Raw genomic sequence first — 72,089 nt, forward strand, 5'->3', positions numbered from 1 at the left:
TAATAAGACATAAAAATAAGAACAATGATCAATAAAAACGTTACTTAAAGTGTTTAGTGTCAAGAAGTAAGCACAAACGCATCATAATTGCGCCCGCGCTGCTGTCAGTACGTGAATACTCAGAAAAGGCACACATTTTTGTGAGCTCATTAAAATTACATTACAGCTCTTATTTAAACAGCAAACAACTAAACGACGCTCGTTAATGCGTCTCATCGTTGAGAATTTTATGGACAGTCCCTTACAAACTATAACATGGAGGTTTTACTCCATTCATTGTTGTAAAAAAAGTTCATTTGAAACTTATTCATGACAGAAGTAATCACAGTTTAATGGTCTTTTAAAATTAAAGTAGTTAAAGAAATAACATCAAGCACTCTTCGTAATGTAGTGAACTTTGTGCTTCAATTACTTAGCGTAATTGAAGCTATTAAAGTAATCAGTTGAAGGCGCTATTTTTAGGTGTCCTAAAATTGACGTCCATAGTTGATTTAATTGGTTAAACCAGATTTTGACAGGAAACATCACAAGCTTTAGACATCACACATTAATCATACAGATTTATTTGAATTGAGTGACGGTTATAAAATTTAAATTTAATGTCCAACTCGCTGTTAATCTTTGAATTTTGATGGTTAAATTATACCGTAATTGCTGGAACCACACATAACACGAAAATTGATTGATTGTGCCGGTGGAATAAATACTTATAAACAGATGAAAAGTTGAACTACTTTGTAACAGACTCTTTTATGTAGAGCTCTCGTTTCTCAAGTCTGAACATCGAGGATGGTAAGTGCCATAATTCATTTAATGTGCGAAAACATTGTAGTTCAGAAAAAGTGTTAATATACATAACATGACTACGTAATGATCGGTTTAGTTGAAATTCCGACAAAGAGAATTAACATGGCGTGTCCATACGTTTCTACGGAAAGCGTTTACACTCACTTTTTGTTTGACAGCATAATGTATTTTTAAACGAATTTAAAAAGATGGTTGTTTCGTTGTAAATGCTTCTGGCCAATTAGCACAGTGTAGCATCCTTCGAATACCTGTGGAGTGCCTAAACACCTCCGCAGTGAGCATGAGAATTGTTTTAAGTGCTTTTCCGAGCTATATTTGATCGGCAATCAAGTTAAAAGCTTTTGTAATATAATAATGTACACTGACTTTTTAATGTACGTGTGTGGGTGTGTATGTTGTATGTGTATTGACTTAATGGATTTGGAAACTCCTTCAGTTGAGATGTTTTTGACGGTGCAACTGCACTTGAACCGCTCTTCATACTTACATAACAATTTTGTTTGTTTGCTTTTGATGTTTTTTTTTATAACTCATGACTATTAAACTTAAGTTTTAGTTTGAGGCTTTTATCTTGATTTCCGGGTGGACTCAAAAGTGTTTGGGTAGACTGACAGAAAATAAGTTATTTATATTGGCAGTCTGTAAGAGAGAAATCGACTTCAAAAAACCCGTGTTTTTACAACATAAAGATACCAATGCAAATAACAGATGAGGTCATTGAATAAAACAAATACATAATCATTAAATAAATATATTTATTTACACGTTAACGGCAAAATGAAATAATTATTCTGTCGATGTTTATGAAGTCGAAAACATTATTAAATCGGTTTATGGTAAGTATTAAAAATTTATGGAACATTTTACATTAGCCAATAGTAGGTACTAAGTAACGACAGTTCAATTTTTTACATAAATACATAATTTACCGTAGAAATCTTTATTTTACATTAAGTATTCTATATCTTAGAAAAATTTTAGCATTTATCTACATAGAGGTTCCAACTTCTTTTATCATTAAACAAAATAAAGATTTAGCATAATCATCTGTATTTTATTATCGTTACAATTTAATGCGCGAACAACATTCACTGAAGCTCTGTGGCGGAAAGAAAAACACAAACCACTTTATTGATAAACGTCATTTGTTAATAACTGCCAGGCGTCGAGTCCGCGACCAGGCTGTGCTACAAAAATAAGTGATTCTCATCGTAAATAATCACCTACGTAAGCACAAACAACGTTTATAAGTACCGTGGGTGTTCACGAAATGTTATTTAAACAGTTAAACGTTAATATTTATATTTATACAGAGGTACCTAACTAACCATTGCACCACTTCAGAGTACCAAATATATCACTATTAATCTACAATCTTAGCTCATTTGTGCTAAATAAGACTCTCTTATTTAGAAAACCCTACTACAGAAACTTATCTTTGGTAAAAACAACATTAACATACGTAACCAATCAAAAGTAAAAAATAAGTAAGAAATTACCTTCAATAAAACTTCATACCTTGTATGATAACAATATTTATGTTTAGTACATGTACATACATACAATCCATAACAATGAGATCGATTTTATCAATTAATATTTTAGTGTCTGGACCTGAATCGTTGTATCACGATAAAAAAGTACAATCGATAAACAATCCGCTCGTTCCTACCAAGGGTGGACCTATCCGGTATATCGAGCGGAATATATTACCGATAATACTCTATTCCCTAAGTAAAATTCAAAATAATGTATTCAAATAAAGACCTAAGGTTGTGGGTACGTAATGAACATTTTATCCATTGTCTTATTTATTGGTACGGGGCGTGTCTAAATTGGCTAAGCGCAAGATGTGGTACAGAATGTACAATAAAGTAGAAGCGAGAGCGCGCGCCCTACCCACGCGACGCTGCTATCTTAACATGTAAACAAGTGCTCAAATCGTATACATAATGGAAATATCGTGTTCTAACAACGTTATCGCGACTCATCCCGGACACTTTGTAAAGTGGCCACATATCCACGGCTCGTCCGTGCCGGTCGCCGCCGCCACCGTCACCGCCCGCGCGCTGCCAGCCTAATGTACTCTCGCGCAGCGTCAATAACGTATACCCAGCGACACGCGACTTAGTCTAGATCTGCACTTAGTCGACTCACAACACTAAATACCTGGCCACATCACACAGCACGTTATTATTACCTTATATCGAATACATTTTCAAGATTTCTTTACAGTCAAACTTCAGGTTCGCAAAAATGTATGAACGAAATATAAAAATAAAGCACTTCGAACTACTCTATTCTATGTAAGGTATTTTGTAGGGTGATGGCTAGTTTTGTGTGGTGAAGGAACGGAACATCACGCTAGTGTCTATAACTGTGTCGCTTGAAAGACGTTCTTCAAATGCCGAAGGTGCTCGCCCGACGCCAGGGGCTAGCAGCCAGTCTGCGCGCCTCGCCAATACTCAATGGGGCTTCACCTGCGTAACAAGTTCTTCATTATAGCAACCGATAAAGCAGAAAATATAAAGCTTCTAACTGTGTAAGCTAATGAATAAATAGAATATGATTTCTTGGTAAATATCAAGGAAATCAAGCCTTAAGTAAAGCCCACTCTAATTTAACCTAACGGCAAAGTCTGTTTCCATTGTAATAATTGGTTTTGACGACGACTCGCTATATTCTCAGTTACATCTAATAAAGCGACTAAAGATTCAAAAGCAAAGCCACTTATCTCCCTTATAAGGTTTCACCAATGGGGGAAACACCGTTTATTTCAAAAGCCCAACAGCCATTTAGAGTTCTGAATAATCAATTGTTAATTATGCGGCGAGTTTTATACGGACTATTAGGATTATTTGTCTTGTTCGAAATATTATAGATATCAACAAACAATAAGGCAATGAGATATAAATTTAATGCGATGTAAAGCTTTACTTTGGTTTCAATAAATGATACTGGAATCTTCAGCGGAGACAAGAGGATGCTTTTCGAGTAGAAAGAAACAACAACCATTGTCTACGGTTCGAATTTTGGGATACTCATATACTTAGGTGTTGCGCCTTACAAAAAATGAGATAAATTCATCAATTTTATGTTGCAAAGGATAGAGTAGTGTAGCCTTACCGGGGCGAGATGTCGGCGCTGCACCGTCGGTCATCGCGCGGCATCGCACACATCTGGGTCGGGCGGGCTGCCGTAACCGCTGGACGCGTCATCTGCGCCCACGCAGCCGGCCGCGTCCTTGTCGACCAGCGCTCCACCAGCGGCAGCGCCCCCGCCGCACCCCGCCACCCCCGCCACGTAACCACCACTAGTCGGTGACTATGAGACAAATCATTCATTAATTATACCAGATGCGTTGAATACCTACGATGATGATGGCTGCTTACAAGTAATGGCTAAGACCAACATTCTTTTGCTTTTGATTATTAATCAATTCAAAGCCACCGTCATTGATTTTCCAGTAAAAATTATTCAAAATTAAGAATCTAATTAAGACTCTTATGAATTAGTATTTTTGTTTACATGAATCAAAGAATAATCACTAGCACTCTAATTTACATTTCTCTTGTTTGGGAAACAATGATTAAATCAGGGGACTCGGGTTTAACATACTTACCGATTTGGACATGTATTAATCATTTACTCGCATTGTTAACCCGTTCTATTCAAATTGAATACAATTAAGTAGGTTATTGTATTGTTAAGGTAAGTCCTACTCTAAGCAACTATATCACGCCACGCGCGACAGTGTCCAATACTGAATTTAGTTATATTATTGTGTGTTAAAGACACGAATTTATGAAAGTTCTTAAAAATTAGAAATCCACCCGAGTAGGAATTTGTAGTCATAATAAAAACGATTCTAATGAGTAGACTGACGTCAAGGGTACTTATGTTCATCAAATTATATTTTATAATTCACTTACGCTCCGAACAGAAGACCGTGCACGCAATCAAAAAGTCGATTAGAAATGTCGCGCAGCTGAATGGGTTCCTCCACTCGCGCGACTCATAAAATGAAATAGATTCCCCCACATTCGCATTCCGACAAGCGTTCGTACGAGAAAGATTAATGATCACAAAAGAAACATAATAAAGTGGAGATAGAATCTCCCACTAACAGTGTCCTTGTGGGAGTTATTTACTCCGCCGAGTCGACTTTTTCACGTGCCCTTTATTCTGAATGGAGACGTTTGAAAAAATATATTCGTTTTCTCTTCAGTTAAATATAATCACAAACGCACTTAAGGTTCCAAAAAAAGAGATACTAATCCAAAGAATGCCATCATCATCATTTCGCCATCAAAGTTTTCATTTTTTAAATAACCGAATCTAATGTAGACGGATCAATAGCAGAGGCCGTAATAGGATGGTGTATAATGGTCTCAGTTTCCAGCTATTCCGTGAATAATAAATTAGGCAGACGAGAGCGCCACGCGACACAGCCTTGTGGTCGCTCTACTAGAATTGTACCACGTCAGCTTATGCAACGTAGCTCGCCCAGAACGAACCACGTATGGCACCAGCGTGGGAACCGACAATACGCGTTTTAGATAATTACACACCGCGCGACATTCGCTAGACGATTCCATTCAAAGAACGAAAACGGTAACGACTGCGCTTGTAAAGGACTATATTATTAGGCTGTTGACTTCAATGAATAGGGTCAATCAATAAGATGTAGCGGGATATATCGGAGCATAATGAAAGCAGTCTAGACCGCGGAGCTGAAATAGTCGTGCCATAAATATTCACCTGTAGTCCGCTCACTTGGCGGCGGATGTGCGCCAGCCCGCTGGGGTTGGCCGCCATACTGGCGAACACCAGCCTCTCCTCGTAGTCATATTCGCACAGGATCTTGTTGTCGCACAAGTAGAATCTGTCGCCGACGCAGAACCTGAAACAAAATTAGCTTTTAATATCGACAGTTGAAACAGCGGGTCCATGACCCAGTTGGCTATAATAAGAGCAGTAAAAATATACCCTTACATGATCTGAGTATCGATCTTAGTGAAAGTGTGAGTTACGTTTGTCCAATTGATAATCTTCTAATATATAAAATTCCCGTGTCACGATGTTAGTTACCGTACTCCTATGAAATGACTTAACCGATTTTTACCAAATTTTATATGCGACAATCGACTAACATCTATTTTTAATACCCCTAAGTGTTAAAGGTTGGTTACACTAAAAAAAATATTTTATTTTTTGGACGAATTTGTTTGTTTTTATTTTTTTTATAATTTTGCAACAAAAAAAATCAGCTAATCAACGTTTGCTGAGTCAGCTAGTGTGTTTATAAAAGACTATTATACTTTCTGCTAAAATAATTGTTTTTATCAACATAAGCTTTTTCACAGGTTTATGAACAGTTAACGATAAAATACGATGCTGAGTGAATCCGGGCTCAATGGTCCCTTACCTGTGATTGCACTGCTGACAGGCGAAGCATTCTAAATGGTAAACGAAACTCTTTGCTCGCATCACCATTTCGAAGGCGGGAATGACTTTGTTGCAGGCCACACAGTTGCCTGTGGCACCGAATAACCTGTTAAAAACAACAAGGCTATAAAAAAGAGATACTAACGAGTTATAAATACCGAAAGCACTTTACAAGGCTTTTAAGCGAAAAAAAGCTAATAAGTAGGTTCGATTACCTAAGGTAGTCTCTTTTGCAGAGCATGAGGTCTGCTTTGTAGTATAGTTTGGAGCCGACTTCTCCTAGACGACAGTCGCAGCATCCGCACTTCAGGCAGTCCTCGTGCCAAAACCGTTCCATCGCCTTCAGGAGGAATCTCTCGGTGATGACCTTCCCGCACTGGGCGCACAGCCGCGCGCCCCCCGTGCTCCCCGTCACAGTACTGTTGACACTAAGCCCGTACTTGTTGTCATCCTGTTGACCTGTTAACAAAGCATAAATCTCCATTAACCAACGAACATTATGGAAAGTTAATTATGTACGGCACTTATGCAGGCACGCCTTAAAGACAGAAAAGGAAAAAGTAATGGTTTGATTTAATAATTCGCTACGGTTCGTACACGCCAGTAATAATTGTCCGTAATACTCATCGTTATGGCATTAAGCTAGGCTCGATTGTTTTCTACTGTGTAATTGCGTCAATTAATTCTAGCAAAGGCGAGCCGCGTGACATGCAGTCGTTGCTCGCTGACGTCATTAAGATGCGCATACGCATTTTTCTCACACCATAAAAAAACTGCAACATTGAAACATGCGGACTCATTATGTGCATTAACAGCACCCAATAAAACTTTATGAAGCATTCGCACCATAAAAGGCTAAGCTACTATTCTTATTTCCTTTTTTAACAAGTAAATTGTTACGTGAGCATATTCTGAACGATTGTATCGCATTTAAAACGACAACGAGTACGTTGGTATAAATAAATAAAGCTTTGGCCATTTAGCAAACAATCAGTTCCAATTTATCGGCATACGGTCCACATAATAATAGTGCGTACGTCAAACCAATCAAGGATCCAATTGAAGGGGTAACTAGGTGGACATAACTCATCGCAATCGATCACTTGCGCATCGCCGCCCGCCGCCGCCGATACGTCTCGTTTATTGGAGCCAACGTCGCGACAATAAACTTAATTGGTGTTTATTAATGACGGCTCTTTAATAATAAAATAATAAAGATGGCTTACTGCCTGGACCGGGGCGTCGCTGTTTGCAATTAGCAGTACGGTATGACGCCGCCACAACACCGCAAGGGGTGCCGTCATTGAACAAATGAGCCTCCCGCAGACTCGGGAATCGGAATTAACTCGTCTAACTTCAATAGGAAGTGATTTAAGATATCATACATTGTATTGTCAACATTAGTATCGTTTAACATGCCAACTTGACGACAAAATTACCCGATGGTAAAACTAATATAATTTCCGCTAACTCTACTCAGACGCGCTCACGCGAAACGTTAAAAGCTAATCAATTCAATGTGGTTTCCCTCAATATTCTCAGAATGTGCATATGTACAAGCGTGGTAAGTTTCTTCGCGGTAAAAAGTCGTCTGTGTTTAACCCTGTTTTACCTAGAGTGATTCAAAAATCTTAGTATTTTTCCTTGGAATGCTGTGTGGAGTCGTCGACAGCGAGGCGTGCAGTTGCTGGCGTGTTTTGACCATTTCAGGTTATGCATGTTGTTAATGCCGTAATTACGGTGCAGTGCACATCGTTCTAATAGCCAGATCGATTTTATCCATTTACTAAGTAGAGCTCCTCGTTGCGGTTTTTGTTTATCTGGAGTTATGCATTTATAATCTTGTTCATCTAGTTGAGAATGTAAATGTTTTAATGACAGTCATTGAGAAGTCGTGTCTACAATTTATATAATTCCCATTCAATAAATGCGATACCAGAGCCGACTTGTACAGCTTTAACGATAGTTTCATTTGCCTCAATCAAGAAACAATAAAGTGGTATCAATAACCAGAGCTATCCGATAAATATCGGATGGTGTGAAGGCGTTTCGTATTATTTTCGTTTTATTACCTTCGGCTGGAGAGTTTGATAGGGACTTGGCTACCGTACTGCCGGCAGTATAATTTCGCCGACACAGCCGGTTGGCTGCCATCGAAGTATTAAGGCGCCGAAATGAAAAGAACCACGAAAATAGATGAAATGTAATTTATTTCATCGCTAGTGTGACAATAATGGCATACAAGTTGATACAAACTTGGGAATACTGTGCAATATACTGATAGAGTTCATTGGATACAAGTTACTGATAGACTCTTAGAGGTGTTTACTGACTTTAGATGTGATCTTAGCATAATATATGAGTCAACCCTCGAGATGGAGGGGGCAGTCAGACTTCATATAGCAAAAGATGACTTATTTAGCCATCTATAAGGGAGTGTTTGTTTTGGAGCTAACGCGACTCCCTTCGCCACATATTCCCCTCTAGCACAATATTAATTTTCCTATTTCACAACGAAATTACTTCTAAACATGAGGATCTAATTGAAATCCGTAATGGACTTACGTTCAAAAATGCTTTCTTAGCGACGAAACTCATTTCCGTTTGTTTTGGAACCCGGTAACAATGTGAGCTTGTGTTTATTACCTATTTGTACTCCACATGAGTTTGTTATTATAGGTGTGACTAACAAACGTGCCAACTACATTACAATACATTTATTTTTACAGGTTTCGGGAACAACCTGTGTTTCTTACCTTTTAAATTTCGTACAATGTTGCGCGTTCGGGTTTTACGATGTTTTGCTTGCCTGCGTTTCTCTTACTTCAAAACAAATAATTTCTAATTTAATGAGAGCCAGGTTGTAATTCTAATTAGTAAGAATCACGACCACGCCGCGTTCATTCCGTATAATTTACAATCGTTCATTACGCTCGCAATTAGCTCCATCCCCATATGCAAACGTAACATTACATTGACTATGCATCATTCTCAGAACATGATTTCTACAAGGTTTTGTTGGAAATTATCGGAACACATATTTACATAGAGATTACATCAGTAACCCTGTTATTGGTCCTGCATGATTTGACGGATAAACCCTCTTCCCTTAGAGATACGTTTTAATTGCTGTTATAGCTTAATACGAAATTTAATTTCTTTTGTTGATTATTACCAAACAACTTTACTTAATACAGCTTCAGATCTCTATTGGTCTTCTTTTTCTATTGGCTTAGATAATTACCTAATAAATCAGCTATGATAAAATCATTGATGCTAATGAAACAGACCCGTTAAGTGGACTAGTAACCAAATAACCATAATAACGTCAGCAAATAAATTAAACATACATATTTAATGAAATTTCCATCTAACGCAAACGCAATAGCTATAACAGAAACCGCTTATTCAATTTAATTATGAAAACAAATACATAATCATATGGTATAATTTAAAGCACGATACTAATGGATTTGTATAATGATTGTGGTTGCAGCTATTCTAAATGGTCATACAATTTATTTAGTTTTAGTTGCCGGTCACTCATTAAACAATGGAGTTGATTGCGTTGTTGCGATATCCATTATGCGGGACGTAATTAGATTTAACCAAATGCGGGTTTTGCATTAATAGCGATTAAAATGTAAAAAAAAAATATAACGAGCCGGATGTTCGCCCCGAATAACGTTGTTGCTAAATACGACGCTATCTATTTCACTGTGAATGTACATAATGATATTTGGGAAAGAAAGGCAACGAGAGTAGTTTTATTACATGTTGACTTAATAGACATTGCTAGAACCCTTGCCTTTGTTTATGTCATTCTTCCCTGTACTTTGTCCTTGCTATCTTTATTTGCCTCCTGCCTATCTTTCCTATGTGTACCTGTATTTCGTCGGCCAAATATTAGCCACTATTCGGTTACCTAATACTTGCTTTTTCTACCATCATGAGATCCTGTCTTGCCCAGCATGACTGGTCATGACGATTAAACCAATCTAGTCTTAGAGCCTAAATTGAGCTATCAAAATATTGAGCTAACAAGATAGGTACTCGCAGCTGTATTTTTGTACCATCATAAAGTCATTCAACGTAGATATTAAAAAGTTTTAGCTTAAACTTGTGAACTTGTTTTAGTTACACAATAGAAGTAGCTCCTAGAGTAAAAAGTATTTAAATTGGTATCTGCAAGCCTCCCAAACAAAATATATGCATGTAAGTGTGTTAATTTCATATGCAAAACTTATCTAATTAAATAAATACAACCATGCATGAGATAAAAACATTAATTAATCTAATTTGTAAGACAGCAATGCAATTAAATGTCATGGTTCTATTTATTATGGTAAAGTAATCGAACTCGTTATGGTAATTAGCGCAGAATAACGTTAAAAGGTAAATCTCGTAGTTGCCCGTGAGGCGTGAGTAACGAGGTGCAAAGGTGAAGGTGCAGACGCCTTATTAAAATTCCAACTGACCTATGGCAACGGAACGCGCCCTGCAACATGGCCCCCCCTCCCCTATTGCCGCCATCGTTAACATTTCCGTTATTAAAAAAGTACGAGACTTTGTCATCACAGAAGTTAGTTTTTTTTTAATTAAAATTATGAAATTGATATTGCTTTTACGTCGGTGCTCGCTTCCCAGCTCAACCTTGTGAAAGTTTAAATTAATTTTTGAATTAAGCCTAATGGCAGTGGTAAACGATTTCTAAGGAAAGAGTTTTTAGCAATTAAAATTTCAATTATTTGATGGCAGAAAACCGTATCTTAATTGCTTTTCATTACTGAAATAAAAAGAGACCGGCATAGCAATTTGCGAAGATTAATCAGCATCAAACGGGAAATTGTTGTCTAAACAAACAGATTTAATTATCGATGTAAATGGTTATAATTATACATAATTCCATTATTGATTAATGCATTCGATTACAAAGTATGCGTTCATGTTTTTCAAAGCAAAAACTATACTGCGTACTACTATGTATGTATGCTTGAGGAAAATTTATTTTTTACCTTTGTTTTGTTGTTTAGTTTTAACCGTGTTGCATATTCTTATTATAATATTCGTTTTTGCTTAGAGTGATAACCAGTGGCTAAATATAGACTGCATGGAGAAGTCTCAAAGAGGCATTAATTAAGGTGCAGTTTTGTTTAATTGCAAGGTCTGATTGACACCTGTGAAATTGGTGTAAAACCTTGGCAAGCCTTCTTCATCTTCATCTTAACACCAAGTGTTAACATGCGGCACATTTGCGCTAATCTACTTGAGTTTAATATTCTTTAGACACCAGACTCTCACTATTTGCACAAGCTTCCATCAAATGCCCCGAGGATCAGTAAAGCACAGCATTTAATTCTATACATAATATCATACGGCCATCATAATTCTTTTGCTGCCGCTTGTTAGTGTTGGGATCATGTAGATAAAACGGAAGTATCGATAAATTATAATGATAATTTAATTTGCTTTGGTTTGTCTTGCATTTAATCTAAATTATATCAAATATTAGGTGTCATGTTTAGTCCAAATTTTGAAATTAACTTTGATATCCATTTTTGGATTGAGTTGAATTAATTAATTGTATACGGTTAAAAATACTTCTAAACATCAGATGTCTAACTTATATCTTATGAAAAGTAAGAACTCACAAATATATGAGGCCCCTCATACAAAAATTTAAGGTTCACGCGCAAAATATGCAACGTCAACCGAATTTTACACGGTAGTCATGCCCGTCACTAAATGACACATCGTATCCTAAAACGACAATCAAACGTATACAAAGTCGAGACAATCTACGTCATAAATTATTTTCTCAGAGAAAGGCTCCGGGCGAAACTTAAGCCTGACATAAGTGGGCAATAAACTTCAGCCAATTTGGAGATTCGCATCTGGAGGCTCTTATTAAAGCCCGAAAGTTAGTCCTTTTCATCCATCACTCGTAATACGTGTGTGAGTTATTGTATGAAAAATTGAAGAATAAATTGAGTCGCTGCAGCAGCGGCGAGACATAAATCCCAACTGAGCCCTCAATATTGTTTTAAAGGGGAAGTGGCCATAAATTTTATCAGGGCCGCCCAGAGCAGCCGCGGGCGCCGCGCGAGCCGCTCCCGCCACGCTGCCGTGCCGCCGCTCCGCCGACCTCCCGCACTGTCTCCGCAATTTTCCGCCGTTGCCCGTACTGCATTTGATGCTCATGTGAATTTGTTTTGTTATTTCTGAAGAAATTGAAATCTTCCTCATGGATAACTACGTTATCGTGAAATATGAGGTAATAACCACGTGCACGAAATTGGCCAATGCGGCAATCTCTGCACTGGCGCTAGTAAATCGACAAACCGTGACGTGTTTACACTATATACTTAGTATTTAATGTTCTACTAGGAGCACATTACACTTCGCCAATAGCTTTCTTATATTTATTTCCAACTAGTTCTTTTTAAAAAGATAACTATTGGAACTAAGTACCGTAAGATCTTGAGTACAATCTTCATCAATACTTAAAAATTTGCTGTTATGTGATAAATGCTGCCAAATTTACAATGCATCCAGTCAATGTCTCAGATAAAACGATATTTGAAAACTATGCATAAAATAAAATATTGGATAACACCTAAGTACTTAATAAAACAAAAACTTTGTCTGCAGAAATCTCCACACCAACCGACCACCACTCATCTTACGTCACATAGTGGTCCTTCATCTCAACAACATTTCCAAAACTTCTAACTAGATTATTCAAATTGACTTCATCGAATATCTTGTATTTATTAATACACGAATAGGTATTTTATTTTATTAAGAAAAAGCATCAAATCTGAGGATACAAATTTATTTTTCATTTTACAGCAGCCGTTCAAAAAATAGACTACAATCAGCAATACTGGAGAAACATACCTACCCCGTCCAAGTTTGTGGGGCACAATAAAAAATCGCTTATTTTTATCAATACGATCTGGGTGTCGGACATTTCGCATAAATGTGATATTGCAATATCGTTCGTCCCCTTTTTAATATCGCGACGGACGGCACTGGGCGGTTTATGGCACAACCCTTCCCGCGTTTTATTCGCGACCTGTTTGTCCTAATATTATGAAAAAATTGACGTCAGCAAAACAGAAACGTCTTGGCTGCTTATATTTTTTCTTGTTCCTTGATTTACTTTTTGCGCCCTACTCTTTAACTAAAGTTGTTTTACAAGAGATAACAATTTTAATATTTCACACGTTCAAGAAGTTCGGTGACTATCAAATACCTCATTTAAGGTAAATAAATAAATGCGTCGTAAATAAAAAAAGTCGCTTTTTGAGAGTAATTGTGAATACTCCATGTATAAATAAATGGATCTGTCACATAAACACGACATCTTATCGCAATGCATTAAACATAATTTTAATTATCGAACACAGTTGAAGTACCTCGACCTTTTTAAGCCGTCTTTACCTTTAAAAGGAATAAAGAAAGCATATTGCTAACATTCCTTCGTCTTCGTACGGACCTCATACTTTTTGATGGTAAAATGTCTTTTAGACTTTATATTACTTGCGTATTATTCAAATATACTAATTTAGAGAGTTCTTAACTTAAAGTAGAAAGTGAATACTTACTGTTGGCGTTATCGGGCTTGTGCATGGCCGGAGGGTCTCGAATCATGGCGATATCGTCACTCGCACATTACACACCAAAAGTTGTTTCCTGAAACAATTAATAAAATCAGTTTATTCACAATATAACACTGGTCACTACGAACCGCTGGCAAAGCTTTTCATATTTGCAGAAGGATTAAAGATTTATAACTGTGTATGACATTTGTGAATATTAAGTACTGCAGATAACTTATTTTACACATTATTAAAAAGGTTTAAAATGCACTTGAATTCGCCGTAAGATGACTCTTGGATGAAATAAAACACGTCGTGAAAACCAGATAAAAATCAAGCTTTAAGAAATAAGTTATTTTTAATTATAAAATATTGGCGACAGGTGGTCTTGGTCAGATTGTCTCGTTTCGGCGCGATTTAAAAAGTCTACATTCGATAAGCAATGAAACTAAAAGCAATCCAAAACATAATGTGTAACAAAATCCACTTTATAAGCAAAGCGAAATGCTCCGAAAATGCTGGAAAATCTATTTCCCTAAAATGAAGTACTCGTAAGAGCTGATTTGACTACTTTAGAATATAGAAAGACATTCAAAGCCAATGGATATTCGATATGGTTCCAGATTATTTTCTGAGCTGAGTTCTTAACCCAAGCACCACTAAATAAATAATGAGACGCTACGAGAAAATCAAGACTCAAACTCGCTAAGCATAGTTTGGTGTCTCTTATGTCCAAGCTTCACCAACATCGGAGTTGTATAAGATGTCCTTATTTACAAAGAATTCACCCAGAGCTAGAAGGAAGGTAATACACTGAGAGCGGGCCCCTGCAGCACGCGTCTAGCTACGAAACCTCATTAGAATAAACGATATCCTCTCCTTACGTCCACTCCGCGAGACCTTATTACTCCGACAAACTGCCGTCAAACGGTACCAACCAAGTAACGAGCATTCTATCTAAAATGGGCTCTATACACTACAAACTTCAGCTCCTTTTGCAATAACCAAACACAACTGGAGCTTCACATAATAATTTTCTGTCTTAGAAATACGCTGTAGAGTCGAATTTCAAATGTAACATGAATAACAAACGCACTATCTGGCAGTATTATTCCGTGAAGGTTGAGACGTCCAAGCAGAGCTGTAAATTGAAACTTGGGGAGGCACTAATATCTCCCGCGGCTTGTCTTGTGTGCATATTGAATGTCATTAATTTTCAAACTTCGGAAAAGGAGAAAATCTCATAATTTTATGTAACGCGAACAGCAATTTCTTTGGGCTAAGACTTTTAACGAACTGCTTTGAATCAAATAACCTTAAATATGTAACAAATTGTAAGATCATATAAAACACATTTATTAAAATAAAACGGTTACAATAGCCGGTTAAATAAGTAGGGATAGCTCGTAAATAAACTAAATGAACTAGGAACGCGCTCACTAACGTCGGAAGACGCTTCTTTATCATCTGGGCCAGTGGTAACCATGAAACGATTCATCTTACGAATACTTTAAAACGATTTATCGACATCCGGCGCCGGCGCAGCCAACATCTTTAATATATTTAATAGACAATATCTACTAATGTATCGATGTTGTATGCTTCTGACGATGCAAACTGAAATAAAAATAATAAACAACTAACATCGATTTAATGGAAGTGTTTTATTTTGTATCAGCAGTATGCAAATAGCTTTTATTAGAGTCAAAGAAAATAAACTATGCTTCTTGTTAGCGACGATGACAACTACGTACACCTAAATTAAGTATGTTATAGTTTTTGTTTGATTAACGTTTCAAGTTTCTTAAAGTTAATGAGTTTGTTTACGTTTGCAATCAGTTATAGGTGTACGTAGGTATATATTGAAACATTGTTTATGTTATGTTAAGGTTTGTTTGCAAATGTTTAGGACTATATGATGTGTGCTAGGGACTTAGACTATGGTTAAGAACTAAGATTTAGTTACCTAAGTGTTGTCCATTTACTATTTAACCCTGAAAAACCTAGAAATAGGTTTTATTTAGAAACAATTATTGATAGGAGTTGTTTCATAAGTACCCGCAATTATTTAGAATTTGTTGTAACTAACTCTCGGTAGGTGGCGACGCACGTAGATTAGTTTTAAAAGTACCTACATAAAATTCACTTTTTAGTTACCGATTCTGTCACAGGGGGCAGCACCATGTTGTTGTCATGATTAAGGTGCGGGTTTTTGCAATTATCTTTATTTTAAGACATTATTTTATGTAAATAAAGGTATAAGGATAGGGTTAAATAGGGTAAAAAGGTCTAGAACATTTGTAAGGGACGCCTAACTGCCGGGATAAGCCTCTGGAAGGGTTTCTTGCCGGCCAGCGCGGGAACGCGGCACGCCATGATTGGCTGGCGCCAAATACGCGCCCCCGTGATTGGTCGGCAGTCACTATAAATAGAGGGCCCTCCCGGCGGTTAGGCATTCCACATCCAGTGAGCATCCGGAAAGGAACCTTGGAAGACTAGGAAGACTAGGAAGCCTAGAAATACTGGGGACAATAAAGAACTATGTAAGTACTGCACAATTATCTTTTACTGCGTTGAACCCCTGCTTCTTTGTATCCCGCCAGTGCCCGGTCCGAACCCATTGGTCCAACGGACCAACCACAAATACAGTCCACTCGCTGGCAACATTTTTTGGTCCTTCGAGCCGGATTGGGTTATAATACGAAGATGCCAAATACAAGATCGGGTTCGACGCAGTCTAAGACTGCAGGAAATAGTTCGTCGTCGGATTGGAGTATGAACACTCCGAGCGATACTGCAAGTATCGCAAGTAGGTCGACGCTCACGAAGAGAACGCCGACAACAAGCCTGAAGGGAAGTCAGGCTCCCGTACCCCAGTCCAAGGACGCCACCAGGAGGGAATCAAGGTCAGCAGAGGCGGTGCGCCCCGCCCCCCTGACACACGCCGCCGCGAAAGAAGTTGAAGATTCAAACCCCGCACGTCAAGAAGGCAGTCATACCACGCTACAGAATCCAAATCGAAGCGTTGGAATCAGGACGTCGTCGAGAGAAGGGACTCTGCAGCAGCCTGATCCTGGGAACCCGGCCCGGGACAGGGACACAATGTCTGCTCGCTCTTCGCATAGGAAGAGAGCAGAAGCGCAAGCAAGATTGACTGTGGCGTTACGGGAGCAAGAAATGGCGGAAGCACGACTAAGAGTGGCGCAAGCACAACTAGAGCTTGTCGCCGTTGAGTCGGAAGATGAAGATGAAGATGGAGCTGGTGAAGAAATATACGAGCGAACTCATGAAGTGGAACAGTGGTTCATCCAAACCAGCGCCGGGTCAAGCAAGGCACAGAGGCCGGTCGAGTCACAAGATAAGAAGAGCGACATTCAGAAGCTGGCAGAAGCAATAGGCAAGCTGTCCAGGAATTCGCGTGACGTCATCGCGCCGAAGTACATCGAACTTCCTTACTTCAATGGAGCCTGTGAAGAATGGTTGGCGTTCAGAAGGACGTATGAAGATACGGCTGCCTCCTTCAGCGCCGCACAGAACCTGGCTCGCCTCAGAAGAGCCATACAGGGGAAAGCGAAAGAAGCAGTTCAGAGTTTACTGTTTACCGCTGAGAAGCCACATGAAGTAATCAAGGGATTGGAATCAAGATTTGGAAGACCTGGTGCACTGGCTTTAGCTGAGTTGGAAAAACTGAAGAACTTGTCGAAAGTGAGCGAAAGTCTTGGCGAGATCTGCGTGTTTGCAAGTCGAGTCAAGAACGCCATCGAGACAATCAAGGCTTTGAAGAAACCTCAGTACCTCAGCTCGCCTGAAACATTGAAGGCTATTGTAGACAAGATGCCACCTACCATGAAGTTTCGTTGGTTCGCATATCATAGGGGTCGGAGAGATGAAGACATTCAGGAACTTTTACTCATTGAAGAATTCCTGGATATTGAAGCCGACATGTGTGGGGACTTTGCCCCGCCTGAAGTTCCATCTGAGAAGAAGTGTTCAAGAAGACCTGTACACACTGTACAAGAAGAGTCTCAAGATAAGAAGTTTAAGAAGTCGTGTCCCGTTTGCGAAGAGGAACATTTTGCAACAGAGTGCAAGAAGTTCGAAGAAGCGTCGATTGATAAGAAATGGGACATCATCAAGAAAGCGAAGATTTGTTTCAAGTGTCTTCGCTTCAAGCACTTAAGAAGCAACTGTAAAGCGCCTGTCTGCAGGAAGTGTCGAAGATGGCATCACACTATCTTACACTCGGACAAGCCAGAAGTACAGAAGTCAAGCAAGGAAGGCGCATCAGAAGAGAAAGTCGCCTCAGTCCACAACAATAACGATGAAGACAGAGCATATTTGAAGATTGTTCCGGTGCAACTCTACGGGCCCAAGGGACAAGTTCGTGTGCACGCGTTGTTGGACGAAGGGTCGACCGTCACTCTCTTAGACGCGTCGATAGCCGAGAAGATTGGAGCTGCAGGAAGTCGCGAAGCACTCACAATCGAAACCGTCGGCGGGAAGGTCATAAGGAAAGATAGCTCACAGAAGATCAACTTGAAGATTAAGGGGGTTCACAGAAGGGATAAGAAGACTATCACTGTTAGAACCATCGACGATCTGAAGCTATCTGAACAAAGGGTCAACAGCAGCACTGTAAAGAATTGCCTACACTTGAAGGCAATTGAAAGGCAGTTGCTCTACGACGCAGAGCGACCGAAGTTGTTGATTGGGCAAGATAATTGGGGACTCATAGTCACAAGAAGACTGAAGAAGGGCAAGCCAACTGAACCCGTAGCCTCACTCACACACTTAGGGTGGGTGCTACATGGGTGTGAAACCGGATCGAACGCCGTAGTCAACTTCACGCACTACGGCAGGGCAACGTCAGAAGCTGAAGACATTGAAGAAGTCGTCCGGGAACATTTCCAGTTAGAGTCTCTGGGGATTCAAAATCGACTGCCATCAAACGACAGCGATAGAAGAGCATTGGAAACCTTAGAGAAAACAACGAAGCGACTACCAAGCGGTCAATTCGAAGCAGGCCTCTTATGGAAGAAGGAAGGCGAGACCCTACCCAACAACTGCAATCAAGCGTTTCGTCGCCTGGTCAACATAGAGAAGAAGCTGGATCGTGGAGAAGATGTCAAGGAATATTATGAGATGCAGATCCAGACTTTAATAGAAAATGGTTACACCGAGAAGGCCCCTGTAACCACCACTAAGGGGAAAACATTCTACTTACCTCACTTCGCCGTCGTACACCCGGTCAAGAGGAAGCCAAGAATTGTTTTCGACACAGCAGCCAAGTATGAAGGAAGAAGCCTCAACAACGCATTGCTAGCAGGACCTGACTTGCTGCAGTCGCTATTTGGGGTGCTACTGCGCTTTAGAGAAGGCCCAGTGGCAGTCATGGCTGACATACAAGACATGTTTCTTCGTGTCAAAGTTAAGGAAGAAGACCGGGATTGCTTAAGGTTCCTCTGGAGGGGAAGCAGAAGAACAGGCAAACCGGAAGAGTACAGGATGTCGTCGATAATATTTGGAGCAGCGTCATCACCTGCGATAGCAATATACGTGATGAATAAGAACGCAGAAGACTTCAAGATCACGCACCCTGAAGCTGTGAAGGCAATTAGAAGAAATCACTACATGGATGATTATCTTCAAAGTTTCTCGTCAACCGCCGAAGCAGAGAAAATTTCAAGAGAAGTTAAAGAAATTCATACAAAGGCAAGAACTCCTCTTGAAAATGCAAGTAAATTGAAGAAAATAGACGTGTACATCGGTGACGAAGGAATCATAAAGCTACGAAGTAGAACTATGAAGTTTCGCGACGGAGGAGTAAGAAAAATGAACCCTGTCATCTTGGATGGAAGGCAGAGAATCGCGCAACTTATCATAAGAAGCTATCATGAGAAGTTTCTACACGGTAACACAGCGACCGTGATGAACGAGGTCCGACAGAAGTATTGGATTCTCGGTTTAAGGGCAACATTGCAGGCAGTACCACACGGCTGCCAATGGTGCAAACTAAGGAAGAGTACACCCGCCATACCGCCGGCGGGCGACCTGCCGAGCGAGCGGCTGCAACATCATCAGTTCCCGTTCGCTTGTACGGCAGTCGACTATTTCGGGCCGATGCAAGTAACGATCGGCAGGAAAGTCGAGAAGCGGTGGGTGGCATTGTTCACCTGCCTCACCACCAGGGCTGTTCACCTGGAGTTGGCGCCATCTCTCAGTGCCAGCTCCATGATTATGGCCCTGCGACGGATGGCGGCAAGAAGAGGGACTCCAAGAACGTTGTTCAGCGACAACGGCACGAACTTCGTCGGGGCGAACAAAGAATTGGAGGCGGCCGCACTTGAAAAGGGAATCAAGTGGAAGTTTATTCCCCCGGGCAGCCCAAACATGGGAGGCGCCTGGGAGAGGCTCGTGCGCACCGTGAAGACGGCGTTGGCGGTGGTGCTCAACGAAAGGAGCCCACCAGAAGAGGTGCTCCACACGCTGATGACTGAGGTCGAACACATCGTGAACTCAAGACCTCTCACCCCAGTCAGCATGGACCCCAACGATGCAGAAAGTTTGACCCCAAATCACTTCCTGCTGGGGAGATCGTGCGGAGCAATGGCGCCGGCAGAGTTCGAGGACACCGAGCCGGTCGGCAAAGCAACCTGGAGAACAGCGCAAAGGCTCGCCGACCACTTTTGGAGACGGTGGGTGAAAGAGTACCTGCCGCTCCTCATGCCGCGGAAAATCGACGGGCGAACAACCGTCGACCCCAAAGAAGGCGACGTCGTATTGATAGTCGACGCCGCGCTACCCCGCAACTCGTGGCCTCGAGGTGAAGTTATCAAAGTCTACCCCGGGCCAGATGGAAGAACGAGAGTACTGGACGTGCGGACATCAGGAGGAGTGCTGCGCCGGCCAACCAGAAGGGTCGTCGTGCTCGTGCCTGCAGCAGCATCGTCGCATCCAGAGGACGGCGTGCTACGCACCGCGGGGGAGAATGTTAGCGACGATGACAACTACGTACACCTAAATTAAGTATGTTATAGTTTTTGTTTGATTAACGTTTCAAGTTTCTTAAAGTTAATGAGTTTGTTTACGTTTGCAATCAGTTATAGGTGTACGTAGGTATATATTGAAACATTGTTTATGTTATGTTAAGGTTTGTTTGCAAATGTTTAGGACTATATGATGTGTGCTAGGGACTTAGACTATGGTTAAGAACTAAGATTTAGTTACCTAAGTGTTGTCCATTTACTATTTAACCCTGAAAAACCTAGAAATAGGTTTTATTTAGAAACAATTATTGATAGGAGTTGTTTCATAAGTACCCGCAATTATTTAGAATTTGTTGTAACTAACTCTCGGTAGGTGGCGACGCACGTAGATTAGTTTTAAAAGTACCTACATAAAATTCACTTTTTAGTTACCGATTCTGTCACAGGGGGCAGCACCATGTTGTTGTCATGATTAAGGTGCGGGTTTTTGCAATTATCTTTATTTTAAGACATTATTTTATGTAAATAAAGGTATAAGGATAGGGTTAAATAGGGTAAAAAGGTCTAGAACATTTGTAAGGGACGCCTAACTGCCGGGATAAGCCTCTGGAAGGGTTTCTTGCCGGCCAGCGCGGGAACGCGGCACGCCATGATTGGCTGGCGCCAAATACGCGCCCCCGTGATTGGTCGGCAGTCACTATAAATAGAGGGCCCTCCCGGCGGTTAGGCATTCCACATCCAGTGAGCATCCGGAAAGGAACCTTGGAAGACTAGGAAGACTAGGAAGCCTAGAAATACTGGGGACAATAAAGAACTATGTAAGTACTGCACAATTATCTTTTACTGCGTTGAACCCCTGCTTCTTTGTATCCCGCCAGTGCCCGGTCCGAACCCATTGGTCCAACGGACCAACCACAAATACAGTCCACTCGCTGTAACACTTCTAAAATGCGGGTATTGCATGTTACCCCTGCCATGAAGCTAATAAAATGGGTTAGCAATGTAGTCGTCATTGATAAGTTTTAATTTAAATATTTTACCCTTATGTCGAAATGGTAAGTTCCCATTAAATTAATGTTAAAGTTGCAACCTATTTTACTTTAATTGATTTACTCGTAAATCCATGAAGCAGCAGTGGCGTCCGTTAGATTTTTGTTGTGGATATGGGCATTACAGTTGAATACCGACACAAATATCTTTAAATTTATTTCTGCATTGATATTTTTGCACAAATCAAATACATAATAAAAAACACAATTTATCTATTTTGTACTGTCTGTGTATCTCTTCGTATATTTTATAAGGATGTCAGTAATAGTCAGTATCCATTAAATAGTGTATCACAAAATATTGAAAATAAAACGTCATATGTCAAAAATATCATCGACAACACGTATAAAATAAAACAGAATATGCTATCAAACTCGAGTGGAATGAAAAAATTTTATAACCGCATCGAAATTCCCATCAGCACCTGTTACAAAGGCGGCTATCAAATTACCCGCGACATATCCGCGGAGCGCGCCGGAGCGAGCACGCCTCCATCCATAAATACGGTATTCGTTATGCATTTCTCATATTCATGAATCCGTTTTATTGGCCCCAATAAAATATGAACATCTCAGAATGGATATGAGAGAGCGGGCAAATCTAATATGGATTGCTGTGCGCCGGATTCGGTCCGATCGACGGGTGGGGACGGACATCTGCGCCGCGGGCTCCGGCACGGGCCTCTTCGTACATCCAATGTGCCGTCTATCTTAGAGAACTAACTAAAATAATCCACGTTTTCACAAAGACTACTTTATGATGTCGCAAACAGTCGTATCTTGCCGACTTACGTGACAACAATCACACAATGAATGTTCTATCCCCGCGGTAATCTGTCGCTACATGTAGTGTGAGACTGACTAACGATCCTCAGGGTAGCGCCTTACATATAATACGAATTTAAAGGACTTTGCCCCACTAAACCACCTGAAGAAAGGGCAGTACTCCGTTGACGTGTCAAAAATTCAACAGAGTGCCGGGATAAGTGGAATGGATGACGGCGTCGCACCGGATAAAATATTCTACGTCAAATCGTACGTCACTGGCCCTCGACTTGTTCTCGCCGGGAGTACTTCGCGGAAGTCGATTATTTATTCGCTTTTACGTCAGCTATAACACGGCTCTTTTGTGCCCTTTTCGATTTATATGCGCCCATCGGAGTGTTTTATAATTCGAGAGAAAGCCACACCGTGTAGAAGCTAATTTTATACATTCTTTCGTCAGATGGGCATTAAAAGAATATCTGAATATGTATATACAACGACCTGTGTTGTCTCACAGTATATTTAATTACATAATCACGAACGTCGACAAACATTAATTGATGTACTCTAGCACCACAAAAGGTATCCATTATGTCGCTAACAGCCGTTAGGGATGTGCGGAAGGAACCCATTTGTGCACTTTGTTGGACGAGGGCGAGTAGAAGCTTACTATCAGCAGGTAGGTCCATTATGATTACGTTATCAAAGCGATCAATTAAGCAGCATTACGTTAAAATTCACCCCAGCCATCAATTACGTGGCAGCCGACCGTCGCGTCGTCAAACACTACGCGAGGCGAAACATGGACCTACCCGTTGATCCAACCACTCTAATATCCCTTTGGATCGAGATATTCTAACACAGATATTTCGTTAAATGGATATGGTAGCTATAATCCCTGCTCTTCTCGTCATGAATATATCCAGCAAATCAAAACCATTTTAATGCATGAACGTAATCTATTACACTCCCTTCTGACTCTGCGCTGATCGAATTCATTATTCACCGGAGAAGAGCAATTAAAGCTCCACTAATCAATCTCAAACTTCAGGCTGAGCTGAACTCTAATCAAGAAAACTCCTATTCTGTGAAAGCTTTTCGAACAAAATTTAACTTAATTAAAAATGTAAATTAAATTCCTAGTCGCTTCCACAAGCATGACGTCGCCGGGCCGCGTGCGCCCCGCGCCGAGCGCTCGGGGCTTTTGATTGCAGCTAAAAGGTTTGGGATTAGTGCGCGAAAGAGCTTTCAGTGCATTTGTAGAGCTTTTAAGTGGGAAGCTTTCGCTTAAGACACTTACATACAATGTAAATTTTATGTAGATACCTTGTGAGTGTATCTTAGCAACTTTTAAAACATTCGTGCTTTTTAATGCTCTAGCTAGAATAAAGGGAAATTTTGATAAATGTTATAAGTAGACTAGACAAAAGGGAATAATCGCTAATTTAGTTTGTTTTGAAAGTGTGTATCTGCAGACAAACAGCGCTAAGCGAAGGGGTTGTGGGGTGTCTGGGGGCGGCCAGAGGGAGCGCGGCTCTGACCAAGGAAGTTCGGTGTCCGGAAATAAACCGCCCGTAAAATTGTCAATTCCGAGGGAGCGCCGGCGCCTGGGCCCGACAATTTTGAAGCGTGCGGTTCAACCGGCCCGCTGAGCTTCGTCCCGATTCAATGTTTAAAAGGCATCTCATGTCAGCACTTTATTTTGATTTCACTATAACTTTACCATCAAGTAGGTTAAGTACCGAAGTACAGACATGAAAAACATTAGTCTTTGCTGGCGAATTCAGAATTAAGAAGATGTAAGTAAATACTCTTAAAATGTAGAGTACGTATTGCTGCGCTCGCTCTACACGTCAGCAAAATGCGCATTGCCATCTGGGTGTGCGCCAAAACAATCACTGTTATTCAGTACTTAGCTGTGCGATACAGTAAATTACACAACATTGTTTCACAGTCATTAATTCAGCGATTTCACGATTAAAATTTAATTACATCCAACTGTCGGTACACAGAGTCATCAGATAAAGTCTAGATTGAAAAATGGTTAAAAGCGTTAGGGAGACATGTAAAAGAAAATTGGGCGAGATATATCGCGAGTAGCACACGCAGATAACACACGCATAACCCATCCAATCACAAGGAGCAGCGAGCAGAAAGCTTATTATCGGGACGCGGCGTTGCGTCACTCGGGTAATGAGGAGAGCGGGACGCGATCCTCCGGACACGGGACGGACGCGGGACGACGCGCGCCGGACCCACTGCACACGTGCACCCATCCGACGATACAACCCTCGCGCTTTTTGAACTGAGATCATCGCGACGCTCATCCGTGAAATTGATTCTCGAGAAAAGGAAAGACTAAAAGATAAATAAAAAGGAAATAGGAAAACACAAGCTAAGATTTGGCGTGAAATTGTTTTTCAGCAGCCGGGCGCGCCGCGCGCCGCCGACGAGGCTGCGGCGGTGGCCCGGCTCGGGAATTTCCCAATTACTGGGTGTGAATGTATCTACTTGATTACGTAATGGATACTTTGAACACCCAACTTGGAGCGTTTCAGTATAATAGTCTTGTACCGACTCAATAATTGTACAAAGTTCAATTCTGTCATAAACCTAATTTGGCATTTGGGTTAGGTAAGTAATTATAAAAGCTATATCTATTTGATAACTTGGTTTTATGTGTGATTGTAAACTAGCGCACTTTTGAGAAAGTGAATTATTTACAAAAGAAACTGTATATTAGGTGTGTAGGTATAAGTAGACTATAACTATCTAACGGATCGGTCGAATTGGGATCTTAAAACACTGTGACATCTCATCCACTACGTGATCCATTTGCCGAAGTAAGAAGCAATCTCATTCAATACCCGGCCCCTCCCCCCGCCCCCCTCGCGCCTAGGGTTGCTAACAATGCGATACTTTGTGCGCGCCCGTATCACGGAACGCAATAAAACTTTACATTCCTCTTTAACTACTTTCCTGTAGTTATCAGCATGTGATACGAAATGGGGCATAAATACAGAATTGTTTGTTGTTTGAATTTGTTCTAGCTAACTTAATAGGTTTAGAACAAAATCCGATGTGTTATTTATTTTTATTATACAATTTGTAACAATTGTAATCTATTTATCCTTAGGTAAGTTAAGCATGTTTATGCATCTTTTAAACTCACAAGTCTATGTTGTTGAGTGCATAAATGAAGTTGATTTGTGTTGGGAATGTGTTCGTCGTCAACCCTAACGTAGTAGCTAGTATCGCTTTCCCCGATTGTATTAGATTCAGCTGCCCTTTTCATCTACATGTCGTTCTCTCTTTACCTCTCAAGAGGGTCTCGAGACTAGTGGATATGCCGCGGACGGAGCTACATGTATTATAAACTAGGTACTTTAATCAAGCAAACTTATTTTTATATTATACTTACAACCCATTTTTTAATATTTAAATATCTATTAAAATGTACTACTTTGTTTTTTTGTTTAATTGCATTATGTTAGCATCCACACACAATGACACGCAAAAACATCCATAGTTTAATTCTAAAACACGAGTTGTACGACTCTAATTTATACAAAACAAATTTAAAACAGTTTCCGTGTAAATGATTTCCGTATAAATTTGATCAGGATTCGCGTTTGTACCGCATTGCTGTCGCCATAGACCCGTGATGGAATTTAGATCACTATCGGGAGGTCACCATCGGCGCACAAAAACTATTTTCATCTAAAAACTCATCTATATTTTGTCGAAAAACTATGAATATGATTATCCACACCATTCCAAAGGCTATCATCCAATAAACCTGGTAGGTACCAAAGGTATCAAATCTTTTTCGTCCGTAGTGAAATTGAATATTTATCCGGGTAGTATCTCTATTCCGGAACAATTTTTATGTAGGGGGAATACAATCTCAAGATATTTGGGAGGGCCACTCCACGAGGATATTGGCAAATACCTTGCCTACATTACCTTTATTGCCTCGCGACGTTGCGTGCCCGATTTGATCGTATCTACGATTATTTGCGTATTATTCAATGTTTCTAAATGTTATTCGACTTGAACTCTAATTCGTTATTCATGAAGTCGATAACAAAGAGTAACATTTTAATGCAATATTCATCATTGTCTGTATTGCACTACAATTCACGTTCAATTTACATAGTCCGCGTCTAATTAAATCGTGTCTAATTAATACGCTCGATATTTTAATTGTTCGATGTATACGCATATCTGTGTTGCAACAGAATCGGTATAATGCAGAGAATTTATATTGGCCATAATTATAGCTGTTTATGTAATGTAAGGAAAGTTGTGTGCCCTACTATAATTAAAGCAACTCTTCAAAACGCTGGCATTTACCGTTCCCAATTATGAATGAACAATTTGGTAATATACATTGAGGTGTATCAAATCGAACCCCTGTTAATGTTCCCGCAACACGGGCGAGGCGCGAAACCGCCGGTTGAAATGTAATTTGCGCAAATTAACCCAGACAGTCTGCATAATTTAGCACATAAAACTCGCCGCCATAAGCCGGACACTTATAATTGAGAGGACCGGACGTAATGGTGTTTCACGCCATCAATTTATTCACGACACATAACTTGTGTAAATGTCGACATTGATTTGTTCAAATGTAACGTTTAAATAACATTTTAGGGTCTCGACTCTACTGGCGGACATGAATTTAATACGTCTGCAAAATATCATGATGAATTAAACAGCTTGTCGCGATTATTTGTAATATTTATCTTCCGTGTTGTAATGTTTATGTCGAGAATATGTTATTACCTGTGAAGATTCATTATTCAACGACTAAAAACACCAACTACTAAAGTGATGTTTCACTTTAAGTAGTTTTTTGTACATATTTACAACTTAATTAAATTGTCAATAATTTATCTTGAAACTTTTTGAAAAATAATAACCATGCTTCATGCTTCTTAATTAAAATAAATTGGACAAGTTCCTAGAAGTTATTTCTCAAATGTGTGGAAGTATTGTACCTACTTTAATCTCAAACTTGGTTATTCTCGGAGTAATTATTTTAACGAGTTAAGCATTAAGAAACCATTTAATGAAGTAATAAAATCATGTCTGTAATAACGATAATATTGCTTAAAGGGCACTTCCTAATTAGTATCGTTTAAATACATTTTGACTCGCATTGCACAATACCTTACATACTTAACTGGCTGGTTTTTACATTTATTTTTATTACCATAAACCTGTTCTGACTAGACTACAAATAAAAACTGCCTTTATTACAAGGCAATTCTTAAAATCAAGAAAACCTTAGAAAAAAAATCGTGCAAATGGCTCGTAGTATTAGCAGTCAGAACAAAAGCCGGGTAAGTATAACAAGTCAGTACATAATAAGTTAGCGTACAGATCGCTTGCGGTACAATTCCCCCACATAATTGTCATTGTTACACGTCGGTGTAGATTCAGCGATAATGTAGCTAATTAACGTTGAGACGAGCGAGGCTGATTGTGGCGCTGTTACGTTGACTTAAGCTGCAATAACTTAGGTCGAGTGCAGTAAATACGTGTTCGTGATCGTCGTCCACTAGGTATTTTAATGAGATTTAATAGCGGCGGTCTGTCAGCCTGCTCCACAACGCCGCACAAGCAACGCTGTCGGCTTTTAAGGCCTTAATTGGTTCCGTACATGTATAATCCGCTTAATGGTTGTTTTGTCGGACAACCCTCAATAACTAAATCCGGTTCCGAGCCTATAATTGTGATTGATGTGAAACTTTATGCACTTATCGCTACACATTGTTCTCATTAGGCAAATAGGCTGTTAAACAGAAATGGCTATGAAAGGCTGACGTTTCGCTACATAAGGAGTTGGGCGACGCAAAGCCGCATTAACTTAAACGTATAAGCATTACATTCTGACTTTACTGAAACGTCTGAAATATCTGAATAGTTTAATAGCTTCATTAGACGCGGCGCTGGGTGCTAATCGTTATTTATAGACTATAAATTGTTACATTCATAGTGGTCGGAGTGGAAGGCGCATAAATTCGACGAGCGAGTGTCGGGTTGACACCTGTGATTGCATTTACAATGCTAATTCACGGCACAATATCACGTCATCTGCCGCCGCGCTTCACGTTTTCACAATCGCGGCCGCCGACAGCCGCCACACGCCCAGCCCGGCCAGCAGCGCCGCACCCAAATATTAACTAACGTCACGCCGTTTTACCCACGCGATCGCTTTTTACATGTATTTAACTTAATTACATTATTGGCAGAGAACCAAGCGGGTGCAAATGGCCCGCAAACCTCAACAACATAATATCCTATATTGACACAAACCATGGAGATGATTGATGATTTAAATTCAATATTAAAAAGATAAAACGGGGAATGGGTCGTTACACGTCGAGATAAGCCGGCGGATAAGCGGCCGCAATCCATTATCGAGCAGTTAATTGATAATTACTTTCTTCCATTACGCCGAACGAAAAACGTGGTGATTAACTCAGAATCGCTTTAACGAGCACAATGGGTCGACGTTCAATTAAAAACCCTTGTCGAATGTCGACGGCTTCGCAGAAAAGAGGAATCGACGCTGACTCAATCTCGTATACATGGAATAAGGAATTACTCGCGTGCGGAAAGTTTTTAATTAAATATTCACCCGTTTTGTAATTAAGACGCGATTCAATTGAGCACAATGGAGTTTCGTGCGGCGCTTTCGAAAGAAATCGGAGACCGCTTTAACGTTTTAATTGAATGCTTACTCGCAAACAGGCAACCTACATATACCAATGTCTTCGATGTTGTTTACTAATTAATGTAACGTGTGTAAAAATCCTTAGAGTAAACCTTCCTTAAAGGATACTATAATGAAAATTATATGAAACAGTGCTTTGCAAAACGTCGGCGGTAGCGCGCCCGCGCCGCGTCCCCGCCGGTGCGCCGCGCCGCCGCTACGTATCCCACATTTGAGTGTAATTTAAATGCATGCACATTACTCGCGAACGGCGCTCTACACAATACCTTAATTTATTATAAATAGCTCTATTACATGACCAGACTCGTCAAAGTATTTTTAGGGGACCTGGTTTTTGTAACGACGTTGTTTACAACACCATTCCAGCTTGCCTCGTTGGTCATATGCACAATCACGGTTGTAATCGAGCTTAAATCAAACAAAATGCAAGTAAATTTAAAAAGTTAATTAAACTAAAACAAAACCCGAGCAAACTCGGAACGCCTTTACAGACAACTGTAAATTATATTTCCTATTAAATGATCGGGAACTGATAGGATATAAATTTAATAAAAGTTTCTCAAAGTAGTTCAATAAACGTCTTAGTTATCTCTGTGTAATCCCCAAAACGACCCGACTGGTAATCTCCTAGACGTTTAATTTCGCCGTTTTAAATGAATCGCAGATCTCATATCCCGAAATCCTTACTCCGATTGGTTCGTCCGTCCGCGCGTATAAATTCTTAAGGAAAATCATCTGCAGAATTCCAATAGCTGGTTGCTGATGTCCAAAATCGTGATATATCGTGGCTCAGATCGTTTCGGGAGCGCCTGTTTATGAGATATTTCATAACTTGCACAGTTCTTCGATCATTTATCATTACTGATTTTATATCGACGCCCGACACTCCTTTTGTTAGTATTTTATGTGAGATATTGCAAGATTTGAGAGTTCAACATAGACAAATTCACAGTTATACGATAATACATGCAGGTGTTTAAAAAGCCGTACCCAGAAACCATGTTTTCACGTCTTAGAATTCGTAGTGTCGACCTTTTACAATAAGGTAAACACGCGCATAGTCAAATAATCGTAACCAATTTAACGTATATGCTTTGAACTGTCATCCGAGCCTATTAACACCATCAAGTATATTTCTTAAATGTATGCTAATGGTCCATACAATACGTTGTGATGTCGCTAATGAAACAGTTTCGGCAAAAAGTAACTACGAAAGCTGCGACGTGACACGCCATTACCTTTTGACAGTCATATGAAAATTGCTAAGAGTCGTCCTAACAGCATACAAATTATATCTGTCATAGTTCATACTAAGTTCAATGTGACCTTACTGTATCTGACTTTTGTATAAAAAAAGCAAAGTTCTCAAAACAGAAGTTCTTTATAAAATGACGTAATTAACACTTTTTTGATTAATTATTGCGCCGGGGCTTGGTGGGCGCGATTGAACGGTTTGATATAATAGGTGTCGCGGTGCGTGACGTGTCGTGTCACCGCGACGGACGCGCCGGTCGCCGCAGTCGGCAGTCGGAGCCGAGCCTCGAACACGGCAGCTCACTTGCTCCATAAACAGGTTTCCGTATTTTTCAATCAGAGAGCTGTCAAAGCGTTCTGACACCCTCATCCCGTCGGCTCGCACTCGCCGAGCACCGAAATTGGTTTTCTACATTCAATCCATACAAAGTTTAATGTTATTCGTTCGCGATATCACCGGGATGCTGCCGATGTTTACCGACGCGCCAAATCATATTGGATTTGCAAACTTTTGTTTGCGGACTTTATTTCATTTCACTGTTAGTTCAGGCCGAGAGAATGTAATTTTAGATATTGTCCTCGTCTATGTTTTGAATAAGTCTCTTTTATTTGTATTCTATATCGTAGAAGATTTTATTAAAAATGTGCATGTCTTATAGATTTGGATCTGCAGTACGACTGGTTTCTTGGTAAAGTGCAGGTTACAAATTAACCGCGCCGGATATATCCGCAAGAGGAGAGCAGAGTGCCAATAGAGGCAGCTAAAGGCTGGAGTGTGCCCACAAGCGTTTATAAATTGAAGGGCTGGTACCTGCGGCTTAATACACCGCCGTTTCCGGTTCATTTCCGGGCGGCGCGCGCGGCGCCGGATATTGCTTTTAAGGTTGCGCCGCACGCCATCGCTCCGCGCACACACGCGCATTGTAATACGCCACGCTATACGCTCCGCTACCCGTTCCTCACTTACAATAATGCGACGTAATCACGTCCAACACAATATCTATGTCAATCAGAGGGGCACTTATTAAATTTTAAAAATAAATAAAAAGACTTAATAAGCTGCTAAAAACTTGCCGGTAAGTATTAATTTAAATTATGTATACAAAATGAGCGATCCGAAGCTTTACAAGAACTGCATTAAAGAACGTCGGCATCATTTCAAATAAAAATACGAGAAACATAATCCCTTGGAGCCGCTCCGGAAATTAAATTTTCCCTTAAGCTTAAAGTTTAATTAAGCAATATCACGCGAGTGGCAGTGGCCGGTATAGTGGCCAGTATTGTAGCGAGGGCGAGTGGGTTCTCATCCCGACGCGTCCGGCCGTTCAGTAGGATATGCGATTTGATGGACAGTCAATTTATGGGCGAAACCGGAGCGGTTACAATGTGTGCACTGTGCAATTTTATTGACACCCGCATACCACTACATGTAATGTATAAAAATACGACAGAACTAACAAATTACAAAATAAAGCTTCTATGCAATCATAATGACAGAATTTTGTTCAGAACAAGCGTAAAAAGCGTTAGAACTATCAACACTAAAGGCAATAACTCCTCATAAATAAGTCGTACAAGAATTTCCATTTTACAATATTAACAGTTGTGAGACCAAAAACATTAATCTGGTTAATATAGCGCAGGTGGCGAGTGGCAACGACGCAATCTCTTCCTGGCAACTTCGCGACACAGACGTGGCGACACATGCTCTTTATTAATTATACTCTACTCGCCGTTCTCACCTTATACTGGCATTCCTATGAATTTTGGATAATACCGCCAGTTGCTTGCCTCAATTACAACCCTATTTATGAAGTAAATATAGGATTGTAATCAGCGTCAGTTCATGATAAAAAATCCGTGGTGCTAGTGGACTATTGCATCACTATTAATATTATAACCCTATATTTTTTTCAGTCCCAATCTTTATAAATTGCTAGACGTTATTCCGTAATCTAAATCTAGTTATTATTTTTCATTTCCATACATACTGCAACCGCAGGGTATAATTAATTCACTGTAATTTGTTGATTGTACATAATAGATAGACAAGCCCAGACCTAAATTACATTTTATGACGTGTGAATTTATTAAAATACTTAATGCATGTTTCGTGTTTAATTTTTTTCCCAGCCTTAATGATTACCATATGGTACATTAAAGCGTCGTGTTAATAGACAAAAACGTTCAAACAATGTATTATGTGTGACTATCTAGCGGATAAGCACGCGGTTTCAATTAGACTCGGGTATTACGAAACTTTATAAAGCAATTACTTTTTATTACCAACTTTATTTATACAGTCTGTTGTTTTCTAATAATGAATGGCACATTTGAAATTAGATTTAGAATTAAGATAAAATACTATTTTATACAACACACTTAAAACCTGCTGAAAATAATTTATTGAGATATCTGTTGGACATAAAAATATTCGAATACCACAAAAGCTAACACTTTGAAAATTAATATCTATTTGTGAACATTAGTAAGGAAACTGGTCTTATCGCTCGCCCTGATTCGGCTGCATTAAATCGTTTCCATTACTTTAAGTAGAATTCGATGTTTATGTCAAACGCGGACGCGATAATATCGCAATTTATTTTATTAACACATTCAGTCTAATGGGGAGCAGGTCTTCCATGCGACGAATTAACTCGCACGGTTTGTAATAGACCACAATATTAATCCATCGCTAGATAAGCACATAATCTACGTAAGTAAGTACAGGAGAACATTTACATAACTGTCTATTCAATTTCCTTTTTCAATCCTGTTTAAAATATTTACGGTCTGAATGTCTGCGCAATGTCAAAGGAAAAAACAGGTAATTTAATGTTAATTTATGACAATTCTTGTCGTACTTAACATCAATCTACTTTAATCACAAATCTACGTAATGATTCCAATATGTATGCAAATATATACATTTATATCTCTATCGCGTGTTCTGTCAGCATATCGTACATTGTTTTTATTCTGTCCGACAAACCAGGTGACTTTTTATCAAAGCATTACCAAATAGTAAAATATCAAAGCATTCAGAGAACTGCACATCGGTCGTGTTGTTAATATATCGTTGAGTTTATCCACGATTTTCTCCCGTTTAAATTAGGCTACTATTGGTTTTAAGTGTCAGCTAAGAAGCCGACTCCAACATTGTTGGGAAAAAGGCCGATGGTGAAGAGTCAGTTAAGAAACTGATTATATAATACGATAAAGTTTGTTAACAAAAGTAATACATCACACGACGAATCAAAGCTTTAGTGAAGTAGCGCAAGTTATAAGAATTCACGGAATTGTAGAGCTGCCTCAGTTGTTTCATTATTTGAAATTATGCCGACTTGTGCCAGACAAGTCACGTAGATTTATGATATTATTTCTAGTCCTCAAATATAGTATGTTTAACTTTTTTCTTTAATAATATTGAAATAGTAGATAAACACTTAAAACTTCCACGCGTAAGTAAGGAGATTAGATACTTTCTTCCCGGCCATTCCCAACCAAATATACCCTCACGATCCCTTTTAATACGATAATATGCCTCTATCTTTCGTCTGCAGTCACACACGACCCTTGTGTGCTAATTGAATTTAAGGAATAAAATCCAATCGCTCGATTCTTTATTATTCAAGATCCAATTTGGATAAGGTCTGATCGGTCCAAGGGGCGGCCCGCCGGAGAGGGGCAGTCGAGAATAAAATTGGTTTGTCACTCAAAACATAAGGTTATCAGTTTTGATATGAATGTATCGGTTTATTGTGAACTTCGAATTCTGCGAGATATAATAATAGTAACCTTTTACCTCTATGATAGCTTAATTGGTCTACAAAAATATAACGGTAGGCACATTTAAAAAAACAAAAACATTTTATTTAAATATATTCTTTTGTGAAACTGGTGTTCATTGGTTCGATGACTTTTTAGCTTGCTTTATAAAGTTACCGCATTGGAATACTAAAATTAATGATATTGCACATTCATAAAGTGATGTTTGCACTAATGAATTAAGTTAGAAGGGTGTTACCATACCGATAGTAGGTAATCAGTGCGTCAACGAGTAACGTTATTTACGCCAGAGGCGGCGCGTGCGTCAGGTCCCTTCAGACGAAATAATGCTGATGACAAAAAGTTATCGACCACGAACACTGTCTACACCCCTATGATACACACTCGCAATAACGATAAAGTAAACATTTGTCTACGATACTGTAATGTAACCAAAGCATTAGTGAAATAGAAAAGTAGTTTTTATCGTTTCGAATCACATTCATTTCAATTAATAAAAAGGAACTCTACAAACTGAAACAAGAGTTCAAATTGTTATTAAACAGTTAATAAGCATACATAAGAAAATTTATGGATACGAAAAATGTGTTTACATTTAATTAATGTTGATTTTTCTGTATCAATAGTGGAACAAGTCATGTCAACAAACCCTACGTGCCTGGATCCACGAAATTAATGGCAAACAAACATACAGTGGCTTGTATTAGTGTGACGCACTGATTGCTATCGCACAAGATGGATTGGGGCGGACTCACCCTATGCACTTCTTAACCTTATACAGGGAACATTTCATTATTATCGCTTTCTACCGCTAGTACATCGCCTAGGTGCTAAATCAAAAGTATTCGTATTCTACATAGTATGAACAAAAATCAAATGCTTGCTTCATACGAATAAAACTGAATATTTATGAAAGACGACTATGAACTATGTTAATTGCATTTACATTTTAATTTGTTTGATGAATAGGTATGCTGTGCTCGTAATAATTAATTAATAAATGTGTTATGAAACAACATATAATAGAATCATTTGTTTCGTAATGTTATCGAAACAACCGTATCCTCAGCAATTAAGCTTTCTATGCATAATTAAATCGTTCCAATAACAGGTGATATATAGATTATGGTAATTCCGTAAAATCCAATTAACGATCGGGTGATTCGTTTAAAAGCGATAAAAATGAGGTCTTTATTTTCCAGTAGATAGTAAAGTAGGATTTGATGTTGTGGTCAGGTTTCCTCACGTCCCAAGCAACTGCCGTTTTAAAAGCCGAACAATGTAATCTGCGTGAACAATCAGAAATAATACAGTCTCAGTAACAATCTGGTAAGACGTTGCGAATGCAGATTTAATTGCCTAAACAGAGTGGATCACTATGCGTACCGATATAGCGTGCAGGAAATCAGTCTGCCGAAGTGAACGATACCAATTAACGTGAAGGTAATAGCTGAAACATCGAGTGACTCGTTCATTATTATGGTATACGTTTCTTTCGTTACCAGTAAACACGAAACCGATTTCAAGCCACAAAACCTTCCACTTTCTATTATCACTAACGCAAGATCTAAAACCGAAGCTTTCACGTTGCTTTATCCCAAATTCTAAAGCTATATTACCAATTTCTTGTTCTAAAACGATTTACGCTTGATATACCGCGCAGGTCTTTTCAGCGTCAATCCATCATGTAAGTAAGCACTTTAAGCTTGGGTGTACGCTCAGGTATAGAGCTGACAACTGACAAAAGTTATATAGTTGAATATGAAACGATCATTGAAAGCGCGGAAATTAAATAGCCGCTCATATCCGGGCGGTGAAGTGTCGTGTCGGGCCCGCGCGCCGCGTGGCGACACCAACCATGCACCCACCGGGACCATCTTCACGGACGAGCGATTGGCGGTGATCTTAACGTATTATAAAGTTATCTATAAACTTTTTTCTCATAAATATGAAGTATACCTGAATAACGTTTTTAATTAACGGTTTTTGTTTTGGTGTCGATCTACGAAAGTGTCACATGAAAGTCATACTTAATACTTCTTAAATGTTATAATTTATTAATAAATACTATTAACTAAAACTTTATTCATGTTATAACGTCAGCTAAACTAATTTTTGAATCCAAAAGCAAGGTGAACTCTACACGTGTCCATTGAAGGATCAATTTTAGGCTACGACTCTACATTTTCACATGCCGACCTTGTATTCACAACGACTATGACGCGAAGACTCATCATTACCAACTTCTTCGTACAGATGATCTAAAATTTGTATTTTTAGCGTCGTAGCGTAGGATTGTGCACTGCTTGTAATATTTAGTTATCGAAAATATAGTTTAGTCATAAATGGATTTTGCTTTTTTACTTAGTTACAACCTGATAGACGCGGTAATTAGTGAAAAACCAGATACTTAATCAAAAGAAAAAATCTTTTTTTAACAAAAAAAAACAAGGTAAATACCAATTTAAAATTCTCACAAAATCTTACTCTATTATTTGTTATATATTATGATTTAAAATATAACATCATTATAGTGTTATGTTAACAAATTCTTGAAAACCTGCTAAGATCCGCAGTACTAACAATTGCTTGCCTCGATATACAAAGGCAACGTTTTTTACGTAGGATCATGAGTTAAACCCGCGTAATTGACATGGTTACTTGCGATCGATTTCATAAACGATCCGCTTCCAGTGTCAGATTTAACAAGGGCTTTAACAACCAATACGACCTCTACACACATCTGTGTTCTACCTGAGTACCACTTGTCGTAATGAAGCCCGATGAAGGGATGTATTGCACTAATAGGAATGGTTTATTCTGTTTAAAGGTATGGTAGTTGAAAATATAGTCGAAGATCCAAGAAATTTTAATATAAAAGTAGCTAATAATGAGTGCAACCAATCCAATTTAACTCAAGTCAAAAGTGTGTAACTCTACTTTGGCTCTACAAAATTGATTAAATAAATTGAGCTTCAAAGGCATCGACAAGCAGACAGTTGTTTACTTAGTATAAGCTGGTACTTGTAAAATATTAATTAGGGATTGTTATCATAATAAGCGGTTAGCCCGCTATCGTTTGTAGTGCACGGTGGCGTGGCATAATAACACACGCATGCGCAATGAGCGTGAGATGCCAATCAACCGCGTTACTCCAATCAATTCAAATCAACATTTTTTTTCCTGATCTAATTACTGATGTTTTTTAATTATTTTTTCGCGAAAAATAATACTGCTCATTATACATGTGCGTTTTCTCCTTCTTAATAACAATACCTACAGTTTTTAGAGGTGATTGATAAACGTGAATTGGTGAATGGCAAATATCAAACTACGTATATAGAATTTACATAATTACTTTCTTGTTTTTGAATAAAATAAACGAATTTATCCTTATTCGTACGAGTAGGGTATAGAGTTACAAATAGAATATCAATAAACTCAAACAGATAGTTTGAACACATTCTAAGTTTGACACTGATAACCCCTCTAATGAATTTTGATAAATTATGAAATAGTGATGTGTGTAATTCTGTAACAACCGATAAAGATTTTGGTATCAAAGGAAGCGTATCGAGAGGTTGTGACTGTCATCCCGGAAACAATGATGATTGTGTAGGCCGTATATTAAGAAAAGAGAGTTTTGTTAAAATTGATAAAAAAAAATGTTTTATAGTTTGAGATGTCGCCGAAACAAAGTAAAAGCTAGGGACACCGTAGGATAGAATATGTAGATATACATACTTTTGATTTAGACCTTCTAATAAAGTAGTATTATATTTCTCAGAAACTCGCAAATTAGCGCTGCGTCAGGTGTTCCTGTAGGGTAGTAGCCTATTATACGTAATGACGATGAGTATACATTTTAGAGGAAAGCCCTTGCTAGTGTAGGCGAGCCAATTAGAAGTGTTAGGAAGTGGCGAAGAAGCCACACTCCGCCCGTATCCCGCACCCCCGCGCCCGCGCCCCGCGGCTGTCCAATTAAACTCACTCTCGCCGCTGACGACGGCGCACCCGCCGCCGGAACCGAGTACCACCTCGTAATTGCGTAAGCCACTTCAAAACAAACCTTCGCTTTTTGCACCGTCGTCGCTAACAATGGAATCATGTCAGACACCACAAGAACACCCCTCCATTCTATTCTTCTACTGTTTAACTATTGAGTTGTTAATTAAATTCGCGCAACATAATGGCCACTTGCAATCCAACACGGGCAAGTCGCTACTGCCTCTGCATAGAGGTGATTTCGGCTCGACTCGCGCTTAGCGATCCGTACTGATGCAGCTTCTTGTTTAATTACAACAATAGTGGCCCCTAATGAGAGTTTGCGCTAATAAGCACTGCAGAATGTAATCAACATGCTTCGTCGGTCTAATGAGTCGAGTTCCTGGCAAAAACAAGCAACGTCGACATTTTACTGAAGATTAATTAGGCGTTGTACCTATACGGCGAGTTAGTATCCTTAGTTGCGCCGGAAGGCCCCTGTTTCTAACTTGTTAGGTACTGTTTAAGCATGTTTCCTGGAAAGTATAACGTTTAAAAGCAATTGGGATCGTATCACGCACGGACACGAGCGTCGTACCGCGAATCAGAGTTGCTGTGCCCTATGCGACAAACATATTAGGTGGCATTGCTCGCAGTCGTACGTACAGAGAGACCGCCTTTAAATAAGAGTCGGCTATTGACAACAAAGTACACAGCCCTGGTAAACGTCGTTAACTTAAATAAGTACGTTTGATTACGTCGTAGCTAGCTACCCCATTAAAACTTAACGAGGGGCAACCCCGGGGAAAATAACTAACCCAATTTCCCTTTGCCGGGAAATCATTAAAAGTCTTAAAAGGGTCTTTTCATATATTTTTTACCCTGAAGCGTACGTGCAAATAAACACATTTTTACATACTCGAACAAACAATTCTCCTAACGAGGCGGGAGCGTAACGAGCGCGAGCGGGCGCCGGGCGCGGGGCGGTGGCCAGCGGGCCAGCAGCGGCGCCCGCACCGCGCTAATTGGAAGGATACCACGGAAATGTGTCTCGTTACACGGCGCCTACCTGCCGACGTCACCGCCGACATCGCACACCTAACAACACCGCTCATTTATTTGAGGCAATACATTCAAATTGACAGCCGAAACGACGAGATCCACCAGGCGTCATACTCGCCGGCTCCGTGCGAAAATGCCAACCGAAACAATCCCATACGTTCAGTGATATGCCATTAAGAACTCAACAAAAAACGTCTCTGGCTAATTTGTGCGACGTTTAAATGCTTAAACTTGTCGTTGTCAGTTGATTAAAATGTTGTGACATGATTGACTTACTTCCGTCGCGGGCGCTACTTTCTTGAAGTAGAGTCGCTTTAAACTTTAAGATATATTAAACATGTTTATACCAATCAATCACTGCTATTCCTAATGTTTATCGGTTATCTCCTTACATCAAATAAAAAAGTTTACAAGTATGAAAAACGACGTTCTCATTAATATAGTTTTACGGTCGGTGTTATCAGCGAGTTTGATAAGGAAGCTCATTACGTTCGTCCGGATACGCCGCGCGTCATCTGGGCACTATAAATATTACGTGTGTTAGTGTGCTCATATCCAGCCACAATAAATATCAATAAAACATGTAACACTTCATTCAGCGTTCTCAGAGATTTCGTGATGCACTAATAGGTAATTTAATTAATAGATTTCCCAATTAGTGTTCGCTGTATAATTAATGGATGTGTGCTGTATTAGCGTCGGATACAATCTGATTCGAGACTCGTCGGCAATTACGGGCGACTACAAAATACGTCGAATTCCGCGTAATTGCTGAGAATATTACGGCAGTGAACTTAATTGTTCTCGACTTAATTAATTAAGCTTTTGTTTGAAACTAACAGCAAAGTGTAGACTTGGCAATTCTAAATTGGATCTTGTAATTACCTTACCCTCTCTTTTGCTGAAACTGTATACCTACTTTCAATTATGGGCCAAGCTTTGTTAATGAAATCAATTATAATTGGGACACAATGAAATGAATTCTATTTGTGCCGTGGAAACAATCGATTATTCATTAACTAATTCTGTGTTTTCTTGGAAGCAATAAACGGGAGGTAAATAAATACAGTATTCTCAATTGTTAATACGATTCAATGACAAACAAACGAATGTCGTTTTGTGTTCATTACAGTTTCAGTTGAGTAGATATTGCTGTCTCCATTATGGAGAGTTTGCCATTACGTAGGCCGTCAGCGAATCATTACGGATGCCTCTAATGAGTATCTCTTGTAGGCCTAATAATAATTATAATCGACGTTTCCCAGGCTTCGCTGCGTTTATTCACATGTTCATTACATATCACCGCTTCAGTGTAAATTAATGCCTTTGTAGCATGTTAATACTGCATATTTGAAAAACATTACTATCTACCTAATTAAGGAACATACATATTTACTCAAGTACTTAAGTGACTTTTTATATCGTTTGTCGAGACGGAGACGGTAACTGGCCGCTTTCACTGTATATGTAATGTAATAAGCTAATGAGACTAATATGAAAAGCTTATCAAAGCTTTCTAAGACGTTACAAGAGATACTTTTACGTCAACTTATCAAAGAGAAAAGGATGTCTTTATTCAGATAACGTCCAACAACAATAGAGAATAGAATATATTTTGGCGTCTCAGAGACACCTACGTCAAAAGACTCTTTCTTTGTTGTAAGACGATACGTCAGTTAATGACGTCATAATTAATAACAATGAGTATCGTTTTACCTACTAATAAGGCTTTTAATAACTTTAATAATAACAAAGAATTATAATTAAGGTTATTTCTCTGCCTAATTCTTCACAGCATAAACAGGTACGCCAGCTAATGCATATTAATTTGATCGTGATGTAATTAATACTCAAATAACAAACATGAACGTTCGCAAATCAAATATAATTAGTATAATGAAATAGATTTACAAATCTTTTCAGAATAACGTCTTGTATTTAATGTAATTTATATTCGTTTAACGTCATAAATACGTTAACATTTAAATGTTATTGTGTAACTTATTTATTGAATTAGGTTACGTTACGACTCTACATATTTATGATGTCTGACAAATTATATTAAATAAATGTTACTATAAAATTTTGTTATAGACCCCTGTAGTTTGGCTTGTAAATTTCTAGTTATTTATTAATTACTAAATCGGGTTTGAATATATTTTTCTATAGTGTTTTGAGCAACGTTTAAGGCCTACAAGCCATTTACCTGACGACACCAGGTTATAAGAAAAGAAGAATTACTTAAAAAACGCCAACTTTTCTTTAATAAGAGAATTCTTGCAAGTTACATATAATACTCATGATAAACACAGCCGAGTCAAAGGGGTGGGCCCGGGTGGGAGCTCCACCAACTTTAATTAAGACACAATAATTAAAATAACAAGCGGCGGGTGTGGTGCGGCATCAGTATGCGAGCTCGTAGGCTTGGGCTCGTGGGGCCGCATGCACGTAACTAATCCACCGGACACATACCAGACCTATTGTTCCTGGACTATAACACATCAATCTTGGTGAGAAGATGTATGGGATTGAGGGGGAAGTACTGACTGACAACAGAATTATGAGAGGGACTTTAAGAAGACGATTGTTGTTGCAAGAAAGAATATAAAAGGCAGGAAACTAGGCAAAAACTACGTGAAGTAATTGGCGAAAAAAAGGCAGGCGGATTTCTTTAATGCTCTACATATCCATATTTATGTTTCTTTTGAATTTTGCGCGTTTAATTGACACCGTCATGATTTTAGCCTTATATAGGGAGCATAATAATATATACACGCTTAAATTGAGGCCCAATTGGGGCCCAGGTCCCAAACAAGTCAAGAGTTTCTGAACAACACACCAATCTCGCTCGGAACGGTTGGAAATTGTAACGAAGGTCACGTGATCATGTTGTGGAAACAAATGATTGGATTACATTGTTTATTTACAATTGTGATTCGATACTAAATAATAATAACGTTGGGATTTAGTAAGACGTAAAGAGCAAATATAGAGCAATGTTTATTTGGAAATGTATTATTTACTCGGTATGTAGCATCAATATTTTATTGACTGTGTTTCGTATCTGACTTAGATAGATTTTAACGATCTTGTCTTCACTTTTTTCTTAAACAAGCAAAGCATAATTCAATTCTTAAACAACAATAGCGTAATGAAGCAATTATCTCAAACATCGGATCTTCCAATTACAGTGAATGGACGCACACTGACGCCCCAAAATATATCACAACATGTGATAAGTTGATAATACACGCACACACGTAAACATATCATCACACTGAATGAGTTAACTTTCTCGTTTGAAAGCGCACTCTACCTAATTGGCCACTGAATTAGATAATAACCGCCAAGATAAGTATGAGTAATTTATATTGTGTGCGAAAATAATTAAATAATGCTCACTGTACTGTATTAATGAATATTTATTTCCCAAGACTATCTTACAAATAGCAATTTAAAAAAGAAACATAAATCATACATTTTAATTAACTGATTTGATTAGGCAGCAACTAAATTAAATAAAGCGAAATTAATGGACTTATAAACATTAATTTACCTTTAAATTGGATTTCCTGATGAGAACCGCAAACAAAACATGTATCTCCAAATACTCTAGTCTGGAACCACGATAAACAAATCCACAGTCAAGATGTAGAGCACCAAGATATCATACAGTAGTTGTCCACTCAAACAATTGACACTTCAGAAAGATTTATTACAAAAATCGTGTTTATCGAAGTTAAAGTCCGTCAACGTCAGGACGCCGGTAAAGTGGACGAGCGTGAGATAGAGTCCTTAAACCGGCGACGGCCAATTAAAATGATTTATTAAACTTGTAATTAAACGACAAGAGAATGTTCGTACGAGCAAGTCGACAGTTCGAGTAAAGTTTGGTAGTCGGTGGAGGCAGGCCGACACGTGCAGTGCCGAGGAGGACTCGCGCCGAAGTGAGGCGAGCGCGGCCGAGCGACAGCGGGCTCGGCAGGCGGCAGGCTCCGCGCGGCCCGCGGCCCAGCGCCCGCCCGCCCGGGGTGGAATGGAACAACACTCTAATATAATGACAGGGTCGGAACACTTTAATACTCTAATTGAAAAAGTATACTCCGACAGCTTTTAAGTGTAATTAAGGTTACGCTTCCACAATGCGACTATACTGGATAGATATTACCGATTCTTTGTCTATGGCATCCTTTGTTTACTGATTATATTAAAATGTTCTTCCTTGTCCATCTAGTTTAATCAAGATATATTTATTTTTGGAAAGACGTTAAGTTGGTGAAAGACACCAACTTAACCACAAGACTTATTGGATCTATCTTTTTTTATATTTAGGTTTAATTTAAATACTAGCGTACACAGTATACACACCCTTGTTATTTAACTAACAGGAGAATAACAACAAACAGCACATCATTAAATGCCGCGATTCGTGCCAACATCCTGCACGCACTTAATACGTTGGGGTAAATAATATTGTACGCTGACATCATATAAATGTCCATAGAAATCGATACCTAATAAATGTAATCGGCAAGTGCGTCACGTCCCACTACTGCTACATAGGTAAGAAATATCACAAACACAACCTCGCTAGTGAATTCCGGCCTAAATTCAATTCCACCCCTTTTCTCCGCGCCCGTTCGACTAGGAAACCAATCTTCTTTACATTCCCTCGCCGACAAATTTATACACCTCCATACGTCGTGGGTAACGGGTGGCGCGCGTGGTGAGCCGCGGCGGCTGGCGGCGCCGGCGACGCTGCTGCTGCCTGCATTATTGAGCAGCCGAGCCGAGACTCCGAGGACCCAAGCCTGTGTCCAGCGGCTGCGCCGACGTCGCCGAGAATTTAATTTCCACGGCCCGCCCGCCCGCTCGCCATTGTCCGCCCAGTATTTCATTACGGCTCGAGCTTTTCTATTAATAAATCACTCTTCGCCTCCGCCGTTTAATTACGTCCCGGATCCGGCCAACGTCTGATTACACTTTCATCGAACATCTAATTAGGAGTGCAGTCGAGCCGTGCCGGGAGGGAACGTGTGTATTCTTTGTTCCAGAGATATTACACTCGGCCTATATTACACCGCGAAGCACTGCCTTCCCAGCTAAGTTCGAAATGAACGAACTTTGATTAAAATCGACCGCTTGCACTGCTGCTAAAGTATCAATTTAAATGTATGTAATGCCTTAACAATTTTCTCATTAAACTATCTTTATACATGTAGCTACTAAACTAAGACTTCATTATTTCAGTGTTTAATTTTTAATTAAAATTTAACAAGTTTTTATAAATCATCACTGGTTACCCACTGTCTTGATACGCATTTTATTAAATACTAAGTAATCCAGGGCATATTCACTCAAGTAATATAAGATTTCAATCAAAGATAAAAGACGAACTTGTTAGTTTGACGGGAACGATTAAAGTAAGATAATCATAAACACCAAGGATACTGATTATGTTCACCCTATAATGATATTCAGGCCTAAAGATTACGTGTAGCTTTCCATGTGTAGATCCTATCTGAAAACACGTGACGAAACAGCAAAACAAAAAATAATAATAAATATAAACGTAAGTGTCAGGGGTTCATAACACGTGAATGGCATTGCATATGAGGTAAGTACAATGAGTGAGAACATTGTGGTAGCAAATATGACGTCGGTGGCTCAAGACTTTTTTTAATTTCCTGAAGCGGGCGCGGGTGTGGGCGCGGGCGCGGAGCGGCGGCCGGCGCGGGCTGCCCGCCCGTTTAACTTATTGCCACGGTTAACGAGAATACGCCGTTGTGTGCCGGCGAAATTGAAGGATTTACTCCGCGTCCCTCCTTTATTAAACGTATTGCACACTCGCCCAGTGGCCGTGTGTGCGTACCGACTCTACACGCAGTATGCCGAAATTACATTTCACATGAGTCGTAATAACAAGGGCGGGCGTAAATCACTAGCATTATTAGTTTCTCTTGTTACTCGAGCCATTTGTCACTTTATATTGATGCGAGAATACCGTTTTCGAAAAAGTTCATAAAACATTAAAGCTGTACGCCGATAACTGTAAATCAAAGTTGATAATGTTCCCACTTAAACTGGGATAATCGATCAGGGTAAGTAATCGGCCGGGTAGCAACGGAGCATGAGTGGGTGAGTTTTATCGCATTCATATAATATAGCCACGTCTAAGTCAGATAAATGTATCGGAATCATTAGAATCACAAATGAGCGTATCAGCGAGGCAGCGATTGATCTGTTCGCAAACAATAGGTCCGGTGGCTGGCGGCGGAGCGGCTTGCTCGGGTCGCCACTCGCCGGTCGTGACGGACGCAGCCGTGCGCAAGATACTATATCGCCGGACTTCCTGTAAGCTGAGCGTATCGCATCGCTTAAAGTTTCGCAATATACGCGCACCGAGCCCGTCCTTTATTAAAAACTATTCTCACATTTTTAATTAAAACTTGTGTTCCCCCACTAAAACTTTATTTAAGCAATAAAGGCGGCGCAATTAGCGGCGCTGTCCCCGCCGGCGACTTCACCTACTTTTCCTTTGCTTTAATGAGTGTTTTTTAATAAAGCCGGAGACTGGTGCAAGTTTATTAATTTAGTTTAACTCGTGTCACAGCACCGGCCCGCGGTATGCCCGCCCTAGCTCGCACGCTATAACCATACTTTTTAATTTAACGCTCAACTACTACATGCACAGGAAGGTAGGTACTACAAGCTACATGCAACTTGTACGTATTAATCAGACGTTTTCCCCTCCGAGTTACAAGGAATCTGTATGAAATTAAAATGCAAATATACTTTAGTCATTTTGACGAAATCGTCAGCCATCAATCATATAAAACGTTCACTTAAAAGAGTTTATTAATTGTTACAATTAAACATGCTCGTAGCAACTAAGTGCTTTGCAGGAGTAAGTTGGTAATTAAAAAAGGGCATCGCATTAGTAATATGTGTGGGAAAATCTGACGTTTTCCGAAACGTACATTACGAATCTAAAGTAACGATCGTTGTCGAGCAGCAAACTAAAAGCTTGAATGACGTGGAGGGCAGGCTGCACCCCCTCCCCCGCCAAGTGTTCCGGCCATAATTACATTCCCGTGTCTAACAAATGGAGAATCGGTGTTGATTTGTGTTTAGCCGAGCGTCCGTGATCCGCGCGGCCCACGCGCCCGTCCCGCGGCCGCCACGCCACCGCCGCGCCCACCGCCCGCCACGCTCACGTCAACACACGAGTGATCTTACTTTACCAAATTCATGGTGCAAGGCCTTGTCAAATTAATGTCAATTAACAAGGGTTTCTTTAAATAATAACTTGCGTTTAGTACGGTTTGTAGATATTTTCGACATATTTAATTTAATCTTATTTTATGTATCATATGTAAAAAAAATACAAGAAAAATATAATTTGTCAAAAATCCTCACTAACAGGTAGGTAGAGTTCAGAATGTTTCTAAAATAGCTGTTCGTTAAATAGTTTCGTGCGAAGCGAGTAATTGCGCGCACATCGCCTAAGTGAAAAACGAAGCTCGCCAGCCAGCCTAAAAGCTTCGCGGTAGATTGCATCAGCACACGGATTTTCCATTACGCGCTAGTTCTTTATTACGAGCTTCGAGAACCAAGTTAAAGTCGATACTTTCACAGACTATTTTAATTAAATAAACGTTGTGAAGTTTACCTATTACCCGCCCCGTTTATTTCTTCGACAAAATGTTATAGGCTATATCCGATCGTTTCCAAATAGCTCACGCTTACAATCAATAGCAGACATTATAATATAAAATGTGGGCACCACAAACTACAAAATAGTGGAAGCATCGGAAAGTGGTATTTCGCGGAGTCGGAACGGGGTCGTTTGTGCAATGGTTCGCACGAAGCGGGCAAGGAGTCGTTAGGGCGGTCGTATATCCTCGGATAACCGCGAATATTGGCCGCACTAACAATGTGCGTCTTTATAAGTTTTTAACGAGCTCGGACGATATAAATTATGTGTGGTGCGGGTAGTGGGTCTCGTTATCTCGCTAACGGCGCACTAGCGGAAGCTTAATGTACCGAGAGCTTTATTGTAGCCACTTACGGCCAGCGCTGCAACTCCAACTAGTTGTACAACACTATTGTCGTCTCGTTATATTACTTTTAATATAAAAAGTAACACCCTTACTTCGTGCTTTGTTCTTAGTTTATAAACAATTATTTTTAAAGACTACGAACTTACATTTTCTAATCACACCCAAATAGATTTGTATAAAATTTAAATAAAAAGCATGTCACGCGACAACCTATATTTCATTTACGAGTACAAAAAAGATTAAGTTATAATTATAAGTTAGAGGTATACCCACGTAATTAAAACAGCCAAATTTCCAAATCAACAATTCACTCAAGCTTTAATACGGAAACCATTAAGGGTGGTTGAAAGTTAATAAGTAATAGGTACAGTAATTGCTTGCCAGGGCCGGACTCACACGGCCCTATTACGTTCTTTACTAAATGAACTACGTCAACCTTAGAAGAAGTTGAAAGAACAAGTCTTAATAATAATCAAATAATTACATCGCTATCTTTTCATCTCTTTGTTTTCCAGTTAAATTATTTCAAGTTAAATACTAACCCGTTTTTTATCTGCTATTTAGTATGACGAAATGGCAATATGTTCATCGTAGCAAAACCCTATATATCTAATCATAGAACACAGAGAGCACACTAGTAAATGTTGATGCAGTAAAATCCAAACAACAAAAGAACATATCTTTAATTAAAGTAACAATGTGAGCGCCTGAATACGTCACTGGGATGTCCCCCGAGCAGGCTTCACGACGAAATGAAGGTTACCTACCCTGCAATTAGTGCTTTACGGTATTAATAAAGAAATCCCTTAATTCTTCCTTAATAAAAGAAATTCTTAAGGTGTATTGGGGCTGAGAAAATTTCATTAGCATAACTCAGTTTTCTTTACCTTGTGTTATTAAATCTTTGTAAGGAGGTAATATCAATGACTTATTTTACACTGATGAAACTCAAATTGTTAACTAAAGTAAATGTTACGTGCTATTTAATTTTACTTTTTCCGACGAGTTGTCTTAATACGTTCGCAGAGAATCCGTCGACGCTCAGAGAGCTTTGATTAAAAATACCAATTAAGATTACGAGCTTTTTATTCCACTTGTAATCAAGCAGTTAATTAGGATTTAGCGGGCGGTGGCGCTCGGGTCGGCCCGCCCGACGCTCGCCAGTTACCCACATTTTCATAATGATAAAATTAACGTTCTACAGAAATGAATTAGACGATTACACTTCTAACACAAACATTTACAATTAAAAAGTCATCTGATAACCTTATGCAACTTTGGATTTGACATTTTATTCAGAGTTGTCCTTTAGCGTAGGTAGAGCTATAAATAGGTCAACTAAGCTACATTTATTTCCTAAGAGACGATAACTTCTACTTGTTTTAAATATAGGAACGAACATGAAAGCCAAGACATATCTCTCCCATTTTAGGAGCGGCGAAGTAACAAATCAATATTTGGAGTGAGTGCTTTTTCGTGCTATGGAGAAGCTTTTATCTGGACAACGGTCGGATGGCAGCACAAACAGTCAAAGGACAGAGACATTCACTTAAACATAAAACCCTGTATCCACTCCCGCTCGTTCTGACATTGATTCTATTTTAATTATGTTTTCGAGCTACGTCAAAACATGTTGTTTTGGTCAGCCGGACACGTTAAAATTGAATAAAAACTCGATTTGTTTGATTATTCGTAAAAATTATGCGGATACGGATTGATAATTTGTTTTTAAACTAAGTACCTATATTGAGTATATGGGAACCTTTTATTTGACTTTGTACTTTTTTTCTAGTTATTATGATACGGTAGAGGTTTAGATTTTTTTATAAATCGGTCCCTTAGTGTGAATGAAAATAACATATAATATTTAATTTCTGCAAAACTGGTTTCTAATCCCAATAAAAAATAAAACCGAAAAATTAAGAGAGCGTTATTATCTTAATCAAAAACCTATGTCCATTAGAGGTTGATTCGACGTACGAATTTATTTATTTGGGTAAATGACAAGGTTTTATTGTCTATGTTATTAAAATATTAACCGAAAAATATGTGTTGCAGTCGATTCAAATAAAGTTATTTCCCGATGTCCGACAGGTCAATTTGATAGGTTAGCTGTCAGATTTAAATAACAAACTTCGGTAACACCAAGCATTAATTTTTTTAAATAACAATTATAACAAAGCTGAATATAATATTTCGTGTCATATGATTATTCATTAAATAACGCGGCTAAACCCTTGCCAAAAGTTACCACTAATTGCAATTACACGGGAGTTAAAGTTTGCTGTGTTGCTCATCGACTAATACCGCTTTATGTCTAGACCTTTGCCAGCCTGGTACGAACTGAGAGACCTATAAAACAAAACATTGGGATACTTCACCCATTAGAGCATATCAGCAAATCGTTCAATCTCATTAGAACAAATTAAAAGGGCCGGAAAAACATTTAATTAACGTTGCCAATGCTATAGTGAGGTTTAACCAATACAGACTAAGTGGAACTTTACCGCAAGCGTTAATTATTATCTGCGAGGAGTGCTCTTTGTTTAGTTGCTAACTCTAAATTAGTTTTCGAAATGGATCATTCACACCCCGGCAATCTCCCCCTGCGCACCCACCCCCGTTCTTAGTAATTGGAACGTTCTGAGATGACACCACTCGGCTGCCTCTAATCAGTTAACAAGAAACTCTGTGTACACTATTGTGATCTGTAATCACATGCCACACATCACGGAAATTTCAAACACTTCATTATGAACTCACTCACACGATTTAAACCTCTGCAATGAGGCAAGACGTCAGAGGATATATTTTAACGGTTTATTTACAAAACTGGTCAATGTTATAACATTAATCTCATATAAATACGTTGTAAAAAATATATGATGATAAAATTAGCAATGCCCTGCAGGATGAGTGGCGCGTCTATCTGCAATTACAAAATTAGAACATTACTTAGGCACAAAACGTTGTTATTTAGTTTCAGACAGTCGACGAGGGCCGTAAGTAAGCACTTATCTTTACAGTTCCTGCATTAAGTCGTCAACAATTAAGCCTCATTAAATTTCATTAGAGGAACGGTCCCGCGAGTGGTAGAGCGGCGGGGCGGGCGGCCGGACCGACGCCGCTTAGACGGATAATCTCCAGCTGTCAGCCGCTAATGCGTTTTAGAGTACGTAATTTGAACCGTCGAGATCGGTGGTAATTAACGGCCGCAATTAAGCTAAGTGATTATTAGTAACTATGAGCGCAAAATGTTAGATACACTTGTCATAACCGCTCATTGATTGGAATCAGATAGAAAAGTTTGTCCGACGTCTTCACGATACGCAATTCATTCTGATATAATTCTAGTACACGCTCTTAACATAAGTTACGGTTGAGAAAATAAATACCAAGTTTTGATTTTTTTTCTGCTATTACAAGAGAGATGTTTCAGCTTTCCAATAAAATGTAATTTAAGTGAAGATACACATGAGAGCAAAGTGAAGGCTTTACGTCACTTCAATTTTGTGTTAAAAGTAAGTGTGCGCGCCTCAAGTAACCCGGAGGCAGGGGTAATGTATTCCCATATATACATAAGTGAAAACATTTTAAGAAGCTCCACGGACCCACTGCATCACCCCCGGGGTTAGGGCCTAAAAGCACTATCTCGGAGCCAAAGCCTTACAACTCTTCTCAAATTCAACTTACTTTGCTCTGTGTAGAGGTGCCCGTACGGATGTTTTATACACTCACAAACAATCTTGATACGTCGTACGAAAGTTTATTCCGTATTTTATAAATGTTGTTTATCTAATATCTACTGTATTTGAAACTCATACATATTTTAAATGTATGTGTATAGAGTATTTATACAAGAACCTAATTGTATTTTTTGAATCATGATGATTTTGTTATTGATCATGTCGGTAGCTATGAAAGGAAAGGTTAAGCTCCCACATATATTTAGGAATTAATTGCTGTTTGCTTGAAATGGCCTTGTAAAAGTTTTTGTTTCGCAACTCACACAGGTAAGAAGCTGCACTTTTCTGATCTTATTCTTAAACTACGAATGACCACAATAAAAGCGATAACTTTGTTAATTCACATGCCCTGTTACGTTAAATTGTGCATATTAACAATTAGGTAGCCATCTACCTATGCTACAGTCATAGGTACCTAATCCTAAATATCAAACACGTTTAGTCGCAGTACACGGACACAACACACGTAACGAATTCAAGTTTAGTGTCGCACAGGGCTGAGACTGTAGAGCCGCGGTTGCAATTGACCGCCGGACAAACCGCAGCATCACCGCTTACGCGGTTTGGCTAGGGATGGATTCCACACTCGATAAAGTATGTATATCTTTCCCCCCACAAACACTAATCCTGTATTTCTTTCAAAAGCCGCGAACCGCGAACTCCAAGTTCGCTTTCTTCGCCTCACGAATACGCGACCATGCTCGATTTCATATAAAATAAATTGAAAAGTTTTCGAGTTTAATTCCGTTCCTCAAGCCGCCATCAGTTCGCACTCGCAGCGGCGTGGCGGAAGCGAATCTCGATGTTTTGTAATGGAGCTTTTTAAAATGGAAGTCGAACTTTTGTCAGACACTTTTAGCCGCGCCGGAGATACATTTAAGCTTTTTAACTTTTCCACTCCGGTAATGTATCCCACACTTTCCTACGTCTGTAGTGTAGATGTCGTATAAGTTTTTTTTTCGCTGAGTAGATGTAGTATAAGACTTTTTTATTTATGTGACTCAGCCCGTCCTCAGTCGCTCGCAATAATCCTACCAAAGAGCGTCTCTATCCGACTTCGTACTAGTTGTTTTTTTCATGTTCGACGACAGTGTAAACATTTTGCCTACGATCCATTAAGTAAATGCACTCTGGCCGCCACTCGGCACTGCATTAATATTGCATTTCTAACTCCTCCCTGCTGCCCGAAACCCCCACGATTGCGAACCCTCGATGGACATTTACTTCGGCAGGTTTTCAGAAATAACGCTAATGGACAATGTTTCACATGCCACGCCAATATAGAAATAATTAATCTCCAAATGGATAGACGCTTTAGATATAGAGTAGTTAATGCACCGTATTACCTACGACCTGAATTAAACATAAAAAGAAAATGGCCCAACTAACCTGAATCCAAAACTCCGGTCTATTATTAAGTCCACGGAAGACAACAAATCCGTTAAAAGACGTACCGTACACATTTCTTACAAATTATATCAATCTCTCAAAATCAATAAGTGTTTGTAGCTAATGTAAGCGCTTAACGAGCCGCGAGCGGGACTCCTGAGCGGATCAGCAAATGGAGTGCTTCATGCATAATGTAGCGCAGGCTGAGTGTTGTTTTGAAAAGCGTTCTGAATTTGTTATTTTCGTCACACCAGGTGATGCCCAGGCAGCTCATGAAACATTTAACGACATATCGATGTACATACATTATTGTACGTTCGACGTTTTATAAGAAAGAGGGCAATGCGTTAGAGCCATAAACACTGTAGATGCAGTGTCCACCTTGTCCAAATTTAACGAAAATGTTAAATTTCTTGTGAACAAATAAGCATGAGTTCAAAAGTTTAAGGAACGATCCTTCTCATGGTCATTGTGACATCTGACAAGACAAATGCTTCTGGAAATCTCCGTACCTTACGATTAAACTTTGCAACACACCTTTACAAGTAAATTCCTAGGCAAAATTTAAATATAAATTAATTAGGTAACAAGCAATGCATAAAATAGGTAGCTGTCATCTTTCAAAAAATATTAGTAGGTACAAATGTAAAATAAAATAGCCATGTCCACTCTTAATTTTTCTTGATTTTTCATAGGTACCACAACCATAACATTAGAATCATCAATAAAATCAAAATGAGCTACTCAACAAACAACTAATTGCGATTGCTGCTGCTACGAGTAGGAATCAGCTTTTTGCCGTAAAGCGAAATTTCTATATCCTTACGTAACTTTATTAAATGATAACAGGAGATAACCGGCACCTCAGAATTAATTAATCCACTCAGAGATTGCATCTAAAAGCTCCGCTGCCCCCGCGCACCCCATCCCCCCCCCCCTCGGGGTCGATCCGTTTCCAGCCACTTAAACTTCACGCGGCGCGCTCCTAGCTTCCGTTTTAATTACAAAATTAATTCAAAATGTAATTAAAGTTAACAATAAGGCAGCAAACAATTGAAGTTATTTATGTTAGTTTATGCTTTATGGCGAGTTCTGCTACGTTAGAAATGCGATTTACTCAGGAGCGGAGCTGAATATGCTCACTTATATTGTTGCGTCTTCGGCCGTGCTTCGATAATTTAATGAAAATAAGTCTTTATTTTATAAGAGCTTTCAATTAAGACAGACACAAGAATTAGTTATCCAATTACTTTGCCACAGTCATTTTGCTACCACCCACGCATAAATCTGTTACTCAGACACCAGAACAAATGATCATGCTCATCACACAACATTTCCCTGGGCGGGAATCGAACCCACGACCTCCGGTATAGCAGTCAGGGTCACTAACCACTAGACTAACAGGCCCGACAAAATTTATTTAACTACTTTTCCAGTAAATATATCCTAGTCTCTATCATAATGTACTTGTTCTCTGGTTGAGAACTAATTACTAATGATCCAGCAGTAGCTAGTATTTTAGTTAAAGTATTAGGAGATGAGCCGCTGCGAGGACTGATCCACTCGACGACGCTATACAGGCAATAAAGCTCTGTTGAAAAGCACTTAACAGGATTGATTCAGACCATTTACCATTCTATAAACAAACACAACCTTTCCATTATGGTAAATTATAAAACCTTTTAGCAAATCGAAATCGAAGAAAAAGGAGCGGTCTGCTTTGACGCTATTCGATAATATTATTTAAATAGGTTTTGTTGAAATCATATTGTCGTTGGTGACCCAATGAGGTATGAGCCTGCGGAGTATATATTATGATATTTAATGTCTCGATAACTCATCAATAACTTAATTATACAACGAAGAGCCTAACCTATACCAGAACAATTTTTTTAATTGAGTTCTAATAAATAGCCAAGTTTAAGCTTATTACTTTAGTTGTAACAAAACTTATAAGTTTAGTTATGAAAGAGTTCATCATTCCATCATTTCATAATGTTACAGATTTGACTGGTGAATAAAAAAAAACCATTTATTGGAACAAAAACCAGTGAAAATAAAATATAATAAATTTTGCGTTAGTAGCCGCATTAGTTAGTAAAAACTGTGTCGCAACTGTTAACGCCCACCTCCGAGATGAGGAGTACTCCAACATTAATAAACATTACTAGAAAAACACTTAAAACTAGAATGGCGATTGACGAGGCTTTAATCTTTAGTAGATGAAAGGAGGACTCTACTGTCAAGATTATCAGCCTTCCTTTTTTTTCAAAACTTCTATGAAACCACAACCTATCTTTTTGTCTGTAACTTCAGACTACGAAGTTCTTCATAAATAAAGAATATCAGTACTTAATTCCCAACATTCCTTTGTTTTTTATCTGGAAATATTCAGATTAATCACGTTGGAATTTACTATTCATAATGTCGATAATGTAAGAACCAATTTAATTTTTCATAAAATAAATTGTAAATAATGTAGACATTTATTCGGCTCAATTTAACCATTTGTTGCTTTTTACTCTATACATTTATAATCTGTACGCTTTCGCATGGCAGCATTGCTTCATAAGTCAATGTCAGGTGTCAGCTGTCACGTGAATGTAAGTGTCAAATTCATGCCTTGATTTGTTATTGGAGGCGCGTCGTCTGTCGGCGGTATATATATTTGTGTACTTACCAGCCAAGGTTACATTATCTTTTTTTTACTATTGTGCTGGTGATCGTTGAGATACCGCCATTTCATTTATTAAGTAACAACTTGGTTAAATTAGTAAATCATGCCTACTACTAGAAAGAAAGTGATTAAAACTGTGTATAAAGATGATGATAGCGAAGGTGACGATGACTTCAGTGATTCTGGTTCAGACGCGAAGTTTTCTGCTGAAGGAGAATCCAGTTCAGGAGATGATTTCGATGATTCTAAAAGCCAAAACAACCCTAAACCAACAACTTCGAAGGCGGTAAGAAAAAAGCCGAAATTCGCAAAAGATTTGGTTCGTAAAATAAATAAACAGTCTTCTGATGAAAATGTGGATGTTGAACCAGCATTATTTTCCGTAAAAGACCTGACAGAGGCAGATAAATTACTACCATCAATCCTCAATCTATCAGAAAGTGGTAAGTTTCGACACGAAAAACGGAGCACGAAACATGGTACATGAACAGGTTCGAACTTGATCTCGCTCCGCGTTCGCGCGTCGTTGGTACAACTTATATCTGACGAAATATTAGTATCAGAATACAAAATATTCTCCAAACATTATTAATAACGAAAATATTTATTTATTTTTAAATTTTTATTTGTTATTACAGACAGTAGTGATGATGAGTCTCCCAAAATCTCAAATAAGAAACAAATCACTTCAGCACAACATTCAGAACCTGAGAAACATGAGAGTGACAATGAAAGTAAAATGGAATATCAAGATGTAAGTAGGTATAGAATAAAAGTATAATAAAAAAGGAATATAAATATACAGGCTGATATCGTCCCACTGCTGGGCTTATTAACTTTTTATTTACTGAGCATAAAAAGTGTTTAAGTTGCAATATTTCTAAAAAACAGGATTTATGAGTAAAAATGTCTTTTTAAGATGCCAAATCTTTTAAAACAAATGTTAATATAAAGTATAATACACAATAAATATTTTGCAATAATTTAAATAAGTAACTTTAGCTCACTTATCAAAATATGCGCATTATTTTGTTATCCTGATCACTTTATCATATTAACAGTGAAATTGTTTCATGTTTACTTCAGCTGCACAAATCTTTATCTGATCTGTTGTTCTATCTTATAAAACATTATTCTGATATTTACTGCCTACGTCAGTAGTTGCTGATAAAAACCTTTTTTCTGTATTGGAAATCAACAAATGAATCCTCCAGCTTTCAAATGTTTCTTGAAAATAACCTAAAGTTAATTTATTATGAAAATATGAATATGAGTTATTTTTATACTATAGTTGTAAACCACACATGATACTAAAACAAAAAAATATATGATGTTGTTCTTAGATTATATTCTTACTTATATTTTAATTTTGTCTAGCCATGATTTCTGTAATTACCATGTTCATCAAATGATTTTCTATAGTGTTGTGACGTTTTGGGTCGCCTTCAAATGCACAATAAATATATTTACTCTTACTGAACAGGTCTGGTCAAGCAATATCCAGGATGACAGTGAAGAAATTGCCAAAAAGACATTTATTGAACTTGAAAAACATAAAACAAGAATTGAAGAGACGAAAATGTCCCTTCAGAATTATACACAGAAAATGAATAAAGAACAAGAATCTGATGTCAAAGATCTTTTGGCTATGGGCGAGGAAGTACTGCCTCCAGAAACAGAAACTGTTAAAGTTAAGAAGAAGAAGACAAAAAAACAGAAAGACGATAGTGATTCTGAAATTGAAGACTGGGAAGAAGTTAAAGGTAAAATCATGTTTTTATTTATAAACAGAAAATTACTAAATTAAATGTTAAATTGAGTATGGATTAACAGAAAACAGATTTACATAAGATTATTGTTTCTGTAAATATGTAAATGAACAAGAGTGCAGATTCTTTCATAAAGCTATTGTATTGAATCATCTGTTCAATTGTTTGAGTATTGCAGTTAATTTAGTTGTTACCTTATCTGATTAAAAAAATATATGTATATTGAAAACATAATTTTGTTGAAAAATTACTTAAATAGTAACTTGGTGCAGGTATGTTTACGAAATTTGCAATTTTTTTTTCTGATCATTCAATAAATATACACTAGGAGGTATCTTGATAGATAATATTTGAAAATAGACACTATTTAAGCTCATTTGTGATTTATTCTCCATTGTATTTCAGAATCAAAACCAGCATCACAACAAGGTATCCAACTTTTTGTTGAATTCCCTGATGCTTGTGCAAGAAAGCGTAAAACGGTTGATGTTGAGATGATGATGAAGAGAAAAATCAATAGAGTCAAGAAAGAGTATCAAGTTTACATGCATAAAGTACATGTTTTGTGTTGGTTAGGCCATGGTAACTTCGTTAGTCGAGTTCTAAATGATCAAGAGCTCATGGCGGCTGCATTATCTATAGTCCCATCAAAAGAATGCTATCCAGGGCAAAGAGTCGACATGAAGTATGTTGAACAAATAACAAGCTGGTACAAAGATAAACTTACTCTAAAACAAGACAAAAATGAAGACAAATTCAAACCAAAACAATTACCACTCAAGGAACTTCTCCTAGAACAAATGCAAAAACGAGTTGTGACAACTAGAAAATACTTAGTTTTCATCTTGGTTACGATGTTACGTGCATTAGGTCTTCAATGTCGTGTTATGTTCAATTTTGTTACACTACCAATTAAACCTCCCAGTTCCGAATTGTGTTCACTGTCAACAAAAGCAAAAGACGAAAAGGCTAGCTCAGGCAAGTCGAAACAACTGACCACCGATAAGAAGGACGTGAAAAAAGAAGTTAAAGAGGAGGTTAAGGAGGAAAAAGAAAAGGCCACTACTCCAAGTAGTTCGAAAACAAAACAACTAATAATACCTCAGTTAGATGGGAATTATGATAGCTGCTTTTTTAGTGATGATGATGAGAATATAATGCAAGTGGATGGAAATGATGATCCTGCACCTAGCAGAACGAGAAGCACAAGAACTTGTAAAAGAAGTAAGGCAACCGACAATGCAAAGGAAGAAGACGAAGGTGTATCTCCTCCTAAGGTACCGAAAAAAACTTTAGGCACTGCATCTCCAAAGCCAACTAAAAAACAGGAGGATAGCAAAGTAGAAAAGACTACAAGAACGCGGAAAGGAAAAGTTGAAAATGAAACTGTGAAAGAAAAAGGTGTGGTTAAAGATATAAACAAAAAAGAAAGCATTAACACTGAAAAAACTGCCAAACTTACAACTCGAGCACAAAAATTAAATGCTGAAAGCAGTAACATATCATTAAAAAAAGAAAAAAGTCCAATTAAGGAACCTAGTGTTACCACTGCAAGAAGTAGCACAAGAAACCAAGTAAATATTAAAAATACTAACAGTGAAAATAAAATATCAAGTAAAAGCATACCAAGTATAGCGGTGACAGATGAAAATGCTAAAGAAGTGTCAAGCAAGTTCTTTGAAGATACTTCCGCAAAGAAAAAGCCAAGACTCTCCAGACTGCGCTCACAGACAACTAATCCAGCTGCTTCAAAATCTAAAATTGAAGTTAAAGAAAACGTTAGTAATGCAAAAACTAGAACTAAAAGCGCCCCGGGGACTGCAGTGGAAAAAAGTAAATATTTCGACAAAGAGTCCCCTAAAAAAGTTACGCCAAGAAAAACCGCGAAACAAATTAAGGACGAAATAAAAGCTGAGAATAGTCAAAGAGTGAGTCATAGAGATCTCACTAAAGCTCAGAAAGTTAAAAATGATGTCACTAACGATCTTGTTGATATTATTAAAACAAGGATCAAAGTAGCTAAAACTGCTGCCAAACAGAAAATTGTAAAAGGTAAATGTAGTGATTAACCTTACCACGTAATTCAAAACTTTGGCTTTTGTATTTGCAATAAAAGTGTATTTTTTTTTTGTGTTTACTAGGAAAAATTAAAAAAGAATCTGACGACGATAGTGACTTCTTACCAGAAGAGGATCCCAAAGGGCTTGAAAGTGAGGATGATTTTAAACCTTCAAAAATAAGCCCTAAGCCGGGAACAAGCAAGCGTATTGACCGACGTGTATTGTCATCTGTCTCTGAAGAATCGCCAAAAAGCAAGAACCGAATAGATGTCTGGTGTGAAATTTATGTTGAGGAGCTCGAACAATGGATTTCTGTCGATGTTATCAAAGGAAAAGTACATTCTACAGGAGATCGTTATGTAGGTAGACATAAAAAATATAAGTGAGATGCTACTATGTCGACACCGCTTTATTAACGTTAAATGCAAATAACATTTCGATTTTCTAGCTATGTAGTTGTTTCATGCAGTTATCTGATTGTTTATGTATTGTCTCTGTTATTATCTTTCTAACTTCCTTTACAGGGTAATGCCACACACCCAGTATGCTACATCGTCGGATGGGATAACAATAACTATTTAAAAGATTTGACCCGCAAGTATGTTCCGCACTATAATACGCAGACTCGTAAGATTCGCGCCGAAGCTCCTTGGTGGGACAAAGCAATAAAGCCGTGGCTGGGACCTAAGACTGCCAGGGATAGGGAAGAAGACGAATACTTAGATAAAATGCAACTGGAAGCTCCACTACCTACAAGTATTTCAGAGTAAGTTAATATTTTAAAAAATTCGAAACTTTATTTATCATTTTGAAGGAAGTTTGCTTTTTCCTCGTTTTAATACGCGCTGTTTTAAATCACGTAATATGGCTTACTTCGTTCTATATTACAGGTACAAAAACCACCCGTTATACGCGTTGAAAAGGCACTTGTTAAAGTTCGAAGTAATATATCCTCCTGATGCAGCGGTATTAGGTTTTGTTCGAAAAGAGCCGGTGTATGCGCGAGAGTGCGTATACATCTGTCATTCAAGAGAAATCTGGCTCAAGGAAGCGAAAACAGTCAAACTGGGAGAGAAACCATACAAAATTGTTAAAGCACGCCCCAAATGGGATAGGGTAAGCCCGACGACAGTACAGTTACTTGATTTTCCCATTAATCCTAACTAGATTTTTAACAATAATGCTGGTAAACGTAGTTTAATATCACTATATCTATTTCAGCTTTCAAATAAATTGATAACTGATAAACCTTTAGAAATTTTCGGACCTTGGCAAGTACAAGACTATGAACCACCAACTGCGGAAAATGGAATCGTACCGCGTAATGCATATGGCAATGTTGAACTGTTTAAGGAATGCATGCTTCCTAAAGGAACTGTTCTTCTCAAATGTAAGTTTTTCCACCTCTTCGTTGATCATATTGATAAACATTTTTAAGTTTACGAAATGTGGAACTATGTGATTTTCTATCATCCAGTAACTGGGAGATAACAGGCCAGCAACCTAATACTTCTGTTACTTTAATCCAACGCTAAAACAGACGCAACATCCATCATTCGTTCTCTCTTTGTGACATATTGATTAGGCTTGGAAACAAGTCTTCTCATAATCCCCAAGATCAAGAAATATTGTATAAAGTGTTCGTCTTTTTATAAGTAGGTGTCGTGTCGCTTCTTAATGAATGACTGATAAACAGCGGTTGTTTTTTTTTTGTGTTTTAGTGCCTAGCTTGAACAGAGTAGCCAAGAAGCTTGGCATAGATTGCGCTCCAGCTATGACAGGTTTTGACTACCATGGCGGCTGGGCCCATCCTGTGTACGATGGATTCGTGGTTTGCAAAGAGTTTGAGGAAACAATCACAGAGGCATGGGTCAAGGTATGTATTTAATATGTAACTGTCAAACCCTTAGTTCTGTCCAATCTAAACAGATGGCGGTCGAAACATTTTTTGTCACTATTATTTGTATAATACAAGTGCCACTACTGACGTCGTATGTCTACTAAAATGCAACCCCTTATTCAGGATCAAGAGGAGCAAGAACGAAGGGAAACGGAAAAAATGGAAGCAAGGGTGTATGGCAATTGGAAACGGCTGATCAAAGGCTTGATCATTGGCGAGCGACTCAAAAACAAGTATGGGTTTGAAAAACCCAAAGCTGAACCAGCAAAAAAGTCTACAGGACCCAGATTGGTTGTGAAAAAAAGATCATAATAATAGTGGTTCAACATTTTAATATACTTTAAGTTTACATCTAAATGCATGAAAATTCGTTATAAAAGAAATACTCTGTGGTAACTTGTTACATTACAAACGAAAGTTGGGCAAGAACAACAACAACATGCTAAATGTATTTTTAATTTTAAGGATGTGTTATTAGGTTTATTTTTGTCTATTAATATGGATATTCAGCTGGAAGTCTTCACAATGAAAGATGCAAAAAATATTTTTTAACTATTCTGTTTTGTCATTATTGAACTAAACATCACCGAACAAACTACCTCAATCTATGTTTCAATATTCCGATGGTTACCTACATCTGCACTAATGAACGTTTGTATCTCAATTTCTGCCTATGTCTATGTACCTTTAAATGTTTTTTTTTTAATAATTATTGTCAAATTAAGATTTTCAATTTATTTGTTTTATTATAAATTGCAAATGAATAAATTTCCCTTTTTTAAATTGGTTTTAATTTTTCGTAATCTTGATTTGGATAAAGAAAACACTAGATGTCGTGTATTTATTTAATAAAAATTATATAACTTATACAAATTTTGTTTATTAAATAAAATAATAATGCAATAAGCTGCTTTAATCTTTACATTATCCTTACATGGTGCTTGTTAAATATATATAGCAAAAGCTTCAAAAGCGTAATATACGTAAGTAGTTAGAATTTACTTCAGCACAGCTTATGTGCACTTAGCAAATAACAAATTATGTACAAAAATCTTTGGTGTATAAAAATATGTATAGACACTTCAGATCTTATACATCAAGATCTGGTCGGTCGAAACGATTACAATTATTTGCAATCTTTTCCGCGTTTACAGGATAGTTTTTGTTTTGCATAATACCTTCATACCACTATGTGGTAAATATAAGGTATATGTAATCACAATGCCGTATTTTTTTTGTATTTTTTAGTTTCTTTTTTTATTTCTGTTTAACAAATTATTGATAGTTCTTACATAACTACATTAAGTCTATTACCTTATTACTACAATATTTCATAACGAATATGTAAACTAAGGGCCCAGACACATTCATCACAATTTGTACATTATTTTATGAAAGGAATGTAACCTTTAATTTAAACTTTCGTAACAAAATACTTGTGCTCAAAGGCTATTACCATTTACTTCATTAGTCTCTTTAAAGTAGTTTATCAACCATTATTAAATCCAGTTTAATACATGGTATGATAGTCCATCAAGCTAGGTAGCAACATACAATAGATTAAATTCCTTTCATGCTACCATTACATCTAAATGGTTCCTATAAAGGCCAGCTTTATAGTCTAGTTCTATGCCATGGTCAATGTGCCTGCGCCCATACCAAATCCTACACCCTTGGGACCATAATTCCGGCCGTAACAACTTCGGCAGTAAATTTCTCCGTTGGGTCCGTCGTTCAAGTTGGTAGAATCCTGAAAACAAATTAATACAATATTATTAACCCACCACAAATGTATTTTTAGATTTCTAGGAATCTATTGTGCTTTAAATGAATTTTTGTTCAAATACATCTGATTTTCTAGGGATCGAACTCTGGCATTTGACTTAAAAGTTGAATAATTACACTTGTTTAAAAAATACTTAATATCCATGTATCCGAAGCGATCTAACCGAGTAGGAAATATTTTTTATGGTAAGCTCATGACTGCACTTGTCATAGTTGTCATAGACACGTCAGTTATAGTACAAGATAGGTAAATACTTAAATCTGAAAAGCTAAATGTTATTTCTAAGTGAGATAATACAATAATGTCTCTGAAAATGAGTTCTGTAGCGTTACTCGCTTATTTTACTTTAAACTTGATTTATTGTAACGCCGAATTTAGTACCGAAGATTGTGCTTCACTTGGATTTATTAAAGCAAATTTGTTATGTTCATCCTGTGATCCATTAAAAGACTTCGGCTTAGAACAACTAGTAGCGCATTGCAAGGAATGTTGTCATCAAGATGACAAGACGCCTCATGAAAAGAAATACGCTCGCGCAATATTAGAAGTTTGCACTTGCAAGTTCCCGGCGTATCCTCAGATTCAAGCATTTGTAAAGAGTGACAGACCTGCTAAGTTCCCTAACCTTCAGATCAAGTATGTAAGGGGCTTGGATCCAATCATCAAATTGTTGGATAAGGACGGTATTGTCAAGGATACAGTAGCCATTGAAAAATGGAACACAGATTCAGTAGAAGAATTTTTAAACACTCATCTTGATAAAGAGGAAGATGATGAAAGAGACTATTTGAAAACTAATCAAATTTAAATAAACTCGTGTCTTACTAATAAATGTATTTTTAAGTGTTTTGGTTTTTTATTTACTGCTTTAGAATACTTACAAGAGATCTATGGCAATCCGCACATGAGAAGCACCGTTTGTGCCATGTGCCATTCTTGGAGTTCATTTGTTCAGCTGCATATACAGGGAATCCACAGCGAGGGCAGCCCTGGCCTTTAGCTGCTTTCTGGCCAGTGAATGGAAGCTGCTCCATGCTGAAATTAAAATATTAATTGAAACTTTGTTTAAAGATAAATGAGAATATTTTAATTTTTGGATTATGATTGGAGATTTTAATTTACCTTCATATAAAATAAGTCATCAATTATAATTAATTTAATATATTATCATAAATTGTGAATTTGTAAGTTATTGTTATTAAATTGCTAGATGTAAACTAAATGCTGAAGGTACATTGAAATAATTTGGCTAAAATTACCAGCATATGTTTGTTTTTGTGTAAATAAGCATTAATTAACTTGTATTTTTACAAGCTTATTTTGCACGTTAAAATCTTTAACAATATGGTGTGGATATTATACTCACTATGTGACAGCAGGTTCAGAATCGGTGGAAACGAGAGTAGGGGCATGGCCGAAACCAAATCCTTTGGGCCCGAAAAGTTTAGCGTAGCAAGCGCGGCAGTGGATCTCCTTGTCAGGGCCGTCACAAGCTAGCATCGAGTCCAAAGGCCGGTGGCACTCCGCGCAGTTGAAGCAGCGCTTGTGCCACATCTGCAAGTAAAACAACAGGTTCAGTTCAGTTTTCCATTACTGTAATAAATGGTATTCCTAAGTAATACGGAATTTTGGCAAAACTTACTGCTAAAGATTTCAAATTTTAATGAACGAATCCATTTTGACTTAATATTCAATACTTTATTGCTTCTTATAGACAGCCCACAGCTCTACGTATACAATTAATGGCTGACAAAAGTTACGAATAGGCCAAGATCACTTATGAAAGTGGCTGAATGTAAATAAAATTTGCTCGAGAAATATTTTTGAAATAAAATATTAACGTACCGTGCCCTTAGCCAACTGCTGTTCAGCGGCAAAGACCATGCCACCGCAACGAGGGCAGCCCTGGCCTTTGGGGGCTTTGATGGAGGTTGTATCGGGGTTGTAGTAAGGACGGCTAGCAGAAATCTCCTCCTCACTGTTTAAAATTTGTGTTATTACAACTTTGTTCAACACAGTAAGATAAAAAAAGTGATTTAAGATGTTATGGCTAACTTACGTTAGGCCATCAGTCTGCAAAAATCCGGAACCACAGGCAAAACCATAGCCGTGGGGTCCCCATTTCTTGCCGTAGCAAGTCTTGCAGTAAACTTCGGAGTCAGGTCCGTCGCAAGCAATGATGGAGTCCAAAGTCTTCGTGCAGTCACGGCACTTGAAGCACTTGCGATGCCATTCGCGGCCCTTAGCCAGGACTTGTTCAGCGGCAAATACAACACCACCACACCTAGGGCATCCTTTGCCAGGTGGGGCCTGGATGGAAGCGGTATCGATTACCGTTGTCTTTGGTGCTTGTTCACTGTAAGGAAGTAACTCAGTCAAAACTCCATACTTTTGGACTTTCAGTTTCGTCAAACATATGTTAGTAGGAAGGAGGAAGTACCTTTTATTTGGGTACTGGTTTTTATTTTCACAATATGATCATTTTTCGTACATAGTTATATTCATCTACATTTACTAACCACCTACGACCGCAAAGGTGAATTAAACATGTTGACTACTTTTATTTAAAATTATTTTGACTTTTTTCTAGATGTTTTAGGTACAGCCGTTTATGTAATTATTTTGATCAGCTATACTACAAATCTAATCGTCTTTATTAACTATGTATAATACATGAAAACGATTCTAGCTGCGATCCTATACAAGTACCTACCTAAGTATCAATAGAATAAAAATATTATTCCGGGCTGGATCAACCTTGGATACCTACATATATCCGGTCGTTGAACTGTTAGGTCACCACGACCGACCTATCATAGATTACCTAAATACTTATCTATCTACGCTTCATACGAGATACTTAGTAGTAGGTACCAAGCACCAACCAACTGCCAAATGTAAGTAAGTACCTACTATTAGGTACTTCTAGTCTATTCAATACTATTGCCAATTATTAAATAATAATTGCCTTAGGTATTTTCTTGTAAGCCAATTTAATAATCAGGTCAATGAAACTTTAAAATGCGAAGTGTCATCAATAGAAAGTTAATTCTATTCGCACTAAAAGCCAATGAATGGTTGAAATAGTTTTACGCAAACTATTAATGAAGATATACGGTGATTATGCCACATATTACATGTTGTGAGCTGAAAACGCGTGCCGAGTCTCGCCGATATTAAAATTAGTCCGATCGAGAGCGGAGAGCGCGGTCTATTTCTGAATTGGCACGATGCCATCTCTTGTTTGTATTATAAGCTGTTTTTATGAAAGTGACTATGCGATGGAAATAACCTAAACCTGTCATGTAACCTGAGAAGTATACGTTATATTACCAAACCGAAAATAACTTAAAATGAAATATTATTAAAGTACTAAAAGATTGTTAAATAAAATGTTATGTTAATAACGATTCAAAATGTTAGAGTAAAAATATTTTGCTAAAGCAGTCTAAGCAAATAGCCTGTTATGTGATTTGGTTAATTTTGAGAAATGGGAGGTACGGTCCTATAGACCGCCTTTAGGATCTTGAGGGGCACGGTAACACGACAGATGTATACCTTTGCCATTCCATGTCCTTTATATCACACATTAGACCGAGGCTAGACATTCCTCCATGGCCTATACCTCTCGGACCAAATCTTTGAGCGTAGCATCCTACAGCAAAAGCAAATAAGCGGTATTAATATCTGGAGAGCGCACAGCAATCCTCCTTCAATCATTTGACATGGTTTTCTGTTGGTTATTTTGTTCAATATGTCAAAAGCTGTGCCCTCGCCAGATAGTCACACGATTCTGATCTAGCAGTTCTTACCCGTTGGCGTAAGGGTCACTCTGCAAGACACCAGCTCCTTTTCCGTAACCATATCCCTTAGGCCCAAACTTCTTTCCATAACATACTAAAGAGAAAACACATACAATAACATTAAAACCATGAGAAGAAAAAGGTAAGGAAATGCACATGCAATGCACATAAGTAGTTAATACTTGTAACCATTCAAAATTATTGAAATGTGTAGTTATTTAAGGACTAGGTATATATAGCTGCCAATGGCTATTTTAATTTAATGTAGTGGCAAAATTACATATTAAAAGGAAATGTGGAGAAAATCGAACAAACCTTTGCAGTAAATATCTTTGTCAGAGCCCTCGCAACAGTTTGTAGAGTCCAGCCGTTTTAAGCACTCTCCGCATTTGAAGCACTCCCTGTGCCACGCCTGGACATACAGTGAACAGTGAGGATACGTCAAGCATGCAAGGAAGTCAGCTAGCCTATGGGGTCACTCAAGTTACAATATATATATATATATATATATGATGTTATGGCACATACACAGTATGGACGGAACATTTATTTGATGGGTACATGGTTATTAAACATTCAGATACCTCTACAGTAAATGTCACCATCTGGCCCATCACAATGCATCATTGAATCAAGGGTCCTGTTGCAATTTAAGCATTTGAAGCATCGCCTGTGATAACCCTACGGCACAATATTCGTGTTTAAAAAGAGGTCTTATGTACATAAGGGGCATTCTATGTTACAAGACGTTGTAAAGTATATTTTGTGTATGCTTTTAAGAAATACATTCAACTTTGAAACTCATAGGAGGTTATTTAATTTTGTTTTTTAGCTGATTATAACTTAAATTATGTGTAAGTATAATGTTTATAGAAATTCGTTTTCTTAAATTGATTCCGTAGCCTCTTACGAAAAGGGAACCTCTCGAAAATACGACTTTGCATCTCAATTTTGTCGAAGCAAGCGACTAACGTCTAGCAGCAAAGCAAAGCTTGAGAGTTATTTCTACTTAGAGAAGTTAAGGATTTTTAAAGTTTTTATTTTTATTTTAATTAGTAAATTATCTTACCCGTCCTCTAGCTAACATCTGTTCGGCAGCGTAAACGAAGCCACCGCATCGTGGACATCCCTGACCGGGAGGCGCCTTGGCAATTACGCGTGGCTCCATACAAGCTCCATTGGTCTTTACCCCCCTGTACATATAACATAAATCAATAAATGTTCTACAATTTTCAGTTCAAGCAACGGTGACAGAAGAATAGTTAAAAGCCTGTCAGGCGCCGGAGAAATCCGTCTGCCTCTACAGTCTAGTATTGGCCACACGGATCGCGGCTAAGCAGTAGATGCCGGCGGCGCACCTCCGCCGTAATGGGAGAAGGTAAGGGCTCCCGGCCGCCCGCTCCGCACCGGCCTGGCTATAGCACTACATAAATCGACATAGAGGGCGCTTTCCTTATCCCATCACATGTATCGACTATCAGTAAAGCTAAGACGGAAGCGTTAGCTGTTTGTTAGACAGAAGGTGAGTAGCCAGGAAAGTTAATCAAACAAGTTCGTCTCGTTGCATGCTATCTAAGTGCGTCTGGAGCGTTGCTAAGCCAAGGCTACATATTGGTTTCTCACCGTGGCTCCTTTGTGTTCGGGTTCACCCCGTGGGGAGGAAGGGAATAGGGCGAGAGCGCGTTCGAGCCGGCGCGCGCCCACCGCAGCAAGGAGGGCGCGCGCGCGCCTCGATCGCGTCCACGTTAACATTACTAACTCAGGATTGGTAGTCGACTTTTTATTTAAGTTTTTTATAAATAATAAATAATACCGATGAACAAATTAAATTAAACGATAGCGAATAAATAATCCTAACTAGAGTAATTTAAAGTACAGGCGTGCGTTCGCGAGGCGTCCGCTGGTTGGCCGAGATGTGTGTCGGCGACCCGCAAGTCTGCTGGGCGGCTGCTCGCTCAATTCCTGTTGCGACATAAACGGAGACTGGTCATGCACGTGTCAGGCGGCGCGTAATGTACAGCCAGCGCGCGCTTTCTACTTAATTGTATGAGTTTATATACACGCGGTTAATGTTGTTACGCACGGGCCCGGAGGCCGGTCGTCGTTGCGACCTTAGATAAGGAAAGACCCTCAGTGGCGCGGGCGGCGGGAGAGCTAAGAGGGTAACTACTTACGCATTTTCAGCCTTCAGGTGATCGCCGGTGTCCATGGACAGGCAACCAGCACCACCGCCGAAGCCGTAGCCTTTTGGTCCGAATTTACGTGCGTGGCAAACTTTGCAGTACAGTTCACCTTCGTGTTCTGAGCAGTTGGTAGAGTCCAGCAACTTCTGGCACAGGCCTGCACAACATAACATAACATCATGTTTCCGTGACTTTATGAAATAACAATGACATTTTCTATTATTCGTAGTAAATTGTTAATAGTACCTAATAAAAAAAAATTAAAACGTCTCCCGCATTAAGGAATTTAATCCTTGCGTCGCGGGGGTTTTCACAAACATACAATTCACATGCACAAAGATACCCATAACAAGCATTCGTGGATCGCACAATCGCTTGTCCATCGCGGGGATCTAACCCGCGACACTTCGCGCATAGTGGGTTGGCCTGATGACCTCAACCACACGGCTATCCGTGCATTGTGTATTTAATGTTTAAGACCAACGTTCCCATAAGTAATAAAATGCATGTTTATTCAATTATTTTGTAGTAGTTTGTGTATTTATTTATGGTTCATTGGGGCGTAGGTCGTTTGATATATTGTTGGCAATCAACCGTAAAATAATCATTCTATAATTATTAATTAATGTTTACTTTTGAACATTATCCAATCTCTTACGCCCATTTGTGACTAGATAAATAAATATCCATAAATTATTTGTGTGTATTATTTGGCAAAATACATTTCGTCAATGTAAATATTTTAAAATAGCCTGTGACGCTGTGGCTAGAGTAATTAGAGTCAATTTTTGCGCATTTTTCGGGAATCTTGAACAAGGCATTTCAAAGGATTTTGGTTTAGATAGGCATTTGTGTATTAAACCTATAAATTTGACGTGGGTATCAAACCCGCAACAAATCACCTTATAGGAGTCTTAAGTAATGTTTGGCGCTCTTTTTCATACAGTAATAAGAGTAGAATTTTGTTTATTATTTTTGTAAACTAATATCATCAAATGACTTAATAAAAACTCGTATGTAGGTAATAGTTAATATTTTTTTCATAAATTTGTTTATAATATATAACCTAGTTCTTTAGTTCCCAAATTATTTGAGGGATATTCAGAATATTATATAGTTGTAATAGTGGATACTTACCGCACTTGAAGCACATTTTGTGCCACTTGAGCCCGCCGGCGACTCGCTCTTCGGCTGCGTATACTGATTTGCCGCATTTAGGGCACTTCGGGTTGTCAACGGGTTTGAAAGGCATTGTGCTCGGTTAACTTATCCTGTAACAAAATATTTCTTTTTCAAACATACATCAGATTAGACTAACAGTTAGTACTAAGCTGTCATAACCGGACCGCGGTGATGTGCAGGCGACTTGCAAGTAGCTTCACAACTTAGGCGTGGAAATCCCAAATCACTAAACACTACAATCCAATCTTGTGCTTTAAGATCACTTCTCACTATTGTATGCAGTTACACATCTCGTTAACACGTTAGAACATTTTTTGGATACGTTGTCAAATTTTATTCTAAATGCAACAGTCGTTGGCTGAAATCCAAGTCGCCTGCACCACTTCAATAGCATCTGAACTGACACTTTATTGCTCAACAAGCACGTATATTGGACGATATATTTGCTGCGCGGGGTTCCTGCGAATGCTAGCTGTTAAGAATGTATCGAATTATGGAACGTAGGGCGGGCGGCGCGTGGGCGGATGCGCCTGCGCTCCTAATTTGGGGCGTTCAGGTAAAGTTACGTCGCTGGAGCGTGCTGATGCAACTCTATTAATAGTTCACATGGGAAGCTACAAAGTATCACTCGCGGTTATGTTGTATTATGTAATAAGAAATAGGTTAGATGGCACTTTCACTGGAATAAGGACCTGTTCGTCGAAGTCGCTGCGGGATATAGGTCCCGGACGCGTGTTACAGTTCAGGGCTTAGATGCCGAGACTGTGGTGCGCGGTGTTCGAATGATGCGCAAGGGCAGCGCGCGAGCGTAGTCTATGCGCGAGTTGCACACGGCCCCAGTGGAGGGGCGCGCCACCCGCGCGAGCCACCGTCTGCGCTGCACCCCCACCGGCGCTCAGGCTACCACCCTACCACATGTCCATGGGGCTAGCCGTGCTACCCTTGACTAAACACCCCGTAACAACTAATTATCCTACTCCTAATTATATTAATTAAATCCTAAATATCGGAAAATAAAAAAATGATTCGGAATATAGGTATTGCAAATTTACAATTAATGCTTTAAATTCCATTATTTTTTGGCATGATTTTGTAATTATAGTGTTTGTTTTGTTTTTAAGATAGAAGACGTAACGGTTGATTAATTAAAAAAAATCCTTTATTAAAGGGTTTAAATATCACCATGCTTAACTAGAATATAACTATGAGTTTCTACTAATAACATTTTTTTGTTGCTTTTATATAGTTGGAACGTCATAACAAAATTACATATATTTTAGTACAATTTTAATATTACTCTTATGCCTACTAAATATTGTGGTGATTAGGGCAATAGTGGCAGTTTTTAAGCTTTTGTTGGCGTATTTGTTGTGTTGCTTAAGTTAATTTTTAGAAAGAGTCTGAAAACCTTTTTGGATAAGTTTACTTTTGTGTTTACCTTTTTCATAGTTCTTTGAAGTCGTATATTAATAAAAATGCCATTCGTTGAATGTTTATAACAACAGGAAAAATATATGAAAACATTTGGTTTTTCGCAGTAAAAATATACCTATATTTCGAAAACAATAAACAGAAAACCCGTCAGTGATTCATATTCTATTCACGAACAGTTCTGTAAATAAAAGAATTAATCATCCATCATTCATGTTGTCATTGTCATAGCCAAAGAAAGGTCTCCATTCTCATAAATACGTGATGAAAAACACTGCGGTCTTCATCTCGAGATGATAATTATAGGGTTCTGGCACAGCTATAATCCGACACCCTTATATCACTGTTATTTTTACAACTTGCACACGAATTGCGAGAAAATACATCGACTGTTGTTTTTTTCTACACGTTGATATATAATTCTTGTTTCGTTAGCAATGCAGGTGCGAAAATAACTCTGCATATTCCAAAGTCACTTACTGCAAGATTGGCTCTTGCCTGCGGGCCCGCCCGCTTTGAATCAAAATGATCCAAGGGAACATAAAATCAGCATAAAAACTGTTCTAGGTATGTGTTAATCCAGGTTATAAACACTCTGTGAACCAAG

At 38.5% G+C, this 72,089-nt stretch overlaps 5 protein-coding genes across 15 annotated transcripts; 3 read left to right on the forward strand and 2 right to left on the reverse strand.

The window, feature by feature from the left end:
- Positions 1-1,608: 1,608 nt before the first annotated feature.
- On the reverse strand, positions 1,609-43,427 carry LOC113508368 (LIM domain only protein 3-like). The gene is made up of 7 exons (XM_026891353.1): positions 43,050-43,427; positions 13,866-13,953; positions 6,471-6,714; positions 6,236-6,361; positions 5,569-5,710; positions 3,934-4,131; positions 1,609-3,287 (listed from the first exon to the last, which is right to left on the reverse strand). The coding sequence occupies exons 2-6, from the start codon at positions 13,909-13,911 to the stop codon at positions 3,964-3,966; spliced, it is 726 nt and encodes a 241-aa protein (XP_026747154.1). The 5' UTR covers positions 13,912-13,953; positions 43,050-43,427; the 3' UTR covers positions 1,609-3,287; positions 3,934-3,963.
- On the forward strand, positions 16,466-20,924 carry LOC113508367. The gene has a single exon (XM_026891352.1). The coding sequence runs from the start codon at positions 16,566-16,568 to the stop codon at positions 20,883-20,885; it is 4,320 nt and encodes a 1,439-aa protein (XP_026747153.1). The 5' UTR covers positions 16,466-16,565; the 3' UTR covers positions 20,886-20,924.
- Positions 43,428-55,306: 11,879 nt separating the features above from the next.
- On the forward strand, positions 55,307-62,000 carry LOC113508369 (DNA repair protein complementing XP-C cells homolog). The gene is made up of 10 exons (XM_026891354.1): positions 55,307-55,811; positions 56,007-56,122; positions 56,852-57,131; positions 57,543-59,189; positions 59,279-59,556; positions 59,722-59,963; positions 60,088-60,313; positions 60,419-60,587; positions 60,919-61,073; positions 61,221-62,000. The coding sequence occupies exons 1-10, from the start codon at positions 55,472-55,474 to the stop codon at positions 61,407-61,409; spliced, it is 3,642 nt and encodes a 1,213-aa protein (XP_026747155.1). The 5' UTR covers positions 55,307-55,471; the 3' UTR covers positions 61,410-62,000.
- Positions 61,929-70,851, reverse strand: LOC113508370 (muscle LIM protein 1). 11 transcript variants are annotated; one of them, XM_026891365.1, is made up of 12 exons: positions 70,744-70,851; positions 70,007-70,140; positions 68,861-69,026; positions 67,756-67,879; positions 67,002-67,098; positions 66,696-66,780; positions 66,442-66,510; positions 64,943-65,239; positions 64,729-64,861; positions 64,250-64,437; positions 63,765-63,918; positions 61,929-62,847 (listed from the first exon to the last, which is right to left on the reverse strand). In XM_026891365.1, the coding sequence occupies exons 2-12, from the start codon at positions 70,119-70,121 to the stop codon at positions 62,725-62,727; spliced, it is 1,551 nt and encodes a 516-aa protein (XP_026747166.1). In that variant the 5' UTR covers positions 70,122-70,140; positions 70,744-70,851; the 3' UTR covers positions 61,929-62,724. The 11 variants fall into 11 exon arrangements, 10 of the variants coding, with proteins under 10 accessions (XP_026747166.1, XP_026747161.1, XP_026747157.1 ...); XM_026891360.1 differs by lacking the exon at positions 67,002-67,098 and having other exon boundaries at positions 66,442-66,538; XM_026891356.1 differs by lacking the exon at positions 66,696-66,780 and having other exon boundaries at positions 66,442-66,538.
- LOC113508371 (selenoprotein F) lies at positions 62,864-63,729 on the forward strand. Its single transcript, XM_026891366.1, has one exon. The coding sequence runs from the start codon at positions 63,185-63,187 to the stop codon at positions 63,689-63,691; it is 507 nt and encodes a 168-aa protein (XP_026747167.1). The 5' UTR covers positions 62,864-63,184; the 3' UTR covers positions 63,692-63,729.
- Positions 70,852-72,089: the final 1,238 nt, after the last annotated feature.

Source organism: Trichoplusia ni, chromosome 2 (assembly GCF_003590095.1).
Source record: "Trichoplusia ni isolate ovarian cell line Hi5 chromosome 2, tn1, whole genome shotgun sequence".
Taxonomy (NCBI): domain Eukaryota; kingdom Metazoa; phylum Arthropoda; class Insecta; order Lepidoptera; family Noctuidae; genus Trichoplusia; species Trichoplusia ni.

Coding starts and splice junctions, on each gene's coding strand:
- LOC113508368 (XM_026891353.1), bottom strand. CDS start 13,911: ATGATTCGAGACCCTCCGGCCATGCACAAGCCCGATAACGCCAACA. Junction 6,362..6,470: donor TGCAAAAGAGACTACCTTAG/GTAATCGAACCT, acceptor TGTTTTTAACAG/GTTATTCGGTGCCACAGGCA. Junction 4,132..5,568: donor GCCAAGTGAGCGGACTACAG/GTGAATATTTAT, acceptor TTTGTCTCATAG/TCACCGACTAGTGGTGGTTA.
- LOC113508367 (XM_026891352.1), top strand. CDS start 16,566: ATGCCAAATACAAGATCGGGTTCGACGCAGTCTAAGACTGCAGGAAAT.
- LOC113508369 (XM_026891354.1), top strand. CDS start 55,472: ATGCCTACTACTAGAAAGAAAGTGATTAAAACTGTGTATAAAGATGAT. Junction 59,557..59,721: donor ATTCTACAGGAGATCGTTAT/GTAGGTAGACAT, acceptor CTTCCTTTACAG/GGTAATGCCACACACCCAGT. Junction 60,314..60,418: donor CACGCCCCAAATGGGATAGG/GTAAGCCCGACG, acceptor TATCTATTTCAG/CTTTCAAATAAATTGATAAC.
- LOC113508371 (XM_026891366.1), top strand. CDS start 63,185: ATGTCTCTGAAAATGAGTTCTGTAGCGTTACTCGCTTATTTTACTTTA.
- LOC113508370 (XM_026891365.1), bottom strand. CDS start 70,121: ATGCCTTTCAAACCCGTTGACAACCCGAAGTGCCCTAAATGCGGCAAA. Junction 67,099..67,755: donor AGATGTTAGCTAGAGGACGG/GTAAGATAATTT, acceptor CTGTATGTCCAG/GCGTGGCACAGGGAGTGCTT. Junction 63,919..64,249: donor TCTGAACCTGCTGTCACATA/GTGAGTATAATA, acceptor TTTTAATTTCAG/CATGGAGCAGCTTCCATTCA.